Source organism: Bidens hawaiensis, unplaced genomic scaffold (assembly GCF_021521415.1).
Source record: "Bidens hawaiensis isolate Kalapana, Puna unplaced genomic scaffold, B.hawaiensis_p1.1 tig00041851_1, whole genome shotgun sequence".
NCBI classification, from domain to species: domain Eukaryota; kingdom Viridiplantae; phylum Streptophyta; class Magnoliopsida; order Asterales; family Asteraceae; genus Bidens; species Bidens hawaiensis.
This window is the reverse complement of record NW_027505747.1, coordinates 9743-81831: the sequence shown is the minus strand read 5'-3', so window position 1 is coordinate 81831 and position 72089 is coordinate 9743. Positions and strand designations below refer to the sequence as shown.

The window sequence follows — 72089 nt, the reverse complement described above, 5'->3', positions numbered from 1 at the left end:
TCGATTGGGCAGACTTCCAGCAGAAGTTCAGCCAACACTTCAGCCAACAAAGAAAGTATACCGAAGAGCAATGGACAATCCTCAACTGCATCCGAGAGGAAGATGAGTCTTTACTAGACTTCATCACGCGCTTCAATTCAAAGAAGCTAAGTCTGGGCACTATTAGCGAAGATCTTGTTCGCGCTGCTTTCATCCAGGGCGCGAAAGACCCAGAGCTCATCCGCACCTTAATGGGTAAAGATGGCATGCCGTCCACATGGGATGCCATCATGACAGCAGCTAAACGCTTTGCGGAAACGGAGAAGCAACTGGGTAGAGATCTCCCCCAGAGCACAAACCTTTACACCCAGAAAACAAGAGAAGACAACGTCCTTACCGCTCGACTAAACAAAAAGCGGAAGCTAGGCATTTGGCAGTCAAGGGTAAACTTTGACACCTCATCCGGCTTGCAACATCGGTTAGGCGGAAGGGATAGCGTACAGTCGAACCAGAACTCCAGATGGACGCCACTCACCAAAAGCGTCACTGAGATATTCTCCACTGAGAAGCTCCCATGGCCAAAGGCTCCAATAATTCGACATCGTCACAATGCTGATCGGAGCAAATACTGTGACTTTCACAGGACAAAAGGCCACAACAATGAAGAATGCACAGACTTGAAGGACATCGTCGAAGCATTTGTCAGAGATGGGACGCTCGCGCACCTCGTGGAGTAACGAACGCTGAGCAGGCTGATGCGTGTAGAACCCCAGTTGGGGAAAACACGAATAAAACTGCAGCTTCAATGTTGGAGACTACATACTGCGTAAACAACGAGATTCCGAACCAAGTGCATATCGGCTCGAAAGGCTCGATGACACTCCCAAGAACATGGAAGGGAGCTCAATTACACAGTTTCCATATAGATCAATTCCAAACTTGTAAAGAAAAGGCCCAGGGCCACTTCTAATGGAAATGATTCTCCTTATCACATTGATGCTGCTGGTCTTACATTTATACTTATGAACTTTCCACACTAATGCGCCGGTCTTCACCACATACATAAGTGGGGAAGTAAGTCGTTGCGTGTGGAAGGCGGCAAAACCCGCATAAACACAAAAAACGGCAAACCTTCACGCAGGTCAGTCATAGGTAAAGTTTGGTCATCCCACTAAATGAAAGTGCCGGTCTTACCCGCACAAATCATGATAGAGGAAACCGAACTAACCTATTGACAACCACGCGTCGAACGGTTAATTTATTCAAAACACTGATATGCTGGTCTTCACCGCATACATAAGTGGGGAAGTAAGTCGTTGCGTGTGGAAGGCGGCAAAATCCGCATAAACACAAAAAACGGCAAACCTTCACGCAGGTCAGTCATAGGTAAAGTTTGGTGATCCCACTAAATGAAAGTGCCGGTCCTAACCGCACAAATCATGATAGAGGAAACCGAACTAACCTATTGACAACTGCGCGTCGAACGGTTAACTTATTCTAAACACTTAGAAAATTTCTAAGGAGAAGATGAGGAAAACCTCCACGCAGGTCAGATATAGGTAAAGTTTAGCCATCCTAAGTGCAAGTGACGGTCTTAACCGCACAATCACAAAGGAGGAAGCAAAACTTCAACCTATTATCTACCACGTTCAAAGGTTAACTTATTCTAAACACTTAGAAAATTTCTAAGGAGAAGATGAGGAAAACCTCCACGCAGGTCAGATATAGGTAAAGTTTAGCCATCCTAAGTGCAAGTGACGGTCTTAACCGCACAATCACAAAGGAGGAAGCAAAACTTCAACCTATTATCTACCACGTTCAAAGGTTAACTTATTCTAAACACTTAGAAAATTTCTAAGGAGAAGATGAGGAAAACCTCCACGCAGGTGAGATATAGGTAAAGTTTAGCCATCCTACTAAGTGCAAGTGACGGTCTTACCCGCACAATCACGAAGAAGGAAGCAAAACTTCAACCTATTATCTGCCACGTGGATAGGTTAACTTATTCAAAGTACTTAAGAAATTGCTAAGTTAAACTACAGTATGCACAAGCGAATCATACATTGTTTATGCGGCAAAACAAGTGCCAAATTAAACTACATGCAGGAGCAAGTCGTACAACGTTTATAAAGCAAGAGTAGCGGTCCTACCCGCACAAAGATTTATATTCCATAATAATTCAAGTATTACAAGAATGGCCGGGTATCTACCCGCCTACAAGAATATAAATCTATACAATGTAAACCTATCCTAACAGTGGGAAGGGATCTAAAGGTTCAAGCTTCAGGACCACTCCCTCCAAACCCACTTGTACCCGCACCATCAGTTGGCTGTGGCGGTTCAAGGAAGGTCTTAAGAATGGTTAGCCCATCATCAGCAGCAGCAACTTCGTTCACCTTCTCCACCACTGGATGCGGGAAGGCGACATACTGGTTCACTGCTTGGTCATATACAGCTTCAGTATCCACATCATATAAAGGGAAGTTGGAAGGCGGGATGCCCTTCTCAACGAACCCTAAACCAAGCAGGAAGCCTGCCTTTTCCCCATCCTTATGAGAAGCGTTGAGGGCTGCACTCATGGCATCGTCGTATGATGTGTCCGTGAAAACCCGATGCACAACCTACAAAACAAAATACAAGTATCAAAACCTTTTCTATGTACAAAGAAAAGCGTAAAGATATTATGAAATTACGCATACCTGAGACAACGCTTCTCGAATAAGCCATTCCTTGGCAACCAGAGCCTCCTGGAGGGCAGCTTGAGCTTGGTTACGGGCGCGTTCGGCTTCACTTTTGTTAAGGTTGGCGAGCAACACTTCCATAGCAGCAGCCTCTTCAACGCCCTTTAGCTTCCGCTCAGTATGGTCAAGCACGCCCCTCTGGTCCAAGATCTCTTGGAGCTTCTTGGCGTCTTACATAGCCAAGGCATCATGAGCCTGCTGGAGCCTCTCTAGCTTGGCTTTAAGCTCCTCATTCTCAATGCGTAGAGGCTCAGCAACAGCTTCAGCCTTGGTGGCCCTCTCAGTTGCGTTCCGTGCAGTTTCCTTAGCCAGCCGAAGCTGTTCGTTAACAGCTTGGGCAGCCTTGGAACGGGCCTCGAGACGGGCCTGAACTTCAACTTCAAGGGCCTGGAAGGCCTTCTCCTTTTCCGCAGCCACTGCAGCAAGCCTGTTGTTCTCTTCCCGGATGGCCCGCGCCTGAGCCACTTCCAGGCTACGCGCCGTCTTTAACTTGTCGTTTTCACGACAAAGTAACTCGACGCGCGGCTGCATCCGGGCAAGGAGAATCCGCAGTTCATTCGATAGCCTACCCTCCTGGTAGCTGGACATGGCTTCCCCCAGCGCACCAGCGGGGGCGGCGTGGCGCGCCCATTCGACGCATTCTACAGGCGTCCGAAGGGTTGTTCCTCGGCGGATGTTCCATCGTGGAACATACACTTCATTGGAATCCGACACTGCAAAAGCAAAAAGCAGTTAGGAAAAGATGATAAAAAAAATATATATATATATAAAATAAAGGCCAAAATAACCCTACGCACCTGTAGGGTCGACGACAGGCCTGTAGCCGCCAAACCCATCACCCGAACCTAACGGATATCCATCCAAGAGGTCAGGCAGATGGGAAGGAGGCAGAGATTGGCTTGACGCCCCAACCCCGGACATACCTGAAGGACCGGCCGTAGTCGCCGGCGTCGGAGGAGGCATAGCGGAGGCCGCCGTGGTAGAAACCAGCGGAGGTGAACTCACCGGAGGTGAACTCACAACCGCGGCCGCGGCTGTGGAAGAATCCACAGAAATACTCACCGCCGGCTCAGTGAAAGAATCAGTGAATATGGCACTGACAGCCGGCGGGGACGTCGTCACAGTTGGAACAGTTGGCTCAACCGGGTGAGCAACTGAACCAACTGAAGCAGGCGCAGTTGCCTGGGTCATCGCCTCAGGTAGGTTGACCAAACCTACCTTCATGGGTCCAGAACTGCTACCTCCGGCTCCACCCTGGAATGCGGTAGCATCCACGCCTGCACAAAGAAGATATAAGTATAATGGTGGAAAGCTATGCAGTAAAAGTAAAGGAAGAATATACTTACGGGTTTTCTTGAGCCTAAAGGTTCGAACTGGAGGGGACGAACCCGATGGAGCCGGCCTCTTCATACCGGTCACCGTCGTCGTCCTGGGCTGCTCGGAGGTGACAGTCGTCTCAGCCTCCGGAGCAGTGGTCTCAACACCACCTGGGTTCCCCGCCGCCTCCTCGCTCTCGGTCTCCGAGTTTGACCGGTTCCCCGGATCGGCAGTGGAGGCAACCTTCGCCTTCCCCTTCCCGCCGGCAGCCTTCTTTTTCCTCGCCAATAAAGGACCATCTGCGGATTCCTCATCAGAAGATGACAAAATTAGAGGAATTCCCGCAGAGGTTTGAGCATTGAGAGGGCGAGGGTCAAAAAGTTCTTTACCTGGCCGCCTGGCGCTCAGGATCTCGTGGCCTGGCGGGTAGACCTCACGAACCGATCCGCCGTTTGCTCAAGGATGGGCAACTCGTGCTCATCTAGAGCACGAGTACCCATCCGAGCGGGACCATCACTCTCCCGCGGCTGCAGGAGAGACTGCAAGTCGTTTCCCTCTGAAATAAAAAAAGAAACAGTTAGAAGAAAAACCTATATCAACAAAGAAGATAGAGCATACCGTAAGGGACAGAGTTCAAACCGTATTCGAGGACGATGGGAATCTGTGACGCCTCCTTCCACACCCGGCTCATCCCGAGCATCACCATCCCGGACTCCGCAAAGCGGTACACCGGAGTCTGGATCCGGGAGATCTTGGCGAACCACTCCGCCTCCTGGTGGTTGAGGGCGTGAAGGGCGGGGAGTGCTCTCCCATTCTTAAACGTCATCGCAAGGGGGACGACGCGAGCGGAGATATAGAAAAACTCCCGCTTCCACGACCGAAGACTGCGCTCGGTAGCGCAGATCTTCAAACCCTTGATCCGATTGACCAAGGTGTACCACCCCCTGGATGCACCTCCAGGAGTAGAAAGTCATCAACCGATCAACGTGGGGCTCCACGCCCAGAATGAGGCACACCCACTCAAAGTGGCGGATCTTGGCGATCGCCATCGGGTGTACCTCCGTCAGATGCACACCGTGCCTCTCCAAGACACGGTATACAAACTTCGTCAATGGGAACCTGAGATTCCCATAAACGAAGAATGCAGCGTATACCCCTATCTTGCCCTTGGGGGTATCGTACACCGTCTGGTGTGGCTCCGGAAACTCAGGCTCGAACGGCTCGAGCATGAACTTCCGGACGACGTACTGATAGAGGTCGGCCGGAAGAGCACACTGGCACTCGCCAGCAGTACTCTTGTCATCCTTATCGGAAGTGGACGACGGATTCTCGACGAACACGTCAGACTCCTCGGCAGTAGCCTCAACATCATGGGAAGAAGACATTCTGGAAGGATGAAAGGCAACGATTTCAGAAAGAATATTCACCGGAAATCGCTTAGAAGGAGAAGATAGAAGTGAAAGTGTGGATGACAAAGGACCCTCTCCTCCTTTATATACTCATCGTAATAAATGCGATAAATTTAATGCGGAAGAGAGAGAAATCAAATGTGCAATGAAACTATGACACGTGGCAAAGACCAAGCTGGCAACAGCTGTCGAAAGGACACATGCCATAAATTTCGCGGCCACGCGCCCGAAAACTCGCGCCCACGCACCTGAAAAAGCGTCTGGAATGACCATGTACTGTCACGTCGCCATAACTTCCTGCACGTCCTGACACTGTCAGAAGAAACCGTCGGACGATGTTTCAACAGTTTGGACTGTTCTTATCCTTTCACCAACTCTTCGAATTTCAAAAAGATTCAAAAGTAAGCGGGAATATACCCCTTACATTGGCAACCAAGTAACTATAAGACAGATGCGAGTACAATGTTAAGGCAAAACCCTTCACATACTTAGCACCTGCAAGGAATTGAAGCCAAGAATACCTCGGCAACCAAGTAACCATAAGACGGGTGCGAGTACGGTGTCAAGGCAAAACCCTTCACATACTTAGCACCCGCAGGGAATTGAAGCCAGGAATACCTTGGAAGTAAAGTAACTATAAGACGAGTGCGGGTACAGTGTCAAGGCGAAACTCTTCACATACCTAGCACTCCGCAGGGAATTGAAACCAAGAAGGATCTTCTGGGCCGTGCTTGCGGAAACGGGAATAACATCCCCGCATAGCGGGAACGTCGAGAACTAGATTGTTTGAAGCTCCAAGATGGAATTGGTTGTTTAAACATAATTGATCACTATGTTCAAAACTACCAAAACCTCATGGAGAATCTACACAAATGGAACTCAACGCTCCTGACTTGCGAGGAGGTTACAGACCTACCCGCATCATACCCAAAGATCAAGCAGGAAAGTCGGGAATTTCTGCACGTGACATTAGGACTTCCGCGGGAAGAATCTCCATGGAAAACCTTAAAACTAAACCCTTTTCAAAACCCTTTGCTTAAAGTCCAAAAGTTCACCTCACTTATTAACAATTCATGAGAAGAACATTGGACTGGGGGGACTTGAAGAGGTAGGTCCCAGCAGAGCCCAGTTGGACCCGCAAGACTCACCTCAAAGAAGGACGTCTGCGCAGTTGAACCCGCAAGACTCACCTTCAACAGGGACGTCTGCGCAAAGGCTAAACTCGCAACCCCTTGAAGAGGGACGTCTGCGTAGAAACCAACTGGTCCCGCAGGACCCACCATGCTCAGAGACGTAACGTCCTTACGCGCAGTACGCAAGCTGTTCCCGCAGGAAAAGCCTCACAATGGTGAAGTACTCCGCCTGTTCCCGCAATTGCGGATACAAGCCATCAGGGAAGGCTACCTGCGCAGCAAAGCTACACGCACAAGGCACTTAACTCTTAAATAATTCAGTAATGTCACCTGAAGAAGGAGTGAGCAAGCCGGGAACACTCCCGCACAAAGCCGGGAGAACTCCCGCCCAAATGAGCCAGTCCGTACGATACTGGAGGATCTTTTGTACTGTACCTGACGAGGTATGGCCAAAAGATCTGACCAAGGATACGACAGCTCACTTACAACAGTATGACGAGCAGCACGCTCTTGTACTGTATGTCACTATTAGCCGCTGCCTACTCACCAACCTGTCGGAGGACGTGCATGGCCTGCAGTTGGTGGAACAGGAATAGTACACAGCCGACCTGGTCACTATCAGCAGCTGCCTATCCACCAACCACCGGCATGGCATGTGCGTAGCCCACAGTTGGCAGAACAGGAACACTATTCAGCCGGCTGTACCTGCTTGGAAACCTACCTTCGGCTATAAATACTCCAACACCTTGGAATGGTATCATCTCATCTTATCTCATATCTCATATCTTGATATATTACCTGATATCTGCTCTAGTCATTCTCTTAATATACACTTATATTCAAGAGCAATCTAGTCTGATTCTCACGCCAGAGGGTGGTCACAAGGAGGTACCCCCCCTTCTCAGTGACGAGCTCACGGTGTCTGTTTTGCAGGTTATCAGAAGAACCATCTTTGCCGGATCTAACCCCTCGTGGGAAACATCTATTTAACCCCTAGATTATCCGTAATCTGAAAGGGGTCAATTAGTGTTTCTTCACCCACGTTTCACACATTTTACATATACATGGAAATCAATCAACAAAATCTTTGATTTTGAATACATGAACAAGGTATTTTCAGCATTATGAAGCTTTGGTAGGACGAAGCAGACTGAAAAAGATACCTTAGAAAGAGATGTGTCTAGTTGAGATTAACCGTATTCATCATTCTTAGTACCGAAGTTCCTATGATATTTAAGCTATTCATCCTCATCCTCATCATAGGTCGAAACTTATCGGCTTGTACAAGGCTCCACCATCGGCACTACTATTATTTTGCAATACTAATAAACACTGTGGTCACAACCCGCATGATGTCCAGGGCGATGGCTACCTACGATCATAATATGTGGTTCTTCAAGTATTGGGGTGGTTTTGTCCAACCTAGCACCTAGATTATTCACCGTATGTCACAATTCATGAACATCACACTTTTCCCTAATTTGGTTTGTTGAACACCTAAGATGTGTACCATTAGGATGTTAACGCACTCTAATACCAACTGACACAAAACTGATGCAGAGAATAATCTTAGAACAGGAAAACAAATATCAAATTCAATACCATATTATTTCATCAATCTCCCTTTTATAGGATGGGTATAAATATGTCAAATCAAACCAAAAAGTAGATACTTAAAGCAATGTTGTAAAAGTAGGATTACAAGGCCTAGTACTATCAGAGTACTCGCTACAAGGTATGTCGTCGAGGCGAGTTTATGTAAATCCGTCTAGTTACTAAGAATCGGTCAAATGTGGTCAACCTCAGCCAGAACCACATCTTATCGGTGAACTTGGACCGATTTTGACTCAAAACAATAAAACATAATTCGTATTTCAATAATATTAAAGAACAAATATCATTTTTTAATTAATAATTAGTAATTGTTAGAATATTTTATTATTTAAAATATATTTCTTTCATTTATATTGATATTCACCTATTTTGTTATAAATATTAGTAAATTTATGATATTTGACATATATATAATATCCAAAAATTAATTTTCTTTATATTTACTATGTCCGAGTACTCCCCGAATACTCCGAGTACACTCAACTCCCCAGTCAACCGCCTAGAATCCGCCTAACGACTTTTGCAACTTTGCCTGAAAGAGATATTTGCAAACTAATTAGATGCATAAATTATTCAAATTAATATCAATGATTTGTTTACGTATTAAAGGAAATAATCAATGAAAGACGCGAACAACATGATAATGTGGCATGGTGAAGGTACATTTAGCAGGTGATGCTTTGGTAGGACTAAGCATACTAGAGAAAGTATCTTCGTGGGAGAAACTTACGTTCGTCTGAAATTGATCCTTTTTGTCATGTTTGTCGATGTCTAGTTGGTGCATATAAGAAAATGTTAACTCTTAACTTACCTCTCAATTGGAAGCACCCAAACATAAAGTTGAGGTACGTCCTTTTGTATCAAATATTGTATAAAATAATAATGGATTAATAATGCTGTCTCACTTTGTAGTCGCTAGACTCCATATCATAGCTTCATATTTTCCTATAATGTTTGATACCTTCGAAATCAAACTACATGGTATAGGTAACTTCTAAACCATCAAACTTGTGTTAGTGCCTTCATGTTTTCGAGCTCTGTTGTCACACCCCGACTTAGGGCCTAGAAGTGTGACAATAGTTGGTACATGTTTTATAAATACATCATAGTTGCGGGTTTGTTTTAGCGAAAGAGTTGATTAAGATAACATATTAATTTACACTGAAAATTTACTCGGGAATTAAATATCCGAGTATCCGGTTTGCAAAACATTTTTCCAAAATGTTACAAGGATTTTTAATTATCAAAATCGAGCCATCTTCATAACGTGAGTGTCTAAATCCATAATGATTCATAATCCTTACTACAGCTGCTTTACTTAATTACCTGAAATGTGGGAGACAAAAACGTCAACGATATGCGGGTGAAATGTTTGACTCTAAAATAGTTTGATAATCTTTTCCTTATATACAAAGACAGTTTTCTTAACAGCTCAGCAACAACATCTTTTATTCCCGGGATATGTGCCACTAACATACACACACAATTCAATGGTTTTTCGAGCCACGTAGCCCGTTGGAGAACTAGCTATGACTGACATACCTGTTTGGGTTAGTTATGCTTGGATCCAGACACACGTGTAATAGGTTTAAGTTGCTTTTATTTTTTATTTTGTATTATAACGCTTTTTAGAGATCACGTAATCTCATGTAAACGTTTGACTGACTCTTTAAGACAAACAACTCATATGTTTGGCTGTTTGTAAACGTTTAACGTATTCATCTGTGATTGTCTATCCTGTATGATGTGGTGATTTCGTTTGAAAACCTTCGTGAATGAATGATGTTAACGTATTCATCTGTGATTGTCTATCATGTACGAGGAGGGATAGAAAATTTTACCAGCCTATCTTATCCCTATTTATAAATTTAGACAAATAATAAAATATTTTTCCTATTCACTTTGATCGAAGCTTAGGTATTATTATTTAATACATAATTCGCTAAGATCGATGGCTCTGATACCAACATGTCACACCCCCATCTTAGGCCTGGGCGTACGACCAACAGTTGGTACCACTTTTGTAATTAAATCAGAGTTGCGGAATAAATGCGGAAAATATATTTGCGTGGATTAAAATATAATATTTACATTAACAAAACACGGGATATAAAAGTTCACGGTTCGTGTTTACAAAAGATTACTTGTTTTATACAAAATCACCATTCATATTTTGAAATTAACGAAATGATCTGAGCCACGCCTAGATGTCACTTCGTCCTTTCTAAGTGGCTAATCTTCTTTACTGTAAAATGTTTATAAAATACGTCAGCAACACATGTTACCCTTCAAGACATAACTTAGGTCCGGCCCTTCATGGCTTAGGAATAATCAAGTTTTAAAACAAAACACAATTATAAACTTAAGTTCTACACAAGACACCCCAGCAAACACTGCTACATTCGACATTATTTAGGTACCATCAGTATACACTTGATCACCTTCACTCGGATGTAACTTAGGTCCGGCCCATCGTGGCGGAGGCTCATGACCAGGTGTGGCGCGGTGTGCACACCAACTTTTTACCACATATGTAAAGATCCAAACAAACGTACACGACAGCCTGAGGGCTAGCGATTACTTATGTTTATAATGTTTTACAGATACGTAATCTCATGTAATCAATATGTTTAACACGTTTAATACAAGTTTATAAAGTTAGGCGTATTCACCTTTCTTTTGAAAAGATCAGCTTCAATACACTGACCGGTTCTTCCTTGCTATCTAGCACCTATAGTACGAGTATAACTTTTTATTAATACCAGATCTTATATCCGACTTAAGACCTTTAGTCTATTTTGTATAATCTTTACCTCGATTATATTTTCTTTATAAACCTTTAGTTAAAAACATCTTTTCTTTACTTTAAACCTTTAGTTTAAAATATACTCTCTTTCTTTTATAAGTTCAACCCTTGATTTTACTTATTTACTTTTCTTAAATACTACGTTTCTTCTTCTTAAAGAAACATATACTTTTAAATCATTTGTTTATTATTATCTAAGAATACTCAAACAATAATAATAATAATAATAATAATAATAATAAAGATATATTTATATCATTTACTTCTTATTCATATTTTCTTTGTTATATTTTCTTTATTTTATTCTCGAGGTATCGAGTATACCCTCGACTTAGGGTTTTAAGCCTTTTTGATTATTTTATTCGGGCATTATGCCTACCTTGTTTCGCTTATAAAACCCTAGATACTTGGCAGCTCTTCGACGCCTTTTCTTTCTCAAGCTTTCTTGATCAACACCTTCTTTGACATGTTTATCGAGACACACCAATCTTCGTCTCTTGTTGGCTCGTACTTCGAGGCGGCGTCGGGTCGTCTCTTGGTGGCACGTACTTCAAGATAATGTCGATGGTACTTCGGGTATCGTCGGTTTAGGGTACGAATTACGAGATAACGTCGGCACGCTCTACGAGGAAACTTGGCACAATTATCGAGGTTTAGAGAGATATTTCTAGAGAAAGAGTGATGTAAGAAATTTGGTGTGATGAATGGAAGGGTCGATGGCCTCCTTTAATAGGCAAATCAGGGGACCCATCGTGATACGCGATGGTCACCTAAGAACCCCATCGTGTATCGCGGCGTAGGGTTGGTGAGTCACCCATAGCTTGGCCATGTGGTGACACGTGGCGAACTTTGTGCCACGTGGGGACACGTAGCGAGACACATGCCCCTTGTCAGACCACGTCATCGCGATACGCGATGACGTTTGGTCCATGGCCGTCGCGTATCGCGGCCCAGATGAAAGATTTTCTTTTTAGTCCTTTATGTTTGGAACTTGGCAATTTTGGTCCGAAATTCTCATGATGTTACATCCTCCCACCTTGGAATGAATCTCGTCCGTGATATTCGCTTCTAGAACAAGCGGGGATACTTTTTCTTCATTTCAGATTCAAGTTCCCAAGTGTATTCGGGACCCATTCGTGAGTCCCACTTTACTTTGACTATGTTCAATGTTCGTCTCTTTAGTTTCTTTGTTTTAGAATCTTCAATTTATATTGGTCGTTCTACGAATTTTATATTCTCATTTATTTCGACATCTTTTAAAGGCATAGACAAAGATTTATCGGCTAGACATTTACGCAGATTAGAGACGTGGATACATCGTGTATCCCGCTCATTTCCTCGGGTAGTCGCAGACGATATGCAACAGTTCCGATTCGCTCAAGTACTTCAAAAGGTCCGACGAAACGTGGACTTAACTTTCCTTTCTTGCCGAAGGGAACAACACCCTTCCAAGGCGAAACTTTCAATAAGACTCTATCGCAACATTGAATTCTAACGGCTTACAACGGACATCGGCGTAAATCTTTTGGGGGTCACGTGCCGTCTTAAGTCGTTCTCGGATTTGTAACACCTTGTCAGTGGTTTCTTGGACTATCTAGGGTCCAGACAATTGATTATCTCCAGTTTCAGACCAGCATACCGGCGTTCTACATTTTCGGCCGTATAACGCTTCGAAAGGTGCGGCATGAATACTCTTGTGATAACTATTATTGTACGAAAATTCCATTAGGGGAAGATGGTCATCCCAACTTCCACCTAAGTCTGTCACACAAGCTCGGAGCATATCTTTAAGCGTTTGAATTGTCATTTCGCTTTGCCCATCGGTTTGAGGATGATATGCAGTGCTAAGGTTCAACTTGGTTCCTAACGCTTGTTGGAAGCTTTTCCAGAAATGACACGTAAAGAGACTGTCTCGATCATAGATTATTGACAAAGGAACTCCATGCAAAACAACGATGTTGTTCACATAAATTTGCACCAATTTATCCATTGAGTATGATTCATTGATGGGTATGAAGTGAGCGGATTTTGTTAACCTATCGACTATGACCCAAATTGCATTATGTTGACGAGTAGTTTTCGGGATTTTGTAATGAAGTCCATGGTTATCAATTCCCACTTCCAAATGAGGAGTTCGGGTTACTTCAGCAATCACGAGGGCTTTTGATGTTCAGCCATGACCTTCAAACACGTTAGACATTTTGCCACGTGCAAAGTGATGTCCCTTTTCATTCCGTTCCACCAGTAGTTCGGCTTAAGATTTTGGTACATCTTGTCACTACCGGGATACATCATGTATTTGGACTTGTGAGCTTCGCTCATGATCTTTTCACGCAAGTCCCCATCGATTGGCACCCAAATCCTGTTTCCAAGTCTAAGTATTCCATCGTCACCCTAGATTAGCGAGTCAATGGTGCCGTTACGTTTTTCGTCGGAGATTTTGTTTTCATTGATTGCTTGAAGTTGAGCGGATTTGATTTGCTCGACCAGATTTACTTGGAGTTCTAGTCGTAGAGCTTGAACTCTTTTGGTTTCTCGTGTTCCTTACGACTTAGGGCGTCAGCCACAACGTTGGCCTTCCCTTCATGATAGACGACTTCACAGTCGTAGTCATTTAGAGTTTCCATCCAGCGCCTTTGACGCATGTTGAGTTCTTTTTGCTCGAATATGTGTTTCAAACTTTTGTGATCGGTATACACGACAAATTTGACTCCATAGAGATAGTTCCTCCATATCTTTAAGGCAAAGATTATGGCGCTTAACTTTAGATCGTGAGTTTTGTAGTTCTTTTCGTGTACCTTGAGTTGACGAGAAGCGTAAGCGATTACTTTCTTTTGTTGCATTAGTACGCATCCCAAACTGGAATGAGACGCGTAACTAAAGACAACAAAGTCCTCGGTACCTTCGGGAAAGGCCAGTATAGGTGCTTGGGTGAGTTTTTTTTTTAGTATATCGAACGCCTCTTGTTGTTTGGTTCCCCATTCATACTTGATATTTTTACGAGTCAAAAAATTTAGGGGAATAGCAATTCGAGAGAAATTTTCTCCTGGTTGGCGACTTAGGAATCTCCCACTTAGAGATAGCTTCAATCTTTGCGGGATCGACTTGAATTCCGTTCACGTTTATTATGTGTCCAAGAAACTGTACTTCGTGAAGACAAAATTCGGATTTCGACAACTTAGCGTACAATCTCTCGGTTCTAAGTAATTCAAGTAAGATTCGGAGATGCGAAACATGATCTTCCTTTGACTTAGAGTAAATAAGTATGTCGTCGATGAATACGATAACAAATTTATCTAAGTAAGGTTTACAAATACGATTCATCAAGTCCATGAATGCGATTGGGGCATTAGTGAGACCAAACGGCATGACCGTGAACTCATAATGTCCATACCTTGTTCGGAAAGCGGTTTTCGGGATGTCTTCGTATTGGACTTTGAGTTGGTGATAACCAGAATGTAGATCGATTTTAGAGAAATAACTTTCACCTTGGAGTTGGTCGAAAAGATCGTCAATTCGAGGGAGTGGATATCGATTCTTGATGGTTACTTTGTTTGAGCTCGGTAGTCGATGCACATTCGCATGGATCCATCTTTATTTTTAACGAAGAGAATTGGCGCTCCCCATGGCGATGAACTTGGTCGGATGAAACCCTTCTCAAGCAGCTCGTCTAGTTGTTTCTTCAACTCCTTCATCTCGGTTGGTGCTAAACGATATGGGGCTTTGGCGATCGGAGCTGTTCCAGGCATTAGATCAATCCTAAACTCGACTTCTCTATCGGAAGGAATACCAGGAAGTTCGTCGGGAAAGACATCGGAAAAGTCGGAGACTATAGGCACGTCCTTTGTCTCTTTTGCTTTGGATTCTTTGGTGACGTAGGCCATGAATGCTAAGCATCCTTGATTTAAACATTTGTTAGCCCTTATCATAGAAATTAGACTAACTTGGCCAGTGTCTTTGTCCCCTTCAATTCGAATGGTTCGTTTATTAGGGGCTCAAAGTTCAACGGTTTTGCTATTGAAAATGATACGGGCATGATTGTCGAATAACCAGTCCATACCAAGTACTATATCAAAACCGGCAAGAGTCATGGGTAATAATTGAATAGGCAGAATGTAACCAGCTAACAAGATTTTCCCATTTTCAAGGGCTTCGGAGATTTTAACAATTTCGCCACTAGCGGTCTCGACACTTAGAGTTTTATTTAATTTTGTTAAAGGTTCGTTTAATAGACTACATAAGCTATAATCTATAAAACTTAAGTTGGCACCCGATCAAACAAAATTCTAGCATATGTGTCGTTAACTAAGAACGTACCGGTGATGGTAACCGACATGTCGGCCACTTTCTTTGTATCGAGGACGAAGACTCTTGCATTTCCTTTCTTGGTTTCGTTTCTTTGACCACTTCCACCCGCACCACTAGCAGCGGGTTTGTTTTTAGGGCACTCAAAGCTGAGGTGTCCCATCTCCTTGCAGTTATAGCAAGTCATCATCTTCTTCCAACAATCGGCCGTTGCGTGGCCGGGTCTGTGACACGAGTCGCAGATAGTTGTGGTTGAAGACAAAGCAAAGTGGCATTTACCTTTGTGGTACTTCTTACAGAATTTGCGTTGGGTGTAATTGGAATTAAATCCGGATTTTCGTTGATTTACACCCTTGCCCTTGAATCAGGCGCCTCCGGTATTCTTTTGGTAACTCGACGGTACCACCTTCTTGTCCTCCTCCTTATTACGAATTAAACCGTTTATCAAATAACCAGCCAACTCCATGGCGGAATCGGCAGTTTGAGGTAAGTGAGACCTCACCATGTCGCGGATTTCCCACGGAAGTCCCCATATATAACGAGTAACTTTGCTGGACTCAGGGGTTACCAGCTGGGGTACAAGTCGACAGTATTCATGAAACTTGGTGTTATACTCTCGAAGATTGGTTCCTATGACTTTATGATTTAGAAATTTAGTTTGGATTTGATCAGTCTCGTGCATCGGGCAGAACTTAGTCAGCACTATTTCCTTGAACTCCTCCCACATTAGGTTGTACAGCATTGGTCGTCCCTTGCTCATGATTAATGTATTCCACCACTCCAGAGCTTCCCCCTTGAACATTTGTGCTGTGTATTGTATCTTTTCTTGCTCGGAACATTTTCTTATAAACACGATTGATTCCATTTCCTCCACCCATCTCAAGATCGCAATGGCGCCCTTGTCACCATAAAATTCTTTTGGTCCAAAATTCTTAAAGTCATTGAACGAACAGCTTTCAATTTTAAGTTTCTTGAATTTGTGTTTTATGCCGCCATTAACGTTTGATTCATGGACACTTTCTTTGAGATGCGATGGATTAGGACAGGGTTTGGATTTAATGAATTTTCGAGAGTGTTTGGTGGAATGAGTTTGTTTGGTTTCGCTTTTTCAAATTGATTCAGCTCGTACAGCTTTTGTTATCATTTCTTGTATTTGTGCCATATACTTTTCAGGTATTTGTTCTTGTTCTTTATCTTTTTGTGCACGATTTTCTGCTTTTTTCGGGAAGCTTCAGCATTAATTTGATTCGACATACTGAAATTGAATTACATTTTTTTCTTACTCATACATTTTATTCATTTATTTATTTCACACACACACACACACATACATATATATATATTATTACATTACACATTTATATATACATCATTACTTGACGTATATATTTCTTTATCCTTAGGATAATGATTTAACGTCCTTTATTTAAAACACACATATAACATTAACAACATTTTATCACACCCTCTAGTCCCTCATGAACTTCTTCACCAAATTGGTCATATTGTTGCATTTATGAAGAAGCTTGTCTCCTATCTTCTTCTTTTTAGCTCCATCAACAACTACCTTCTTTCTTAGATCGCCAGTCTCGTGCAAGGCCCTATATAGATGCTCTTCTTGAGATTGCAGAATTTCGTTCGGGTATCCATACCGATGTGGCGGATCACGGTATCCCGTCATAACAATGTCATAGTGGTTCTTGGGATATGGTGATGAGGTAACATCAGACGGGTAATTGAAAAATGCTTCAGCCGCTTCATTTTGTTGACGGATCTCATCTGCTTGTTCCGCAACTGAAGGGATTTTGCCTTAATATGGTGGGAAGCTTGGCGGAGACTTGTTCCTGATTCCTTGGAGGTATTGTTCATAGGGGTCTACAAATCCATATATTGGATTCTTGTGGAAGAATGGTTGCACACATCCTTGATTTGGTGGGCAGTCACAATCTGATGGTTCCTCCATTGGTGTTGTTACTACTTCAGTGATTTCTTCATCTGGATCTTCTTTAGGGTCTTCTTCTTCTTCTTCCGGGTCTTCCTCTTCTTTGGGATCTTCATTTTCTTCCATTAGTTTTGCAGTTTCAGCCACCACAGGGTGCAGACGATAACTCTGGTATGGTTGGACGACTCTCATCTTTGGCTTCTGAGACGGTTCATTGGGGTGAGAATCGACAGAGTTGTAAGCAGAAGTTCCGGTATGCCATCACCTTTGATCGGAATGGCATTGCATCCAGTCGGAAGAGTCGGACTCGGGTCCCACCTTAACTTGTTTGTTGGCTAAGAATGCATAGGATGGATGAGGGTTGGATGGATGATACATTGGTATGTCAGACAGATGATACTCCGGAATGTTCGATGGGTGGTACGTCGGAATGTCGGACGAGTGATACATCGGTATGTTTGATGGATGATAACTTGAATGTCTTGGTGCTTCACACTCTTTCCTTGATGGATCATCGGGTATGTTGATTGGTAGTTGTTCAGTGCCGGGAAAATATACAGGTGTGGGTCGTTCGATTGGGTGATCTTGATTGAATAAATCTTCGTAGTAATCCTCGCTCATATTGTCATTTGGTCTGGGTTTAGGGTTTCCAGCTCACCTTGCGTCTCGCATAAAGCTATATATCGTCTTCTTGTAAGACATCTATGGGTTGGGTGGTTTAGATTGAGGAGGGATACAAAATGTTACCAGCCTATCTTATCCCAATGTATAAATTTAGACAAATAATAAAATATTTTTCCTATTCACTTGGATCGAAGCTTAGGTACTATTATTTAATACCTAATTCGCTAAGATCGATAACTCTGATACCAACCTGTCACACCCCCATCTTAGGCTTGGGCGTACGACAAACAGTTGGTACCACTTTTGTAATTAAATCAGAGTTGCGGAATAAATGCGGAAAATATATTTGCGTGGATTAAAATATAATATTTATATTAACAAAACACAGGATATAAAAGTTCCCGGTTCGTGTTTACAAAAGATTACTTGTTTTATACAAAACCACCATTCATATTTTAAAATTAACAAAATGATCCGAGCCATCAGATCGCCTAGATGTCACTTCGTCCTTTCCAAACGGCTAATCTTCTTTACCTATAAAATGTTTAGAAAATACTTCAGCAACACATGTTGGTGAATAAGCTTACGCATAAAATATTTCTTTTACTTGATTACCTCTCGAGACATAACTTAGGTTCGGCCCATCGTGGCTTAGGAATAATCAAGTTTTTAAGCAAAACACAATTATAAACTTAAGTTCTACACAAGACACCCCAGCAAACACCGCAGCGGTCGACATTACTTAGGTACCATCAATATACACATGATCACCCTCACTCGGACGTAACTTAGGTCCGGCCCATTGTGGCGGAGGCTCATGACCAGGTGTGGCGCGGTGTGCCCACCGACTTTTTACCACATATGTAAGGATCCAAACAAACGTACACGACATCCTGAAGGCTAGCGATTACTTTTATTTATAATGTTTTAGAGATACGTAATCTCATGTAATCAATTTGTTTGACACGTTTAATACAAGTTTATAAAGTTGTGCGTATTCACCTTTTTTTGAAAAGATCAGCTTCAATACACTGACCGATTCTTCCTTGCTATCTCGCACCTAGAGTACGAGTATAACGTTTTATTAATACCATATCTTATATCCGACTTAAGACCTTTAGTCTTTTTTGTATAATATTTACCTCGATTATATTTTCTTTATGAACCTTTAGTTCAAAACATCTTTTCTTTACTTTAAACCTTTAGTTTAAAATATACTCTTTTTCTTTTATAAGTTAAACCCCTGGTTTTACTTATTTACTTTTCTTAAATACTACGTTTCTTTTTCTTTAAGAAACATATACTTTTAAATCATTTATTTATTATTATCTAAGAATACTCAAATAATAATAATAATAACAAAGATATAGTTTATATCATTTACTTCTAATTCATATTTTCTTTCTTATATTTTCTTTATTTTATTCTCGAGGTATCGAGTATACCCTCGACTTAGGGCTTTAAACCTTTTTAGTTATTTTATTCGGGCATTATGCCTACCTTGTTTCGCTTATAAAACCCTAGATACTTGGGCAACACTTCGACGCCTTTTCTTTTCTCAAGCTTTCTTGATCAACACCTTCTTCGACACGTTTATAGAGATACACCAATCTTCGTCTCTTGTTGGCTCGTACTTCGAGGCGGCATCGGGTCGTCTCTTGGCGGCACGTACTTCAAGATAATCTCGTCGGTACTTCGGGGTATCTTCGGTTTAGGGTAAAAATTACGAGATAACGTTAGCATGCTTTACGAGGAAACTTGGAACAATTATCGAGGTTTAGAGAGATGTTTCTAGAGAGAGAGTGATGTAAGAAATTTGGTGTGATGAATGGGAGGGCCAATGGCCTCCTTTTATAGGCAAATCAGGGGACCCATCGCGATACGCGATGGTCACCTAAGAACCCCTTCGCGTATCGTGACGTAGGGTTGGTGAGTCACCCATAGGTTGGCCACGTGGCAGACGCGGTGCCACGTGGTGACACTTGGCGAACTTTGTGCCACGTGGGGACACGTGGCGAGACACGTGCCCCTTTTCAGACCACGTCATTGCGATACTCAATGAAGTTTGGCCCATGGCCATCGCGTATCGCGACCGGCCTAGATGACAGATATTCTTTTTAGTCCTTTATGTTTGGAACTTGGCAATTTTGGTCCGAAATTTTCATGATGTTACTATTTACATGTTCAAAACTTAATTTTCTTTAAAATAATGAATTTTAATATGAGACGGAAAGTATCATTATGAGATAGTCCATATATTTGTGAGTGCGTCACAAATTAAATTTTGACTCGTATCAAAAGTTGGGATGAGAGGGACCGTATAATGATTAGACGGTTCGTCTAATCTCACTGTTTGGCCCGTTAAGGTTGAGAATGAATTTGACATTTTCCGACGATTGTTTTAAGTGTTCTACGACCTTATGCGTGTATAAAAACACTTATATAACTTCTACAAACCATTTTGACTGAGTTTTAAGTAATTATAGCTTGGATACACGCAAACATAATAAACGAACTAAAACGAGTGTAAGTTTATGCCTACCTTACTTCCAAGCTATATTAGAATCTAAGGATTGATTGGGAATGGCTTCTAAGTTCTAACGCTTCTAGAATACTTGATCAGAGCTCCTACTTGATTACAACACCTTATACTAGCTTAAACTTGCTTATGAACTTCAAGAACAACTTCTTTTCTTGATCATTAAGTGTGTATTGATTATAAACCAATTATTTATGCATGTTATGGACAAGACGCAAGAATGAGTCAACAATGATCGTTTGCCACATTATGGACTAGTTTTGACACATCTTGTTGAAATGGGCAGTGAGATGGACCGTCATAAATGAGATGGTATGTCTCATCCATTGTAGGCGGATGAAACAAGACTGCCCCAAAAGAGTAGGCGTTTGTGACACGTCGTCACAAATGAAAACTTAATACCCAAGTTATGTTTGACAAGGGACGTCACAAAATGAGACGGTCTGCCTCGCCTGAAATTTGAAAAATTAAAAATTAGACCCTGGACTTTAAGTTTTTAAAAAAATGACCAAATGGTCCCTCGACTTTAAAATTTGGCAAAAATGGTATGAAAGTTTTGAAAATATTACATCTGTCTTTGAATATATATATATATATATATATATATATAGACACACACGCTCCATCTTTCTTTCTACTAAGTCTTTTATAGCTCAGCGCTTGCTATTGATCAAGGATGGAACTCTATATCTTGTTCGCCCAAACTTCACTACCTAATGCCATTATCTATAATATAATCAACTATTAAATAATATATTAAAAAACAATTGTAGATAATTTATATATATAGGGGAGGATATTTTGAATGTATCCTATACATACATGCATACATACATACACACAAATTTCATTGTTCGTGATGCAACAGTTGTTCTACGTATTTGGTTTCCTGGTTTTTCTTCTTCTCCTTCTCCGCCCAATCATTTAAAAGATTATTGGAAAAGTGGTGTCACACACCTAATATAAGAAAAAAAAAATAATCACAAAAGTATATGAATGGAATTGCACACAGACCAATCGTTATTAATCATTAAGTGGTCTATCAAAATAAACTCCAACCATCAAACCATAGTATAACAATGAACAATTATAAAAAATTCCAAACATTTATATATAACGTTTTTATACTCATTCTAACTGATGTAATAATTAAAAACTAAGATCCACTTCTCCTTTCATCTGTTCCCGCTAATTCATTCTATGGATTTGTTCCCACCATCTCTACAAGTTATTATAACTTAACTCTCAATCACTCTCTTCTCTCATGGCGATTTTCTCCTGATTTGATAACCAAGAGCAATTTGGTAAAGGTACATATACTCATCGTCTGCATATTATATATTTGAAGTCTTGTAATTAGATTGATTATATTTCCTTTCTTACTGTGTTAGTTATTAAATTATATATATAGCAATTCTTGTATTAGAGAAAAACACTTTATCATCTCAAATCAATTACAATTCCCATTCTTTGCTTTATCTTTAATTCAAACACATATACATACATACCTATCACCTTTCAAGCAATTTGCAACTTTGTTACCAACCCAAGTTTTCAATTTTGACTTTCATGAGAGTCAAATAGATGGAAATAATTTTTAACCTGAGTGAGGGCTGTTGTATTGTTTGAAAACATGTGAAAACGTGCAATTCCAAACACTGCTAAAGTTTTTAATTTTAAAAAAAAATACCTAAAGTACCCCTGGACCAAAATCTGCAATTTTATATAACTAGTTGAACACTGTAAATTGATTGTTTGTCCGTTAAACTCGATATTCATATCAATTCTCAAATAGTCATCACATAATCATCTTCAATATACCGATTTGATGCTTCCAATTTAACAAATAATGAATATGCGATTTTCTGTTTAATGGCAATTATCTAAATATATAATTTTTTGATGTAGATATCATGGCTCGCAGTTCAGCAGGAGGTGGTAGGGGTAGGGGTCGAGTTAGCGGTCAAGATAGGGGTACCGGTGAACAATTAGCTTTGGATGCGAATGAGACACACACTCAACATGAGAGTAATGATGATGACGCGTCAACTGTTGGCCGGCGGGGACCAGTTGCCCCTACGCCACTGCCTGAACCAAGAAATCGGGAGTGGATTTGGATTATTTATGGACAGTAAGTACATAATATTAATATTTCATTTATAAATATTATGTAATTCAAGTAATGTGGACTTTGCTTCATTGTTTTCATTTTATAGATTTAGCAATCAAAGTAGCGCTACCCGGATTATAGGAGAAATTTTGGAGGCCATGTATTCCGAGCCTTGGCTGAGTTGGAAAGAAGTCTCTACAGAGGATCGAAACAGGATGTTTGAGCGTTTCAAGGTTTGTATTTACAAATATTCGTAAATAACATTGTCTATACCTCAATAAACGACTACTAAAGATTGATTTTGTAGGGATACTATCAATGGGAAAATGAGTGGGATGACCAAGTTTACTCTTGTTGGGTGAAGTTTAAGAAAAGAAAATTTAAGGATTTGTTGAGTAGGCTTCGGGAGGGTGCTAAGTTTGCTGCAAGTATGGCGGGTGTAGAATTTCTAGATGATTTCAGAGTTCTTATTCCACATAAGCCACAATGGATGGGGGCTAAGATTTGGGAAGATCTAATTGACAAATGGAATACAGACGAATGGAAGAAAAAGTCTTCTCATAATATCAAAAATAGAGAGAAATCAACAGGAGGCAAACATACTCTCGGCTCACAAACCTATGTGACGGTTAAACTAAAAGCTGTAAGAGATGTTAAATGTCCTTTTATAATAAACATTGCATGCCAATATTAACCTTCAAATATGACTTTTGTAGGATCAAGAACTTGGGCGGTCTGCCACCGTAGATGAAATTTAGATGCAGTCACACGGGAAGAAAGAGACAAGACCTTTAGATAGATTGGCAGGTCGTAAAGGAGGCGAGGGTTCAGGAGATGCAAATGCTTTGGATGAGATCGATATACATAACGATTTTGACTGGGTTGACACCCGAGCAAAGGATTCTCTTGTGAGTTTCTTTACTTATAAAATGTATGTTCTTATTAGTTATTTATCGAAAGTTATAAATATTACAAAACATTATTTTCTTGTATGTTATAGATACCATATCATAAATATGTCAAGGAGAGGCATGGAGATGATGCTAGCAAACGCCCGTTATTTGATCCAGACTCTTGGGTACAAGCTGTTGGGGGAAAGAAAAAAGGTAGACTTTATGGGTTTAATGATATCAGTGACCCACATGCTGTGATGACGGGTATACCATCAACACCGGGTACTAGTGCTTCGTATTTACCTGCAAGAAATGAAGAGGTATGTTTATTTTATTTTGGTCAACTTTTTCATTTATATTTAAGTGATATAATATATTATTTTGTTACTTTTTGTGCTTAGAATTACATGACATTAAATAAATAGGAGTAAATAAATAGGGGACAGGACCGAAACCGGTTAAACGATATTTTTAAACCCGGGAATCTGACCACTACAAATGGGCCAGTCCAGGTTTTGAAAAGGGTTCTACGGGTCAGGTTGGAGGGTTTCACGGGTCTCTTATTGACGAGTACACCTGGTTATGGGGAATACGGGTTTGTTAAATGGGTTTGGCGGGCCAGGTACACGGGTTTGGCGGGTGTGACCCGTTAGATGTTCACTGTTAACAATAAGCGTAATAAATTAACAAAATATAAAAATGAGAAAATAAGTACTATTTAGTGAGATGTTAGACCATTATAATCTTAAAAGTATGATCTGATTTACTTTTACATGTGTGTTAAATTTTGTTTCTAATGTATTTTAATTATAGGTACAACGGTTGAATGAGGAAATAGTGCAACTACGCCAAGAGAAAGAAACGGAAACATTAGAGAAGGAAAAAGAAAGAGCGGAGAAACTTTCAATGATGGAGCAAATAAAGGAAAATAGGGCTGCGAATGCCAAAATGCAAGAGAAAAACGATGAAATGCAAGAGCAAATTCAATTCCTTTTGAAGAACATAACAAAAAGTATCTCTAATTAGTTAAATTTGGTTTTTTTGTTAGCGCAACTATGTTTGACATTTCTCATTGTACCTCTATACTTTTGTCGTGTTTGGTTTTGATGTTTAGTTTGCTTTATGAATCGGTTCAATCTTGTTAACTTTGCAACTATTTGATTATGGTATTCAAATTTATATATAGTGCAAAACTGAATTCTATGTATTAATTTTTGACCGAAACTATAGCCAAAAGGCGGTCGCTAATTTATTCCAAAGCTGGGTTGCGAAATCAGTCGCAAAATCATGTGTAAATAGATTGTCGCAATCTCAGTCGCTAAGTGTATCAGTCACAAATAGGTTCAGTTGCGGTCGCTAACAATTTGGTCGTAAAATCGGTCGTTAAAGTTTCCGGTTGCAAAATTAGTCACAAAATTTTCGGTCACAAAATCGGTCGTAAATAGGTTTGGTCGCAAGGCTGGTCGTAAAATTTTCGTTCACAAAAGCGGTCGAAAATATGTTCGGTTACAAAGCCGGTCGTAAAATTTTCGATCGCAAAACTGGTTGGGAAAAACTGCGGTCGCAATCTCGGTTGCTAAACATTCGGTCACAAAATCGGTCACAAAAACGACTCAGTCGCGAATTCGGTAGTTTACTAAAATTTTTGTCGCAAAATCGGTCGCAACAATATTTTCGGTCGCAAAATAATTCCCGACCAAGGTTTAACCGACCGTCAAAACCGGTCGCTTCTCGGTCGCAAAATGGCATTCGCAACCGATTTGCGACCGAAATGACGGTTGCAAATGCCCAGTTTTCTAGTTGTGTCGCAACATATATGCCACCGTCTCTTCTAGATCCTTTGGTTGCCTCCCTTCATCTATATCTTGATTATTCGCCATCATGAACGTTCCGAATTAACTCGTTTAACTACCGAACAACTGCACACATAAAATATCTTAATAGTAAAAATGCTCGATATATATAAATAACCAAAATATACAATATTAAACACTAAAAACGCGTTCTTTTACCAAATCATCAACGTATACAACATTTTCTTTTTCTGTTATGTAAGACGTTTGTTTAGTAAAATTGTGTGTTTGAAGAGAACTAATCAATAACTTTGAAAGCAAATAATCAAAAATTTAATAAGCCTTGACATTTGAGAAATTAAAAGTTCTTAGTAGCATTTAATTTAAAATGTTTAACATTAGGTTTCGTGTACATACAATCCTAAAACCGTTAGAAAAGTCATTTTTGTCTTATAAATTGCGTGGGAACGTAGGCTACAAGTATCTAAGGTTGATTGCGTCATTGCATTAGTCTCCAACATTGACCAAGTCGTGTGTTGTTGATATTTCTACGCCAATATTGTCCCTTCCTATATAATTAGCAACACAACAAATATCCAAAATGTTAAGCCCCAAATATGCCTTCTTATTATGCACCTTCAAAGCTAATCTTAGTCTTCTTAGTATCATTAATTTTATCAAACAGTTCGAACTCGGCAGCCTTGAATCGAACCACGAACATAGGAGTGATCATCGACGAAGGTTCAAGAGCGGGGAAAGAACAAAAAACGGCCATCGAAATTGCGGTCCAAAAGCTAAATTCAGGCTCCAAACACCATAAGTTGGCTATCCATTTCAAGAACTCTAAAGGAGACCCTCTTGAAGCTGCTTCTTCAGGTTATTATTATTATTATTATTATTATTATTATTATTATTATTATTATTATTATTATTATTATTATTATTATTATTATTATTGGACTACTTTAATATGATTCTTGTTTGTTTAATGAAGCCTTATATATTTGTTACAATTAAAAATGACTGATTAACTTCGTATGTTGCAGCGAGCGATTTGATCGACAAACAACATGTAAAAGTAATAATCGGGACAGATACATGGGAGGAAACCGCAGTAGTAGCGAAAATAGGACAACGTGCTAAAATCCCGGTTATTTCTTTGACTCTTGATGCTTTACAACCTCTATCGCGTGTTCAATGGCCTTACTTAGTACCAATGACGAATCTAAGCATGCACGATGAAGTAAACTGCATCGCGTCTATCGTGCAAACGTGTAACTGGAAACGGGTTATTGTGGTTTATGAGGATAACATATATGGTGGTGAATACCGGGCTGTTTCATTATTATCCGAGGCACTTCAAAAGATCGGTTCTTTAATCGAACACCGTGTGGTTGTTCCTCATTTCACTTCACCTTTCGACCCGAAGGAGACCATTCGTGAAAACTTAGAGGATGTCATGAAGACAGAGCAATCTAGGGTTTTTATCGTGTTGAAAACATCTTTACCGGGAGCAAGTCGGGTGTTTGAAGAAGCTAATAAACTAGGACTAATGGGGCGAGACTCGGTTTGGATTCTAGGAGATGGTTTTTCTAGTTTTCTTGATTCGTTAGACACGTCGAAGTTAAGGCTCATGCAAGGTGCTCTAGGTGTGAAGACGTACTATTCTGAGAAAAGTACGCGGTTTCAAGAGTTTAAGTCTGACTTCAAGACGGTTTTTAGATCAAACTATCCGGAGGAAGATAGATTTGAGCCTGGAATCTATGCTATACGTGCGTATGATAGCATAGAAACTGTCTCACTAGCTATTGATCATTTAGGAAATTTAAATGATACTACTGTCACTGAGAAGTTGCTAGATAAAATTCTATCCAGCAACTTCTCTAGTCTAACGGGTTCGATAGATTTTCAGGATGAAAAACTTTCAGAGGTGTTTCAGATAGTGAATATTATTGGAAAAAGTTATAAAGAGCTCGGGTTTTGGTCACCCGGGTCAGGTTTTTCAAACAGTTTTGGGTTCGGAGATTATCATAGTCTAAGACAAATGGCGATAAACTGGCCTGGCGATCTAATAAGCCGAATTCCAAAAGGATGGGCAATGCCAAGCAATGCTAAGAAAATGAAGATCGGGGTTCCGGATGCAACGTCATTCGATAGGCTTGTGAAAGTGGAATGGATCGAGAGTACAAACGAGACCAAGTATTCGGGGTTTTGCATCGAGGTTTTTGAATCTGTGGTTGCGGTTTTGGAGGAGAAATATGGTTACGCGTTACCTTTTGAGTTCGTAAATATTTCGGGTTCATATGATGATATGGTAGATCAAGTCTATTATAAGGTACTCGTTAACAAACATCATTAAACCATTGATTATTATTTTACTTTTTTTACCAAATCCTAGTTCTAGATAAATTTGCAATGAGCTAAGAACTTAATTTAATAAATTGTTAAGACAATAAAACAAGAGATTCATTTAATCACGACTTCTTGGTGTAGACTTTTCGTTCGTGAATTATTTTGACCTTTGATTTTTCACTTAAGTTTTTAACACGTCTTTCATGTTGACAATTTAATACTTACTACATAACCACTAATTTTTATTTCTATACGTGGAATTCTAAATCATTTCACTTATAATATTATTAGTTAATCTTTCGAAACTTTGTCTCTCTTATTATCTTACATTTGAATAGGATAATGGATATGCAAATAAAACTTTATCAAACTAATAATCTATATCTATAATATAATATATAAATGAAAACATAAAATTCTTACGTGTCGCGATGTGATCGCTCCTCCTTTTTTGGAGTTACCAGATTTGCTTGATTTTTAAATGAAGGTTTCTCATGCATTTCACCCGAATTCACGGGTATGTGTCTCACCAAACCCAGATATTTTTTAAATGTGTTATAACATCTCATTAAATTAAATAACAATCTCACCAAATATTTGATATAAAAATCCTATAAAATAGGGATAACCTAAAAATTAATATCTGATTTCTTAAAAAGAAGATACATGTTATTAAGAATTAAAAGACAATTTTATAGTATAAAAAATAAGCGGGTCTTGGGTCTTACCAAACTCAAATAGCTTTTAAACCAAGTTATATAACATCACATTTATTTGTGAAACCCTTTCATCATCAAATATTAAGTATATTATTAACTTTTGTACAATAAATTAAAATTAAAGGCCAAAAAATATATAAATATTATAAACGAATAATGTTAAACAACTTCCGTAACACGGATGATAAAAGCTAGTTTATTTATATAGTTTTAAGTTTTGTATCGCGTACCTACACGTATAGCTAATATAACCTATGTGTAGATTATATACATAAAATTCATAATTATTTTCTTTTTAAGAAAGATGAGTAGAATACTGTAAATGTTAAATTTAGTTATCTTTTTATTAATTGAGATTCAAAAAATAGATAGTTAATTTTGCTATGCGTATTCTCACAATATATAATCTATTGGGATAGACATCGCATATCATGAGCATTACTTAGGGACGGATTTACAATTTTGATAATGAGTTAAGTTATAATAAGAAGATTAGTTTTTGTAGCAAGGATATGAAATAATTTTGTTCATTTATTTTATACTTGAATGTTTCATATTGGATTAGAGAGAAAATTCAATTGTAAAACAAGGGTAAGGGTATATATAATAGGGATAACACATTTGTTGACTATCTCTTCACATGCAAGGCACATGTCAAATGCTCTCATCATTTTAAAACGTCCATAACTTTTTTATACGACATTTTTTTTCAAAACAGATTCACCTTAATAACGAGTGTTTTTTTATCTTTTATATGAGTACCATATATTTAAATAAAAATAAAAAAAATTCGTAGGTTTTTTACAAATTGTGTTTTACCAAAATTGTGTTTTACAAAATTGTGTTATACAATTGTGTGTTTATTTTTTCATAGTGTTTTTTGCATTGTGTTTTTTAAATTGTGTTATTTAATTGTGTTTTTCATTGTGTTTTTGTCATTGTGTTTTTATTTTCATAGTGTTTTTTCCATTGTGTTTTTTACATTTTTTATAGTGTTTTCCATTGTGCTTTTTCCAGTGGCCATATTCGGTTGATGATTTCCGGTAATTGTTTTTCGGTAAATTTTTTGGCGATTTTTCCAGTGAAATTTTCCGGCCATTGTTTTTCCGGTGACTTTCAGACGAATTTTCCGGTGAAATTTTCCGGCGAACTTTTCTGGTGGAATTTCCTAAGACTTTTCCGGCAAGGTGGTGGCTGGGCGGTGTTGGTTGTAAGAGATGAGAGGAAATTTAAATGGGTTTTTAAGATTAATTAAATGGGTTTTTGAAATTAAATTAAGTAGGTTTTCAATATTAAGGTAGTAGACTAAAATACCCTCTTTTCTAGCCTTCTTAGAAAAATTAAACTTCTTATTTAAACCTTTCTTGTAGAAGTAATATAAAATCATAAATTAAATATTTATGTTGATGTTGTTTTCATTTTTATGCATGCTTCTTTGGTGAAAAGAACTACGATGCCATTGTTGGTGACGTTACGATACTGGCTAATCGTTCTCAGTACGTGGAGTTCACACAACCAATTATCGAGTCAGGGTTGTCGATGGTGGTGCCAGTGAAATCGGATAATCAAAGGGCATGGAAGTTTATGAAACCATTCACCAAGGAGATGTGGCTAGCTACATTATGCATATTGCTATACACAATGTTTGTAGTGTGGTTCATGGAGCATCAAGTGAACCGAGAGTTTAGAGGTCCATGGAAAGATCAACTTGGAACTGCATTATGGTTCACCTTTTCTTCTCTCTTCTTTTCTCACAGTAAGTAACCAGTTGACTTTTAGAAAACTAGTATTAATCCATGACTCATAAACAAGTTGAGCTGAGCTCGAGCTTGTTGAAGTTCAAGGAGCAAGCTAGATTACCATAATAATAGAGCTCGAGCTTGGCTCTTTGAGTAGGGTATGTTGTTCATTGGTCAGCTTTGGGGTTATTTGGGTTGATTCGAATAACGTGAATAACAAAAAATAAAAAAATCATGAATAAAAAAAATATAAATTTAGAAAAAGTTGTAAGTTACACGGATGATCCATCTGGTAAAATTTTCGGAATAAAAAAACTAATGAAATAAAAAATATAAATTTAGTTATTTTGATCTTTAACTTTTTGAAATTACACCTTTACACCAATAGTTTGAACGAACATAATATCAATGGTTTTTCTAGAGTGGATGAAGGTGAAGTTCTTGTTAAATGCATGTAAAATGACTAAAATACCCCTCAAAGTTAAAAAAAATAAAATCACCACATTTGATTTCCTTCTGAAACCAAATACAATTCGACTGGTTTAAAATTTCAAAATCGAAAAATGAATTTGTCATTTCAATCACATTCGGTATGAATTTCAGGCTTTTGAGTCTGATTCCTATAATAAACACTTCTAGTTTTGAGCTTTGTATCCATAGCTTGAGCTCAGCTCGTGAGAAAGTTTTCTAACTTAGCATGGGCTCAACTTGTTTATTTTTATATTTGTATTTATAACTTGTCTATGACATAATATTTAAAAGTTTCTCTTATAATTATATACAAAATATATTTATTATGTAATATATACTTTTTTATTTTATATTAGATAAAAGTTGTTATACATACATACATATATATATAATAGGCTCATGAGCTTAGAAAATATTGGGCAACGGTTCATTTACTAAACAAGCTTAAGTTTAGGCTCTGCTAACGAAACTGTTGGTGTGAATTTATGATGTAGGAGAAAAGATACAAAGCAACCACAGCAAAGTTGTGGTGATGATATGGCTCTTTGTGGTGTTCATCTTAACCTCTAGCTACACGGCTAGCCTCACTTCAATGCTCACTGTTCGTATGCTAGAGCCGACAGTTAGAGACATAGAATGGGTAAGAAAAACCAACGCACCCGTGGGATGTGATCCTGATTCGTTTGTGGGCAGGTACTTGAGGGATGTTCTAGAGCTGAAAAATATTAAAAACGTATCGCTACAAAATGAATATCCAGACTACTTTAAGAACCAAAGTATAAGTGCGGCATTTCTCGAGCTTCCTTATCAGAAATATTTCCTCAGTGAGTATTGTAACGAGTACACGGTTGTCGGACCTTCATACAAATTCGGAGGCTTAGGCTATGTAAGTATACTAACTATATCATTTTCTTTGTTCTTACACTATATGTCTTTGTCAAAAGTTAATAAGGGGTGGGGTCTATAAACATGTTTAAAAAATAAATTTATCTAGGTTGGAGGCGTCTTCACGGGTTGAAGGGTCGAACTCAAACACTATACGTGGTAAAAAATTATGTTAGACACACGAGTCATGACAAGACTATTCGCAGGTTGACAACTTGACACGTGACTCGTGTGACGTGAAATTTTATTATATTCTTTTATTGTTGTATTTATTAACTTTTTACTAGAAAATAAATAAATAAATAATCTAAGTTTATTTCTCTCTTATCCTTTAATTTTCTCATAAAATACTCAAATCAATATTTTCAAATTATTTTTACAAATAAGCAAGTTAACCTGTAAACCTACTAGATCGACATGACCACAATCTATTTAGCTCAATGTGCCCATGGACTCAACCCAAAACATCATACCTATTTTGACCCTTTAACTTTTAGCTATTTTGTTTATGTCGCATTGTCGCCTGTTTTGAGATTAATTCAAGTGGACATGGTCATAACTAGATTGAAACAGTCACCTCTTGAAGTTAAAAACACCAAAACAATTACTAAATGCCTTTACGATGAATCTTTGTAGGTCTTTCCAAAAGATTCTCCGATCACCGACGATGTCTCGGGAGCCATATTATCCCTCTTGGAAGACGGAAAGATCCGCAACATAGAAAACAAATGGCTCAACACACCTCAAAACTGCTCAAGTACCAATCCCGGGTTGGAAACCGAAAGACTCACCCTCGCTAACTTTTGGGGAATATTCCTCATCTCGGGTGTCACCTCAACCCTAAGTCTACTAGTCTTCCTTTATCGGTTGCTCCACAACCAGATAGAGCGACGGATAATGAGCTTCAACGGCTCTCGTTATTCTAATGAGAGCCGTTGGAGAAAAGCAGTCAGAATTGTTCAGATTGTTCTTAGCTTGAACCATAACCGAGTCGAACCGAGAGATACTGTGCATTCCACTCACGAGTGGGCTCGGCAGACCCCACCGAGGTGGGAGTTGGTTAGCCCGACCGAGGTCCCGGAGCATTTGGAAATTGGTAGACCTACTCAACTTGAAATTCCCATGAGAAATACTGATCATAATTAGTTTTGTAAAATTTATAAAATTAGCTATGTAGTTTGTTTATTGTATATACTTTTATAAAGTTTTCTATGCTCATTTTTTATCCATTCGAAGATTCAAAACCGATTCTAAAAAAACAGGCTCAGATGATAGCTAATAACCACATCCGATGGTGTGTATATAACTGAAATACAAAATAAGAAAAACTTCTTAAAACTCAAATATCAAAACATCTAAAGTGTCGAATAACCTGCCTGTCAATCTTATACGTGTTTTAGAAGTGAGAGTTAACGATAATAACCTCTTCCGCGACCCTGGCCCTGACTGTGCCTACCCCACCCCCTACCTTGACCCCCTCCCCTTGAACCACCGCCTCTCCCTCCATATGATAAGCCCTCAAAAGCCCGGTCAACAAGCTGGTTGTTGACTCCACGACCCCTTTTGTTTGATTGGTTGCTAGAACCCTTAACAGCATCTGCGGGCCGTTTCCCTCTAAAGAATTAAAAAAGCTGTGTTAACTTTTTATACATAGGTTAAATAATGTGTCTCTATGTATGAAACACTTCAAGTCCCACTTATTATAAATAATGTGTTTATGTGTGAAAGCATAAACTATGTTATCAGTAAAAGCGCAAATACTATAAAAAAACAAAAATACTTTACGTATTTTCTCATAAAAATCCCTTACCAACTTTTTGTTACGTATTTTCTCATAAAAGTCCCCTTTTGTCAGCTAAAGGGACTTTTATGATAAAAAACAGAAAGTATGTTGGTTTTTATGTGCAAAGAACTGCTAACGGACTTTTACGAGAATAACATAAAAACTATGTTGGTTTTTTATGGTATTTACCCCATTAATAATTACTAAACTTTTTAAATACGTGATGCTCAAATCGGAGATTTTAATGAACGTACCCGGCTGTTTTTGTTGGAGCTACAGTCTTAACCGCTTCATTCCAAGATAAGTTGATTCTTTTGTCTCCAATAAATGAAGGTGATTTCGAATGCAGTGGCTGAATTAAAAAAATTTGCATAAGATCCTGTTTCTTTCTCAAATGCATTTATATAAATATCAATTAAATAAAGTAAAAATATCAGAAATGAAGACACTTTATACTGATATAGACGAGTACACAGCTTACCATAAAACCGAACCGAACAAACACAAACAGAGCATGTTTGTGTGTGTTCGTTTGACTTAACCGACCAAATGATCAGACACGCATAATTAAACAAACGAGGATTTCTTGTTTGTTCGTTTGTTAAGAAATTGAACATGTTCATGTCCGTTGACACTATAAATGAGCGTTCTCGAACGTAAATGAGCGAACACGCATGACCAAACATAATTGAGCTGAGACCACCAAAAAATAAACGCCAACTAACAGCGTGTTGGGCCTAAAAAATAAATAAAACCAGACAATTGCAATGGGCCTAAGAAAATCAAATAAATACTTTCACGAACGTAAGTGACTCACTTAAAACAATGGGAACAAATGAACATAACTGAACCTAAATGAATGAACAAAGTTCGTTCGTTTATCTAAATGAAAAAAAAAATAATTGTTATTTGTTCACTTAATAAATAATTGAGCATAAACGAGCTTCCGGTCGAAAGGTTCACTAAACGTTTGGTTCGTTAACAGGCCAGCCCATGAATTATCGTCTCTAGACTTTATCTACTAATTCAAAGAAAAGAAAGCAAAGTAGCGTATACTCGAAGAAAAGAATATTATTAATTCGAATACCTGTGTCATTGCCAAAATGTTATTGCACGTGCGCAACCCCGTTGTAGCGTTCTGCTTTTGGATTTTCTGCATATTAAAAGGTTGTAATTATAAAGTACAAACATACATACAAAAATACCAGGGTTACAATAAATGAACAAATCATATTTATGAACTCACAATTCTTGCCTTTTCTTCATCAGATACACCAGCGCCTGTTGACTTATTTTGTTGACCCATTCCTTGTGTTAGTTTCTTCATTGTAGCTTTAGTTAGGTCTTCAACACAGCTTAACCTGTAAATACAAAAGTTTTTAACAACTACAAAAGGGTATTTCAGACATTTTTAAGACTGGTAATGAAAAATTACCGTTCAGTGAAATCTTTGTACAACTCTGTGAAGTCTTCACCAAGCCTGTCTGATGGTTGACCGGTCACTATTTTGTAACCGCATAAACTGTTAGTGGCATTTGGGGCCTGTTTTACAAAAGTTAATTTAAACTTCAATAACGGGATAATATGTGGAAATGTTAAAAACAGAATACAGTTATATAAAGTATTACCCACCTTGTTGGCTAAATGGTGGAACGTGTATAACATACACTCGACATATGTGAAGTTCATCTCTTCTCCTGTTTTCCTTCGAGGCATGTATTTCTGAAAAGCAAAGAATAAAATTTAAGAAAAAACTAAAAAATATAGTATAATATTACTACATAAAAGAAATTTTCTTATAAAGTATACCTTTAAGAGCTGAACAACAGAAGGAAGGATCTGCCTCGAGTCTTGAGGTGCTGCGTATGGTGAACTCTCTGCAAGATTCTTGAGCAAGTCTACTTTCCGTTCTTCCGGAAGCTTCATATCAGATTAATTTTCGCAAAGAAACCATGATTTAATATAAAAAAATGTACAACAAACAATGATAGATATCGTACGCATATTCATTATTCAGTATGAAGCCAAAAAAACGAACTGAATTCAATTCTATCGTTTGAAATCGAACAACCAATCTGGTTTTCGGTTATGACTGAATAATGTCATATAGGATAGATATATCCAGTACTTCACAAACTTTTTTCTCAAACATGTCTCAAATCCCAACTTCACATATTTTATACTAACATAATTAATCTTTGTACAATACTATAAATTAATTAAATTAGTTACTGAATAAAATACTATCCGAAAATAATTTATCTTTATATAATTATTATTTAAACTTATACTAAATAAAAATATTATACCAAATTGACTTACCTTTATATATTACTAGTGAATTACTGTATTATGTATTATAATAAAAAGTAATTAAGTAAATTATTTTTTAGCTAAAAACCCAATTCGGTTAGAAACCGAATTTAACCGAAAACTGAACTGATGGACACCTGTAACTGGTATTGTCTTTTGACACAAGAAACAAATTTGAAAAGATTAATACCTTATCGAAAACAGGGAGAATGTGTTTGTTTAAATAATTGAGAAACTTGCTACTTGAAGCACCCCTCTGTATAAAGTATAAAGATTCAGCTAATTAAAAAAGGTAATCTTCTAGAAATATATAAGAAATTTTATAAAATATAAATACCAAAAATGACATACAATAAAAAATGGGAGAGCCATATATAAACATGATATTAATCTATCAACATGGTCCCCATCTGAACCCTGCATTTTGATAGTCATAATCAGCAAAACTTACATATTAAACAAATTAGGGTAAAATAACAAACATGATAAACAATTAAACTCACACTGAATTGTGCATCAAGATCAGCTTGACCTTCAATGATTTCAACAAGCTCTTGCACACGCTCGGTTGGAGCTTTTTCTCCAAATATGCTCAAACTTTTTAAAAAATCCATGAACATCTTGAACTCTGCTCCTGTAACATCTTGTAAACTCTGCAATGTAAATCATACATATAAGAAATTTAGGCTAATTGGAAACAAAAAGACAATATATATTTGATTGACAGAGTTTTTACTAAAATGATAACATAAGAAGCGTACTTTTTTTATTAAATCAGTTATATGCCTTTCCATTTGCTCCTGTGGCTTCAACAGCTCAGATTTCAAAGGAAACACCTATAATTTAAAAATATTTAATCAGACAAAACTTTCATATTATAACAAAAAACACAATAACTGGAACTGATAAGAATTGAAAAGTCAGTCTTGTCACCTTGTCCCTGATAAAGATGAGGGTCCTCTCACGAAGATTATCATCTGTAACGGGTTCATCAACGCTCTCAATGTGCTTAAATAATGCCGTCAACGATGCTGCAAACACATTATTTTTTACAGTAACAGTTATTAACTGGGTATCAAACATTTTACTATAAAATTGAAATTATTGATGTACCTTTTACATCTTGCCTTAACAAAGACAAAAGAGCTTTATGCACTGCATCACGCTCCACGTTTTCTTCTGAAAGTATTAAAGTATCCAAGGTCATATAAATAACTTTAAATAGCGCTTCATCAATACAGAAACTTAATAACCTAATTTACCAGCTATGAGAAGTTGTGCAAGGATGTCAACTATCTTAGAAATATGCTCCGGTGTATCCTTACAGAACAGAGGGAGACCACGAATCGCTTGCACCCGTATCTTTTACAAAATAAGCAGCCAAAAACAAAGTAACAAACAAAACTCAATCCTTATGCAACAAATATCTGGTATACATGTGCTAGGAGACATTAAAGTACAAATTGTTATGTTGTGGTCTCCGATCCATCATGGGTCGGGTCCGGTTTAGACGAATAGACAGAATTAGAAGATTAAGCTGTTTGAGTTTTGGCCAAGCCCAAAAGCTCTAATCAGGCCCAGTTTAGTTAAAGGGTTAAACCCTAATTGTCTAGTCTATATATTCTCTCCTGTACTTGTAAGTTGGTATCACTCAATAATAAGAAAACCCTAGTTATCGACAGTGGACGTAGGTCATACATCGTGACCGAACCACTTAAATCCTTGTCTCTTTCGTTTATTTTTTCGGTTTTACTATTGTATTCGTGTTTGTGTGTGACTCCGAACCTAACAATTGGCATCAGAGCCTGGTTCTCGATTATACACACAGTTCCGCCGCCGCCGCTCCGCTGCTACAGTTCCACTGCCGCTGCTACAGTACCGCCGCCGCTACAGTACCGCCGCCGCTACAGTACCGCGCGCGCCGCTACAGTACCGCGCGCCGCTGCTACAGTTCCGCCGCCGCTGATTAGGGTTCCGCAGCTGCTGGTTCGTTTTTTTTTCTGATCAGTTTCCAGTCCTTTTATTCCTTGGGTAGTTTGGTTGTTTGCTGTAATCAAAACTCAGTTTGGATAATGGCTGAGGACGGAAAGATCAAGATTGAGAAGTTTGATGGTCAGGATTTTGGATGGTGGAAAATGCAAATTGAGGATTTGCTATGTCAGAAAGACTTAATGGAAGCACTAGAAGAGAGGAAACCGGAAAGTATGAAAGATGATGAGTGGAAGGTACTTGACAGAAAAGCCATAGCTGTTATTAGACTCTCACTAGCTAAGAATGTGGCATTCAATATTGTAAATGAAACTACCACGTATGGTCTTATGAAAGCCTTGTCAAATATGTATGAAAAGCCTTCTGCATCAAACAAGGTATTTCTGATTAGACAGCCAGTTAACACCAGAATGAAGGAAGGGGCATCTGTTACCTCTCATGTTAATGACTTCAACACTATTATTTCTCGTTTGTCTTCTGTTGATATCAAGTTTGATGATGAAGTTCAAACGTTACTCTTGTTATCCTCGTTACCCGAAAGTTGGTCAGGGACTGTTACTACAGTTAGTAGTTCTTCTGGGAATACTAAGCTTACTTTTGAAGGAGTCCAGGATTTGATTTTAGGGGAGGACATAAGAAGAAGGAATTCTGGTGAGACATCTAGTTCTATATTGAGCACCGAAGGGAGAGGTAGGAGAAGAGAGAAAGGTAATGGCAGGGGTAGGTCAAAGTCTAGAAGAAGAAGTCAGTCAAAGCCCAGAAAAGACATTGAGAAAAGACATTGAGTGTTGGAATTGCAAAGAAATGGGGCATTTCAGAAACCAATGCCCTAACCCCTCAATTTCAAAAGAAAAGAAAGAATCTAAGAAGGAAGTTAATCTGGCCACCGGTTCAGATGATTCAGAAGGTTCAAAAGAGACTCTTATCTGCTGTGTTGAAGAATCAACAGATTCATGGATTATGGATTCTGGTGCATCTTTTCATGCCACTTATAGCACGAAGAAGATGAAGAATCTCCGAACAGGTAATTTTGGTAAAGTTCGTTTGGCTAATAATCATGCTGTTGATATCACGGGGATGGGGGATATTGAACTAAAAACTTCATTGGGCACCTCATGGACTCTAAAGGATGTTCGGGTCGTTCCTAGCCTTAGAAGAAAGCTAATTTCTGTTGGGCAGTTAGATGACCAAGGATATGATGTTATGTTTGGTGGGGGTCAATGGAAAGTTGTGAAAGGGAATCTTGTGATCGCCAGAGGTAAAAAGAATGGCACTTTATACATGGTTGAAATTCCAGCTGATGGGGTAAATGCAGTGACCAGTGGACCGAGTCAGTCTAGTTTGTGGCACCAACGACTCGGCCACATAAGTGAAAAAGGGATGAAAATGCTCGTTGCTAGAGGAAAAATTCCAGAACTGAAGAAGGTTGAATCTGAATTTTGTGAACCATGTGTTTTCGGTAAAAAGAAGAAAGTATCTTTTGTGAAGACCGGAAAACAACCGAAAGCTCAGAAATTGGAGCTTATTCACTCTGATGTCTATGGACCAACTTCAGTCTCTTCTTTGGGAGGATCGCACTATTATGTCACCTTCATTGATGATTCGACACGCAAGGTATGGGTTTACTTTCTTAAAAATAAATCTGATGTTTTTGATACTTTTAAGAAATGGAAAACTGCTGTTGAATTGGAAACTGATTTGAAGGTGAAATGTTTGAAGTCGGATAACGGTGGTGAATACGTTAGCAAAGAATTTCGTGATTATTGTGAAGAGTACGGTATTCGGATGATCTTTACAGTCCCTGGCACTCCTCAACAAAATGGAGTGGCAGAACGAATGAACAGGACGTTAAATGAAAGGGCAAGAAGTATGAGACTTAATGCCGGGCTTCCAAAGACGTTCTGGGCAGATGCAGTTAACACTGCAGCTTATTTAATTAACCGGGGATTGTCAGTACCGCTGGGTTTCAAGACACCAGAAGAAGAGTGGAAAGGTAAAGCTGCAGATTATAAGCATTTGAAAGTCTTTGGGTGTAGCGCTTATGATCTAGTGAAAAATGACAAGCTTGATGCTAAAGCTAAAAAATATGTTTTCATTGGATATGGGTCAAACGAAATGGGCTACAGGCTTTGGGATTTAGAAAGCAGAAAAGTAGTCAGAAGCAAGCATGCAACTTTTAATGAGGCTGAGTTATACAAAGATAGAAACACTTCAAAATCAAGGGTTCAGAAAGAGCAGGTTGAATATGAAATTGATGCTCAGAAAAAGACAGTTGAGTCAGCTACCGAACCCGAGACAGAAACTGAAGAAACCACAGTTCCTGAATTTGAAGATGATGATATTGGTGGAAATGAAGAGTCAGAGGGAGTCTCTGACAGTGGGAATTCAGAGTCTGAGGATGAACAGTCTCCACAAGAACCTGACCCGCCTCAGCACTGGGTTAGGAGGTCCACCAGAGTTTCTAAACAGCCGGTACGTTACAAACCTTCAGTTAATTATCTCCTTTTAACTGAAAATGGTGAGCCAGAGAGTTATTATGAAGCACTTAAGTTGAAAGATTCGCTCCAGTGGGAGCATGCTATGAAGGAGGAGATGAACTCTTTGAGTAAAAACCAGACATGGGTTTTAACCAAGTTTCCACCAGATAAAAGAGTTCTACAAAATAAATGGGTCTATAGAGTCAAGGAAGAACATGATGGGTCTAAACGATACAAAGCTCGTTTAGTGGTCAAGGGTTTCCAGCAAAAGAAGGGAATTGATTATAATGAAATATTCTCTCCAGTTGTGAAGATGACCACCATCAGATTGATCTTAAGTATTGTTGCTGCAGAAAATTTACATCTAGAGCAATTAGATGTTAAGACAGCATTTTTACATGGTGATCTTGACGAGGAGATCTATATGGCACAACCTGAGGGATTTCAGGTTGCCGGGAAAGAAAAATGGGTCTGCAAATTGAAGAAAAGCTTGTATGGTCTGAAGCAGGCACCTAGGCAATGGTACCTAAAGTTTGATGATTTTATGGTGAGAACTGGGTACAAGAAATGCGAGGCCGACCATTGCTGCTACTTAAAGAAGTTTAAAGGCTCATATATCATTCTACTTCTTTATGTAGATGATATGTTAATTGCAGGATCTGATATGAAGGAGATTCGCAAGTTGAAGAAACAGTTGTCTGATGAATTTGAGATGAAAGATCTTGGTCCAGCCAAACAGATTTTGGGGATGAGTATATCCAGAAAGAAAGATGGCTCCATAACACTATCCCAAGAGAAATACATAGGGAAAGTGTTAGAAAGATTCAGGATGAATGATGAGAAGACTAAACCGAGAAACACACCTTTGGGAAGTCATTTCAAACTTACCAAAGACCAGTCTCCCAGAACAGAGGAAGAAAGAACAGAGATGGCTAAAGTTCCGTATGCATCTGTTGTTGGCAGTCTCATGTACGCCATGGTTTGTACACGGCCAGACATTGCTCATGCTGTCGGGGTAGTTAGTCGTTTTATGTCGGATCCGGGAAAGGAACATTGGGAAGCGGTGAAATGGTTACTCAGATACTTAAAGGGTACTTCCAGTTTGGGGTTATGTTTTAAGGGGAAGGATACAATTCTCAGGGGTTATTCAGATGCTGATCTGGGTGGATGTAAGAAGACGTTTAAAAGCACTACTGGTTATGTTTTCACAGTTGGGGGAACAGCAGTATGTTGGATGTCCAGACTTCAGAAAAGTGTTGCTTTATCAACCACTGAAGCAGAATATATGGCAGCAGCCGAAGCAAGTAAAGAATTAGTATGGTTGAGAACTTTTCTTGAAGAGTTGGGAAAGAAACAGGCAGAGTTCTTATATTGTGACAATGAGAGTGCAGTGAAACTTGCGAAGAATCCAGTCTATCATTCGAAGACTAAGCACATCGGGAGGTGATATCACTTTATCAGAGATTTGATCTGTGATGGTGTTTTCAGTTTGAAAAATATCTCAGGTGCTAAGAATCCAGCAGATATGTTCACCAAGCCGGTGATGCTGGATAAGCTGAAGCTGTGCAGAGCTTCAGCAGGCCTTCAGGAATAATGTTGAAAAGGCGAAGGGTAACTAGGAGGTGCAAAACCAGATGGGTTTTATTTTACATGTACAAGGCAATGCAGGTGAAGACATTTTCCGTCTCCAAATGGGAGCAGGTTGAAATGTTTGACGCATCCAAGTGGTGGTTTAGAGAAGATGTCTCGAAGCCCAAGTGGGAGATTGTTATGTTGTGGTCTCCGATCCATCATGGGTCGGGTCCGGTTTAGACGAATAGACAGAATTAGGAGATTAAGCTGTTTGAGTTTTGGCCAAGCCCAAAAGCTCTAATCAGGCCCAGTTTAGTTAAAGGGTTAAACCCTAATTGTCTAGTCTATATATTCTCTCATGTACTTGTAAGTTGGTATCACTCAATAATAAGAAACCCTAGTTATCGACAGTGGACGTAGGTCATACATCGTGACCAAACCACTTAAATCCTTGTGTCTCTTTCGTTTATTCTTTCGGTTTTACTATTGTATTCGTGTTTGTGTGTGACTCCGAACCTAACACAAATTTCACTTCAACTATCAGATACATTCTCATAACTAAAAATGACCTTGAAGTCATAGCAAAAGCTTACCATGATTCAAGATTCTCATTTAGTCATAATATCAGCTTTAACATTAACATTAAGAAACATGTCTACTTTACAAAATCGTTTGTCTTCTCTATATAATGTAAATGCATTATATTGAACCCATACTTATTAAATGCGATAGGCGCACTCAAGGCACATAAAACTCGCCTGGGGCCTAGGCGCTAGGCGTAAAAAAAAGCAAGGGCCTGAGGAAAAAAAAGTGCACTTAAATAAAAAAAGTAAAAATATATTATGTATATTTAAAAAAATATTACTTTTCAAATAAAATAAATAAAAGCTATTATATAATATTAAATATCACATAATTAGTACCAAAAATTCTAAAATAGTCAAGATTCAAATGTAATTTCAAAACTTGAAAAACAAAATGTTGAATGTAATTCCTTTGACCTCTCCTAGATCTATGTTTCAGTAGCACTCCTTGTGTTACTTTTGCTCGGCTTTTATCTTCTCATGTTCCTGTCCTAGACATGACAATGCCAGAGTGCTCACCTAAGAACTAGAAGAGCATTTATTGAGCATTGCCTGAAAAATGGGCCTAGGCACAAGAAGCGAGGGCTTTTAATAACTATGATTGAACCTCCAAGAAATCAATTCCTAAGAAAACTAGCATCAGCATATAAACAGTACACTCTTTAGATGACGACATTTAGATTAGCTGAAATGCTAAACTACAAAACTGGCCTAAATCCTAACATTACAGATTTGCAAATGCAACGGTCCATCTCAATTACTTTCTAACCATCTGGCACTACCTTTGCTTCATTTACTCACTCAATTAACATAGGTGCTAAAAGCTAGCTAACTTATTACATTACATCACTCAGCAATGGCGTAATGTTCTATACAACTCTACTAGTAATGAATAACTAGTGAACTCGTAAACTACTTCAAGCCTCCGTGCTAAATCATTTCTATCCATTTTTAGTGTTTCCATTCTGCAATTCATCAAATGCCAGTGTACTTATACAGCAAACAATTTAAAAATAATAATAATAATAATACTGACCCCGAGCTCTTCGGCTTCGCACAAATCCAAATGAGCATCAACAGCAGATCCAGATAATCCAGGAAAGAACTTGAAAAACCTAGGGATCAACTGAGCTGCCAATTGCCTGGCCTTAATACTCGAAGTCCTCGCGGCCTCAATAATACTCTTGTAATCCTCCACATTCTACAAATATTAACAACAACAATACATAGATTAATAATAATAATAAGCGGAAACCCTAGGAAGGAAGGTGAACCTGAGACTTGTCTTTGGCTTCGCTGAGGCGTTCGCCGTACACGTAGAGGCTTTCGATGTCGTTTGAAGCGTCCGTCATTGCTGATAACGATATGTGTACGTATTACGGGTTTTAGCAACAGTGAGTTCGGTGAAGAGGTTGGTTATTTCAATTGGATTGAATTCAATTGAAATGAATGAAGAGGAGTGAGGTTTTTGTCACTCCCAATTGGCTGCAGTCAGTGTGTGTGAATAACTGAATATTATTATGGAAAGGTTAGATTATTAGATTAGAAATCTCAACAAAAACCACCTATTTTGGCCATAGCGTTGTCAGAAAAAGTTGATTAAGTCCAGTTAATCCTGATTTTGGCCGGATTTGATCATTGATCATTTGATTGGCTAACTAGCGATTAATCGACGTTACAGCATTGATTTTATAGGGATTAGTCGAGATTAATCGGATTAGAATTTATATGTAAGATTTCAAATATACACGTGTGTTCCAAATTTTATATATTAAATTTTTAGTTTTGACTGATTTTGGACAAATGGGAATTAACCCACGACAAGTTGGTGGGGTAGCGACCAACGTAATCGGCGCCTAGTCAGGATTTTTATAACAGTGCCCCTAGTAAAGACTTTGGAAATGGACATAACCAACCCGACCCGACCCGACCTGGCTCATTTTAAATTTTGTTTGGTAGTTTAGACTATGGATGTGCACGGTTCGGTTATCAGCCTCGAACGAATCAACCAATCGGCTTTTCAGTTCAGTTAATAAATAACCCAAATCAAACTCAGGCTAAATTTTTGCTTAGAAATATATAGAATGAATGCATAGATACATTAAATGAAGTTATAGCTACATAAAATGTAAATATATATATATATACATGAAATAAAAATATAAATATATGAAATGAAGGTATAAATACTTAAATGCATGAAGAGGAGATATAAAAGCTATAATATATGAAAATTTGAATGGTTTGGTTAATTTTTGGTTATTTCAGTTTTCGGTTATTTCGATTCGGGTTCGGTTAATGATTCGGTTATTATCACCCAGAGTTTAGACAAAAGTGAAATTGAATGCCGAGTTTAATTTAATAAAAGTATAATCCGATTAGATGTGGTCGAATTCAAACCCCATACAACAGGTGAAAAAGAACACTTCAAAAAATAGCTCAATTTATGTATCTATGGCTTCCATTATTTCATAAAATCACTTACTTTTAAAATCTATACCTTTGGCATCATTAAAACAATGCTTAGTTTGACAAATTAAAAAGATAGCTCAATTTACCTCCAACCGGTTGTTCAAGAGTTCAAACTGATCAGATTTTGTATAACTAAAAACAAGTCCGATTACCCTGTAATTTTATAGTCGAATAGTAATCCATACTTTTGAACAAATAGATTTAGAAAACCGCACGCAACAAAACTACATTTCAACCCTTTTGACACGTTATTGAACTCGTTGGACTAAAACACAATATAAACTCATTTATAAACAAGCCAAAATCATTGCTTCTGCAAGAAGCTTATATTACAAGCACCGAAATTGTTTTAACAATAAGTCAATGTTTATGCTCTGTTATGTTGACTCACTACAACAACCTTTGAAACTAAATAACTAAATGTTTCAAACAATACTCTCAAATAAGCTAACTACATCACGGGCATGTCTAACGCACGTAAAACATCCTTAAAATCAAACTCACTGGTTTTTTTGTTAAACCGCTCAACCAACTTGTACCTCGTGTCGTTCAAGTAGAACGACTGTGCGGTTTCCAAGAGCCATTTTGCCTCCGAGTCCGTTAGTTTGCTGGCAAACACGATATCGCCTCGAACAAGAACTAAATCTTTGGTTTCTGCAAATTCTTTGTAATGAGAAACCGTGAAGTAAGGGGCGGCTTGAGTTCCTCTCGCTTTGTAATCTTCAAGACCCGTGAAAAGTATATGTGGCATCTGCACTGTATCAAGATGGATGGGTCAAACGGTTTAGGTTGACCCACTAACACTTTTTTATATTATGATAACAATATTGTTTCGAATGCAAATCTTTTCAATAACAACTTTGGGTAACTTTTAACTAAGGGCGACATATTGTGATTTCTGACATGACATGAATATAGTCAGGGTTTGGGCTAGCGTAATAATCCATTTGAAAAACCGGTCATTCAGGTTGAAATGTTTAATTAGCGGGGTCGTGTTCAGGTTGACATATTTAACCAGGGCGACCCACTAACTTGCTTAACCCACCTTTTTACAGCCCACCAACTTGATTAACCTGCATAGTGTCCGGTCGACCCACTAACAAGTTTATGACCGGTTTAACCCACTTTCTTACATACAACCCGCCAACTCGTCAAACCGGTTTAGTCAAACAGGCGATCCACTAACCCATTTATGACCTGTTTAAACAACTTTTTACAGCCCACCAACTCGATTAACTGATTTAGCTATAAAGGTTGACTCACTAACCCGTTTATGGCCCATTTAACCCACTTTTTTATAACCCCCCCCCCCCCCCCAACCCCCCCAATTCGATTAAATAGTCCGTTTAACCCACTTTTTTGTAGCCCACCAACTCGATTAACACGTTTACAATTTGGTTATCCCAACCCACCAACCCGTTTGACGCACTTAGATAAATGGGTTAAACTGGTCGTGTTCAGTTTACATTATTTTAATTTTTTACCAGTGTATGGGCTAGAGTTGATATATTTTACACGAATAAAAATATGGGCCATGCTCGGGTCGAACAATCTAACCAGCCAAGGCCACAACCAGACACGATTGACACCCCAACGGTTTAAACCCGTTTAACCATTTGACCTATTCACCTATTACCTATTAGCTAATTGTTTTAAATTTGGCCCATTTAACATGTTTGAGACATAACACAACCCAAATCGACCTATTACAAGTAAATGATGCTGCTATTTTGGATGCACATGGTTCCTTTATTTATTAATAAAACAGTTAAACCATTCTTAAAAGTAAGAAAATAGATAAACCTACATGGTTTGCCAAAAAGAAAAAAGATGCATGCAGATTAGTTGATAAAGAAAATCAAACCTTGCACAAACATAGTTGCATAACCACTTTCCTTCCACACGGGAATCACGAAATAGCGACTACATAAAAAATGTGAATTGTCATACTAAAAACTAAGAAATGGAAATAATATTGGTAACAAATTACCAGTCAGCGGCTCGGTGCTCCAACAAATGATACAACTTCGTCTTCATTGATGCACCAATATGACCTCTTCCTATATGAAACTAAATTGAAAGTAAAAATGACAACAACTGGTTAACATAAGCCAAGACAAATAATATTTATGAAAATGTTGAGAAATGAAAACTTTGGCAAAAATGCATTATAATATATATATAAAAAATCAACAAGTGGATCGATAGAGCTTACATCTTCCCAAATTTTAGCTAGATCTTCAGGAGTTTGAAGTTTTGCTCTCTGGATGTCAATGAGGGACTCTAATGGCTTGTGTTTCAATGGTGAGAAGCCAGACGCGAAGTTTGAAAACGCGTGGGACCCATGTGGAACCGATTTAAGAAGGTAACCTGAAACACCATGCCCGATTGTGGATCCTCTTTGCACAGAACTGGCCAACAGAGCCTGATTTTTGAGAAATGATGAATGGTATTCAACTGAAGATAGAGCACGCCTTGAGAGTCTCGTTGCTACACGTAGCATTGTGCTTTTCTGTTATTCAACGTAAAGCAACACAAAAATCTTTCAGTTCTATCTATGCAAAAACATGATCAAAGAGAAATGTTGTTCAACATTCAATCCATTACAACAGTTGAAATGCTAGTATTCAATTGCATATACCAAAAACATATGCGGAATTTATTTCAAATAAAATGAATAAAAAGGTCAGATCTTTCACAACTGACAATTCACATATGCAATCATGAATCAAAGTATACTATACCTCTTTCTACATAAGCAGGCCCGATATCATAATCAGAACAAAATGCACGATAATATCAAATATTCTTTAACATCAAAACAGAAGGCAGGCGGGCAACAAGCTGTCCCGTTAGCCCCCTTTTAAATTGCAAAACCAAGTCTTTTATAAACTACATCCATCGAGTCATTAACATTACTATGCATAACCCGTCAGACTCGGCTCGGCTAGGAGCGAGAAAACCAAGAGTGTCATAATAAAAACAATCGAAACGAAGCTTTTCCTTTCGCTGTAGAGAAGAAATTATTAGCCTCAATAGAAAAGTATTTCTATTACACGAAATCCGATCAAACTTCTCAGAGGCATTTCGTCGAACAGGTGGAGTTCAACAAATTGGAATTCACCAAAAACAGATCAATTTTATGGAATATAATAATAATAATAATAATAATAATAATAATCAGAACACTCTAAATAATTCCTTAATATCATGGTTTTGACAGACCCACCAAAGCAATTTGTGAAAAAAATAAACTTTGCTATACGCGCGTACAGTATAATTATAGCTAATTATAACGTGTATACCTGAATTGTGTTGCAATTCCAAGATATCCTATGGCCGGAATGTGATGCCGGAGATTCTGATAGAGAGAGAGAGACCTCTTAATTATGTTGTATTTTTATGGGCTACATCTAAGCCCAATTGCAGAAAACAACCTAAAAACTAGAGGTGCATAAATCTGGTTTTTCAAATACCTGGGTTTGGATATGACTGGGTATTGGAAAATCGGGTATTGGTAAAAATCGGGTCGGGTTTGGGTCTGTATTGCCTCTAAAAAACCATACCCTATGCATCGGTTTCGGGTCGGGTATAGAACCAACGGGTATTCTAAAACCGGGTATTTGAATACCCTATTTTCGGGTATTGAAAAAACCCTATTTGTTGGTTTTTTTGGGCTTTTTCCAGTTATTTTTCGGGTATAGATTGAATTTTTTAAAATGTTGTACTTTTTAGGGGTATTTTTAAGGTATTTTTCGGGTATACATCAAGTATTTGAAATACCCGGTTTCGGGTATTGGAAAAACTCGGTTCCGGGTATGGAACCGGTTCGGGTTTTCAAGTATTACCAGGTACAAATCGGGTCCGATTCGGTTGGGGTTTTAGTACCGAAATGCATACCGTATCCATACCCTACGGGTAGGGTCAGGTACATGTTTCGGTATTAAAAACCCAAGTATTAAAAAACCGGTTCCGGGTTTTTATTTCGGGTCCGATTCCGAATTCGGATTTTTTATGCACCTCCACCAAAAACTACGCGAGATCATAAAAGCCCAAACGTAAAGTTTAAAAGCAAAACCCAAACTAACGTCAGTGTTATAAAAAAAAGGGGATGAAATCATTAAAGCCCCTTATAACACTATAATAAAACAACAAAAACAAGAAAAATTATGAATATCTACCTCAATCAATTTTAGTAAAAGAAAATAAAAAACAAAACAACAATAGTATAACTAGTAAACTGAAAAAAGGAAAAGGGGAAAAAACCACGGGTGTGCGTCAATAAATTAAGCACTTCTTTATCACAATGGCTAACAATTTTTTTTATCAAGAATCTATTACATAACTCGTCAACTATTGGTTTAGTGTATGGTATCTACTATTCACCCTCACCTATGTGAGATGGATTTATAACATTACAAATGCAACGTTAGTATGAAATTTTGTTGCTAGAAAATATGATCTATCGCTAATTTTATAGTTTATGAAAACACTAATTCATATATTGTGAAAACACTCATTTTAAAAGTAACACTAATAACACAAAATATGTGTATAACTAATTTCAAATATTCAAATAATAAAAAATTTATAAAAATTAAGAAATAGAAAAAAAATAAAAAACAAAACAACAATAGTGTTCCCAGTAAATTGTAGAAAAGAAAAGGAAACAAAGAAAATCATACTACATATGTAAAACAAAGGTGGCGTGACAATATATTGTTTAAAAAAACAGGAGTGGGCATCAATGACTAAGAGCATCCATAAGAACAAACGTAATGGGGCGATAAAATCAGGCGATTGGTGCGGAGGCGATGAGTTGTTCTCGCCCAGCATGTCTTTGTGTTTTGTTTGTTTATATTATAATTATATATATGTGTGTGTAAGATATATATATATATATATATATATCTTAGGATTATATATATTGGTTCTTATCATTCTTAGGAAACTCTTTATTTTTATTTGAACCATTTTCTATATAAGGGTAGATTAAAATAAAAAGATATAGTTTTCTAGGAAGAATAAGAATAAATCTTAGTCATTAGATCATGTTAATCAATGGTTGAGATTTAAAATTACCAAAAACCGTCATAGTTTCCTAGAATTACTCTTTCACCTCTATAACCGACATAGTTTCCTAGAATTGTTCTTTCACCATAGGTTGTAGTGCCACATGTTAAAAATCTATTGGTTCTTATCATTCTTAGGAAACTCTTTATTTTTATTTGAATCATTTTCTATATATATATATATATATATATATATATATATATATGTATATATGTATATATTATTATATTACTATTTGTTGCCCCTAAACCATTATACCCCAAAAACAAAAACCCACCCTTTGCTGACTGCGCGCCACATGACGCAAAACGCCCCAATTTGTAGCCCCTTCGGCCTTCACTACGCATAGCCTAATGGGGTGCAATACACAAGGTTTGGATGAGGTGGCAATAAAGACAAGCAAGTGTGGACTTAATTTGTTATTGTGGAAGTAAAGTTTGAATAATGAAATTTGTTTATGCAAACTTGCAGCAAACAAAGGGTGGTGGGTCCATTGTTCCACCCTCTCACATGGACATATACATATATATTATATATACGGTTTTAATAATATTTTAATAAGGTTTGTAAAGGTTTGTTTTTATGGCAGAAAGTTGGAATTTTATAAAAAGTTTGGAATCTAATGTGGCATTGATGTGTCGGTTTGTGAAGGTTTATTGACGTATATGCTCTAAGGCACTTCTTTATCACAATGTTTAACAATTTTTTTTATCAAGAATCTATTACATAACTCATCAGCTATTGTTAGTGGTGTGGTATCTAGTATTCATTCTCATATATGTGACATGGGTTCAAATCGTTACAAATGCAATCTTAATATAAATTTTATTGCTAGAAAACATAATCTATCGTTAATTTTATAATTTATGAAAACAATAATTCATAATTTATGAAAAGACTAATTTTAAAAAGTGACAATAATAACACTAAATGTGTGTATAATTAATTACAAACATTCAAATAATAATAAACTTATAAAAGTTAAGAAATAGAAAAGGCAAAATAATAAAAAAAAAATTGGTTTTTGTTGGTCCCAATTATCGCCTTTTGGTCATTACCAGTCCCAACTAACGAATTGGTCATTGATGGTCCCAACTTTTAATGTATTTGTTCCTGACGGTCCGCGGCTAACAGAATTCTAACGTCGTTAGTTTCAAGTCGCCGGAAAAAACGTTTTTGGCCGGGAAAGTCAATTTTTTTTCTAGAAAACACCACATGAACACCGCCGCCACCACCAAGTTACTCACCGCCAACCAACGACCATCACTTAAGCACCAGCAACTGATTCCGACGATGGTTCTAGGGTTCCGGCGACCTCAATAATTGGGGCTTTACTAGAAAAAGGTTCCTAAAACTACGATGCAAAGTTACCATGATGTTTGGGACAAAATTATTGAGTTTTCGGGAAAAAATGTGTGTTTTCCAGCCAAAAACGTTTTTCCGGCGACCTGAAACTAACGTCGTTAGAATTCTGTTAGTCGCGGACCGTTAGGAACTAATACGTTAAAAATTGGGATAGTCAGCAGCCAATTTGTTAGTTGAGACCGACAGTGACCAAAAGACGATAGTTGAGACCGATAAAAATCATACTAAATATGTAAAACAAATGTGATTAAATATTAAATTGTTTAGAGAAAAACTACGAGTGAGCAACTAGGCATTAATGAATGGGGCATTTCTATTCACTTGAAAATTCATTCCTAGCATAATTTTCCAGCTTGATTTATTCCTCTATTTTTAATGAAGACATATTTATGTCAACATAATCAAAACATATTAATAAATCATTTAATTAAATTACTAATTACATAAATTATAAGGATTAAAAGCATACAAATATTTATGTCAATATAAGCAAAATATTTATGCATTTAATGGAATCATATATACATTTTTTTCTATTAAATCAATTTATATACATTTTTAAGGGTAAGATATGAATGTTGTAAAATTCAATAAACGATATTTATAAGTATAAAAATAATAAAGAGAGAAATAAATTATGAATTAATAACAAATTTATTTTCACATATTCATTTAACCTTCATGAATCCATGGAGTTTTTATCAATATCTTTCAAAAACGTAATACAAAAGCTTGTTTTATTAATGCCAAATTTATACATGATGTTATTTTTTTTATGTAATTCATAATGAAACATATTATCATCTTTTGTTAAAATTCATCATTTCATTAAAAAATACAATTACAACTTATAAAATCACATGGCGCATCTTTTTCATGACTATGAAGATATTGCATGAAAACACACCATGTATTCGTATAAATATTACATTAGAAAATTTGACTTTATAAAACCTTTTAATTTGATAAAATATAGGATTTAAAAAAATAATAATTTAATTTTCATAACCTAATTGTTTTTCTTTTAATCATCTCGTGTATCACATACCTCTTCACTTAATGAGAAAAAAGAAAAAAAATGAAAATCTATTGTCTTAATTTGTTTCCTATTTTATCTTTCAACACTCTTCTTATTTCTTTTCAAATTGAAAAGAAAACATTTCCTTCCAATTTTCTCTTTATTTTTCCTTGTTTTCCTTCTATTTATTTTTTCCCTCCATTTAATGAAATTCAGGAACACAACTTTCTCTCGTTTGTTTTCTTTCCTTAAAAAAATTATAGAACACAGTATTTTTTTTCTTTTCTTTCATTTAATTTCTTTTCTATTCTTAAATGAACTCGGAAATAGAGTTTTAAAGCTAGTTATTAATATGGTTTTCAATCTAAGCCACCATATTGATTTAACCCAGTTTGGAATCGTTTACCCATTTATGTTATAACATCTCATTTATTTATGAATTACCTCTTAATCATCAAGCATTATTTCGCGGGTCATGAGTCTCACTATATTCAGATAACCCTTAAATTGGTTATAACATCCCATTTATTTCTTTTATCATCAAACTCTAATTTATTTTTTCCGCTCTACATATTTTCTATAGTCGGTCTATCTTCTCCATCACCTGTTAACTTCCGATTACCACCCACTATCGTCAACCTCTCCTCTCACGCATCAACCACCAACGTCACCTACATCAACCGCCCATTTTTCATAAGACAAATATTTGTGTTCATCTTTGTTTGTTTAAGAAAATCAAACATGTTTGTGTTCGTTTATTTCGTTCGTTAAAAATCTAAAAAAACTACACATCTAAGTTAAAAGAGCCCAAAAATTAAAAATTAAAAAGTATAATAAACATAACAAATTAATATATACTTATTTAATCTATACTATATATAATATACCAAAGATTGACAAATTAAGACGATAGTTTTAAGTAATTTGCAGCATAATCAACACATGGTACAACTACAAAGCATTATAAAAAGGGGCAAAATAGACTTTCAAGCATAAATTCATACGTGAACTTTCAATTCATCTAAGGCTATGTGTAGTAGAGGGGCTACAAAATGGGACGTTTTGCGTCATGTGACGCCCAACCAACAAAGGGTAGGTTTTTGTTTTTGGGGTGTAATCGTGTAGGGGCTACAAATAGTAATAATATATATATATAGCACACACACATACTAATATAATAATAATATTCATTTCAATCTTTCCGCCGACAATTTCACCCTGGCCTCCGCCCCTTATCGCCCCAATATCGCCCGAGGGGGGGGGGGTGTTCCTCCTCAATTTCGCCCAAATTCTCGCCCACTACGTTTGGCCTAATATATTTGCAATTTTTTACCCTAAACTTTTTATCAAATGAAGGAATAGTTACAATTTTGCTCCCTCATCTTTAACCATTTATTACTAATTAATTTAATTTTAAATCAACTTTCCCCCACGATTTTTAAATTGACATAACTTTTTCGTACGTTAATATTTTTTTAAAATGTTGCACCATAAAAAAGAGCATTTTATTCTCTTTAATTTGAGTATGATATTGTTGGAGTTCTTTTCAATTAAAAAAATCAACATGTTACGTACGTATGAGTGTTCAAGGTCAGTTTTGATGGTTTAAGTTAAACATGCGAGCCAAACTATTAGTAACGATTAATTTTCATCGAAAATAGTAACTAAACTGTTGAAAATTGAAACCGAAGGTTAAAGAAAAAACCAATCGTGAACCTAACCGATGACCGATTTAAACGGTTGTAAGGTTTTAAACCGAACCATGAACTCCCATAATTGCTACGTGATTACCAGAGTCTATGTTCAAACACCTGCTGCATCGCGTAAACACCCTTTTAGTATATCTAATGTTTGTTATTTATTGTTATTAGCTTCAACTTTTATTGTCATTATTTGCTTCTACTTTGAAGATCGACTGTCACCGCTAAAAAGAAATCATTTTTCAAAGCGGTTATCATATATCATCATTTAATATAACGGTTATTCTTAAAAATAGTTCTCATTTAAAGCATTTCTGAAGCCACCTTAAAATGATTAGGACATGCCATGATTTCATGATTTTATTAGCCAATAATGTTGAACAGAAAAATCGTCCAAAAATATAGCATTATTTAGCCGTTTTCTTTTTTGTTTTTAATTTAATGTTATTTAAGTTTAGTTTTTTAATTAATCTTATATAGTTTTATTTTATTTAGTTGGAAAATTTTTTGAAAATATTAAATATAAATTGTATTAAAAATATATCTTTTGTAATATTAAAAAAGGTTTTTACAGCATGGGCAAAAGTATACATGTATATTTCAAAAAGGTTTTAAATATAAATTTTACGCAATGCTTGGGTGCGCGCATATAATGTATATACCTCGGGTGGGCAAAAGTATAATTGTACTAATTTTGATGTCATTTTACTAATCTCGTGAAAATAACGTTAAAAGTGGCGGAAGGTTAATCAGACATCATGTGGTGGCGTTGACAGCCGAAAGACCAGGGTACATGCACCAATCAGCCGGTCTCCCGATGATTGAGTGTTATGCACCTTATGTCCAAAGCTTGATATAAACTACTATCGAGCCGGAGGTCTCACTGGAAGCAGCCTCTCTATCCCTATGGATTAGAGGTAAGGCAATCTATATCTTACCCTCCTCAGACCCTATCATAGCTTTGTTATTGATGGGATATACTGAGTACGGTGATGATGATGATGATGATGTTTTTACAGCATGGAGGCCTAAGTATAGAAGCATTATCAATAACAAGTTAATGAGCAAATTCGAATATTTTATAGCCGGCACATGTGAGGATGTACTAAATACTTGGTCACTTATTTTTTTATTTTGGGAACAATGAACTAAGTAATGTCGGGTACTCTGTACGTGACCCCTATTGGCTATAGGTAGCCCGAGCCGGCCACGAGTCCGGACGGACAGAGCCCCAAGCGGTCTACCTATTGAGGGACTCCCCGGATAAAACCCAACCCTCACGCCCGCCAAACGGCACGGCAACGAGGGGCCGGTAAAACCGGTTGAGATCAAGACTCAAACCATAGCAAGCCAGGATCATCCATTATATCTACCATATAAATTGATGATGATGAGGTTTAAACCACATACCTCTCACTAATAAAATGGATATTCTGTCATTAGTCACATCCAATTTATTGGTCATTTATTGAATATCCATTTATAATACACAACTTGATTGAAATATTTTGCTAATAACTTTCAACACATTTGTTTTATTAAGAATTAATGTTGTGTATTTAGAAGAACTGGTCCATATTTTTATTTTTCATAAGAGAATAGGTATTATCAACGGGCAATTTCATCTCTAATACATCATTGATTTCAATAAATATTCTTCGGTAACCTATATGTGAAAACCCTATTGGTCATTGCTAAATGGTTGATCTTTGACGATGATTATTCATACACCCTCTTTTTTGATATTCATACACCCTTTAACACACATTTTATCTATTATACACATCCCTTAATCTTTTCCTTGTGAAATTTCCGATAAATAAATGGCATCGCAGATTCCTACATTCACATTGCAAAACTTTTATAAGTGTTTTAATACTTTAGCGTATTTTTTAATAACTTTTAGAAATAGCATACCTTTTCTTTTTTAAATTACATTGCTTTTAATCAATAAAAGAGAGAAAATATCATCAACTTGATCAACAAGTTGGTTCTAGTCTAATATGATAATAAAATTATACGCCCAAACCTAACAAAGCATAATTAAAATGAAATTTTTGTCAGGCGGGAGACATATAGTAAGATACAAATGTACAAATCGTTTGACTGTTTTTATAAAGAGATTATATCATTATTTCTTTAAATACATTTTATAATTATAATAAATATTTATGATAAAGAATAATAAACACAAAAAGAAAGAAAATAAAAAAAGGCTTTACAAATAATAATCAATATTACTATTATGACAAGCTTTATAAAAAATATTAGAAGGTAGATGCCGAATAAAATTTTTATAAAATCGAAAGTCTAGGGAGGAGTATGACAAGTACACGAGGGTGTACGTTTAAAGTAGGGGTGTGCGTGGGTCGGTTTAGGCGGTTTTGAGTCAAACCCATAACCATAACCGATATGTCGGTTAATGGATAACCATAACCATAACCGATCCGTTATGGCGGTTTCGGTTAATCGGTTTTGAAAGTTAAAGTGAGTCGGTTATGGGTTAGTTAACCGTAACCAAAACAATATAATTGGGCCTAAAAGTTTATACAAAATATTAGAAAAAATGAATTGACATAATTAAAAAAAATATATAATCCATAATATTAATATCAAATATTGAAAAATAAAGCATTATATAATCTAACAATGAAATTTATGTTAATTTGATAACAAAAGTTGAACCGAACACATCAAAATGGTATAATCCGACAATATGTTTGTTGAAAATAAATCCCAAACATATTGTTGGTTAAATAAATGGGTCGGTTCGGTTATGGCGGGTTTGGAAGTATCTTTAACCAAAACCGACCCGCATTTGGCGGTTTTTAAAAATTCATTAAAACGACCCATTGGTTAAGACGATTATCGGTTAAAATCTGTTTGGTTATGGTTCGGTTAACTGTTATAACGGTTAAATTGCTCACCCCTAGTTTAAAGATGAGGTTTTGGCCGGATAACATAAATTCATGATTTGTAAAAAGGAAAGAAAAAAAAATATACAGGCCTTAAAATTGAATTTCTTTTCTTTAAAAGCCATTATTGAAATAGCAATATTCAACAAAATATTCTGATCACACTTAAAATGAAACATATAACATGCACCTGGCAACAATGATCTCCCAAACACATGGCATAAAGGCAACTTCTTGTTATATGGGAAAGATTTCATTCATCCCATACCAACGGTGATTCACCGATGGCTGACAAACAAGGCCGTCTTCGAGAATTTATGTGTCTCGATCGAGCCGAAATAAAAAGGCCCGTATGTCATAACGAATAACGAAATATATAAGCTATTTTTTTAAATGACAATAACATTATAACAATAAACATAACGGCTAACCGGTAATTTTTAAAGCTCTCCTAGCACTTTTGACATCAAACTGAGACTTTTTTATTGCATCATCTAGTTTTCTTTTTCTCTTTATGTTTTTGAATACCGGATAGATTTTTGAAGGCATATTCCTTTTATACAACTATACACACTAATACGGTAATAAATTATACACATATTACAAATAAAAAATAATAAAAATTCAAATATCACAAATATTGACCTAAAGTCCTAACCGTTAGCACTCACAATCTCACGTTAAATCAGTAAATGGAAGCAAAAGATAACTAAACAAGTATCAATATATCTCAATCTGACAATCAATGATAAATGATTCAAATCTTCGATCAATACACAAAGTGAAAAAGATAAAAAAAGAAAATAATAAAACAAACCTTATTATTAGGATTTTGGAGGTCACAATTAGGGTTCGGTCGATACTCTCATATTCAATACTCGATAGCTTCTGGTCTTCTAGAGGCCATAATTAGGATTTTGGAATCAGGCTCTGGTCTCTCAACGTTTATAATAATAATAATAACAATAATAATAATTATTATTATTTATTATTTTTAAATTTAGTTTGGGCCAAATACCTCAAATGGGTTATGGGTCAAAAAAATTATTGGACCTAATATATAATAAGGAGATTAGATTAGAATTTCAAAAGAGGGTTGCTGCGCAGCTTGTTGCCCGTTTGCCTGCCACTTTATAGTAATCATTTTTGAATTTAACATTTAACAATATTAAAAAATTCATATTCAAAAAATATAAATATATATAAGAAATATATATATTATATAAATTTTTGCGCCCCGAAATTAAGTGCCCGACCGGTATGTTGTCCAATTTGTTGTGCCCAAGCCAGGCCTGCCGACTCACTACTGATGTCATCGGTAACTTTTATTATACAATCATGCATGAGAATCCTGACTAAGTTAATTTGTTGGTGTGAATGCAGCTGTTGCTCTAGGTTACACAAACATAATCAAATTAAGTGTATATTAATCGAAACCCGAAGGAAGAAGAGCTGGTGCATTGTGTGAGTTTTGCATCAGGTGGATCTGGTTTTGATCACATCAAATATCACTGTAAGCTAGTCACATTCTTAAACATTTGAACCTAGTCCGACAATATGCAAACAGTGGCAAATCCAAAAGGGCTAGAAGGGGGGGGGGGGTCTAAATAGAATAAATGGTTCAACTTAATTTAGTTAAATCAAAGCGAAAATTCAAACTCGCAAGATTATTAAACATGAATTACAATGGTTATAAATGCAAGCTACTGTTTCATAAAAGGAAAATAGAAATTTCAGGCCATATATGTTGTAAGTTACCTACCTTTTTACCTTTTTTTTGCCATCCTAATGTTTTGGAGCTACATAAGTTCTCCGCGTTTTCGAAGGAGAAGGCATTGATAGTCCAAGCGATTTGTTTGATTGTGACTTGGTGTCTATGGAAAAAAAAGGTACGTGTTAGTATACTCAGATACATCTTGCGGCCATAGTGGAGGAAATAAAGGTGCTGGGATTTCTTCGGATCAAGAATAGGGGGAAAAGCAGGCTCTCTTGGGAGGAGTGATGTAGATTCCAATTGTAACGGATGTTGTAGTTAGGGGCCAAGTTGTTTGTGTTTGGTGGCTGTCCCATGATGTCGTTTTGCTTGTGTTTTGATGATTGTACAGGTGTGCCTAGGGCTGTAAGTGAACCGACGCCCGGTCGTCCGTTTGGAAGAAGTTCATTTATGTTCGTCCGTTTCATAAGCGAATCGGACATAGACAAAGGAATTTCCTTCGATAAGCTTAACGGACGAACACGGACAAGGGTCAAGTCCATTCGATAATGTTCGTGAATGTCTGGTAACGTTCGTCCGATTAAGTTCGGTAATGTCTGTCCGGTTTGTATATGACTTATTGGGTTATACAAAGAAACTTTCACATAAACTAAATTGTGTTATAGACAAACTGGATTTATTATGTGTTGTAATTTTCATATATTATGTTCCTTCATAATGTACATTAAAACTCGTATAATGTTTGTTTCATATGTAACTTATAATGCACACTAATTGTTTGATAGAATGCTTGAGCCAAAACCTACTTTAATAAAATTGTAGTCTCATGTAAACGGCTAAGTGATCAATTTTAACATATATTATAGAGTTGGTGTCTTTATTTTAATGGATCTTCTAATCTTCTTAAGTTTTGTGGAATTAATGTGTGTTGTTTTTATCTTTAGCTGGACCGAAAATGGACATAGTGTTACTAGAAGAAGGGAAGGAAATATGGTTTCTTGTTCAAACTATTGAGAAATATGCATTTGCAATTTTGAAGATTTTAACGATGTTATCTTGGAAACATTTTGAACAAATGCGAAGAAGTAGATATACATTGTATATATATTTGTTTAGATTTTATTTATATGTTCGACCAGCTTTGTATAAATGTAAGATGATTTATGTATATAAATTGGATTTTGGGTTTTTGTTTACTACAATGTGTTGGTTACTACAAACATAATTTAATTTAGAAAAGCCAAATGTGTAGAAGAGTTGTTTTTTACTACAAAGAAGCGTTGTTTTTTTGTATTGAAACGTTGTTTTTTAGGACCATTTTATAATGATTTTCTAAGCGTTGTTTTTGTGTACCATTTTACACCGGTTTTTGAACCGTTGTTATTAGTTACCATTTTACACCGGTTTCTAAACCATTTCAAATACATTTTGCAACGTGATATTTAAAACGGTTTTGAAACCGTTGTGTAAACCCCATTTAACTATTTTACAAATGAACTTTTTCTATACTAGTGAAAGTGTTACTCAAAGTTGGAGAAGCATATCGTCAAGTGCTGATGAAGTCAATTGTTCATTGAAAAGACCCCCAAGATCTTAACGTTGGTGTCACGAAAGAAAGCTAAATTCAAAACGGGGTGATATGTATTGTTGAAATCATGTAGATAAATGCAAACCCGCGTGAAATTTCAAGTGCCCGTTGTCCATTATTGTTCACATGTTCATTTGTCCATTAATTTCCATTAGTGTCCGTTTGTCCATTATTTCTGTAAACGGCCGTTTATAATATAAACGGACGGTCACGAACGGACACAGACAAATTCAATTTCTTAATGAACGGCACAGACATGAATTTTCGTTCGGTAGAGTCTTCGTGAACCGTCCGTTTGTTCATCAAAAGCTTAACAGACGGACACAGACATGCTCTCGTCCGGTCCGGTTCGGTTCGGTTCATTTCGTGTACACCGTAAGCGTGCCTGCGACTTCCTAGCGATTTATTGAAAGGTTTTTTTGTTGACCGTTCAAAAAATATTCACGCCACATACCATACAGTTATGGATTAGAAAAGACAGTATATGAAACTTTTATTGCACATAAATATAATTAATTAAAAGCAATTAAACTAAAAGAAAATCTTCTAGTGTTGATGAAAAAAAATAACTTATTGATTTGGGACATTTCCATTCCCTCACGGGCCTCACCAACACATAAATCCACGTACTTCGTAAATCTATGTAAGAAGTGACGGATACGTCCATACTAAAATTTTTCAAGAAATTGACGATCGATCATCCGAATCAAGTTTTAAGTTCATTAAAAAAATGAAAAATTAAATTTAAATAATTCTAACATGAACTATTGGTAAATAATAGCCACAACTAACGTAACTGCTGTCCATTTCATCTTTTAACATATTTGTTCCCAACGAGCTGCGACTAACAGAAGCTTAACCTTGTTAGTCTCTGGTCGCCGGAAAAAAACGTTTTTTTACCGGAAAATTCTTTTTTGGACAGAAAACTAAACTTTTTCTTCCCAAACCTATTTGTAACCCTTAGATCGGACTTTTATGAACCTTTTTTCTAGTAAAAAAACCCAATTATTGAGGTTATCGAAACCCTAATACCACCGTCGGAGTCAGCGATGATAGAAGAAGAGGGACACACCATATCCGAAGAGCACCCAACCACTTAGACGGTGAACTAGGGCTCCGGCAATAGGGACGAGCGACTATTCATTGGTCTCATAGGTTGAGTCTCCGCAAATCCCTAACACACAAAAGGTTTCCAGGGACGGTGCTGGTGGTATTGGATGTTAGCTACAACCATGGTCTTTGAGCGGTGGTGATGGTTGTGGTGGTGGTGATGTTCAGGTGGTGATAATGTTCAGGCTGAGGTCTCCGGCAAAAATGTTTTTCTGGCGACCGAAGACTAACGGACGGACTTAAGCTTCTATTTTCCGCGTCGCGTTGGGAACACATATATTAAAAATGATGGGACCGCAAGCAGCCAACTCGTTAATTATGACTATTATTTGTCAATAGTTTATAATTGGGATTTTTTAATTCAATTTTCCTTCAAAAAAAACTATGTTTTGACATTTTCCAATTAACAAGGTAGGGATTTTCATAAAGACAGGCTCCTTACGTTTGTCAAGATAAATATATTAGGCCATCTCCGATGTAAAATGCTAAAAACACCCACAAATATGTTTAATAAGTTGTTATATTAGATTTATCACTAATTATTTAAAAACACTTCTTTTAACTTTACAAAAATAATTACAAATACACATGACCAATTAATCTATTGGTATATGGTGATTCTTTTTACAAATACAAGGTTATAGGTTCAAAAATTTACAAGTGTAAAGTAAATGAAGAAAAATTTAGGTGGTGAAAATATTTGTAGTTACAAATACTTATCTATCCACACATTACTTCATTTTAGATTTTCATTTTACAATAAAACATTTTAATTTACCAAATCTAATTTTCATAAAGATTTACTAACTTATTATACTAAATAAGTATTTTGTTAGTAAGATATATCATTCATATAAACTAAAGTATTGTATAAAAGAAAAAATTTATTTGCCTCCCGTGTGTATTGTGACGACATGTGTCACGAAGATAATGATGATTATCTAAGTGATGATAGCAGTTTCTATGGTCGGAAAGAAACGAGTCGCCCGTAGATGTTGGTCAAGCATACCGAGTATTGTAATGATTGATGTAGATGCCGTGCTATAATAAAAAACAAGTATTTATAAGACTTAAATACCTATAACTAGTACGGGTAAGTAAGGTCGTCTCCAAATGGAATTAATGGAAAGTGCAAGTAAGACACATGACTAATTAATTATTATATTCGACGGACAAACAATGTCAATCAATTTAGAAAGATGTATTTAAAACACGCGATTACTTTGAAAGTCTGTAAACATATACGAAAAAACGATTCACTTCAGGTTTAGGTAATGTGATTACCAACTAATCACAAATTCAGATAAATTAATTGTCCAGTAATTACTAGACCTAATAGTTTGGTTGTGATGAAAAACGATACCCTAACCGAATTGTTGACACAACTGAACCCGATCTACCAAATTACCAGTTTTATGTAAACCAATTAAGTTGCAATGACTAACAACTATTAGTTCAATGACATAAAAGCTAACCCTAAATATTGATGAATCCAACCCGATAAGTGATGCAAGATTTGATAATAAAAAACACAAATTGTTTAAACAATCAATCAAGAAAGTAAACATGATTAAATAACAAAACTCAATAAAGTTCATAATCAATTAAGCATAAAGAATCTGATCATAGTCAATTACACAAAACCCTAACCTTAAGTGAGCATCAAGGTTTTATCCTGACATCGGCATAGCAATTAACTCGCTTGTCTGATGAAAGGATGAAAACATGTGATGATATGAAGAATCGGAAGCTTCAGGATGGTGCAAAATCATTCTAGGGTTCTTCTCAGCTGCTGGAATAGAATATATGTCGAATATGGGCTGAAAACCGATAATATCTCGATTAGGGTTCTTTTTCCCGTTTTTAAGCCCCTTCGCGTAGCACAGAGTTCTTTTTACCATTAGATCGCATAGCGTGGAGTAAACTGACCTCATATTCAGATTTGTCTCATTGAGAAACCCGAAATACATATATTATGGGTCCCGTAACTTATATCTAGGCCAAGATATGCCCATTTTACTAAAACACACTTTCTTGGTAACCTGTCTTGTTCAGTTTTCGCTTCGGTTTTGGGTTTCTCATCCAAACCATTCTTGAATCCTTCTTAACCATCCATAAATGTTTCCCTATGCTTCCATCTTCTCGAGGCTTGCTTAATCTTCATAGGAATGGCTATAAATTAGCTCGTTTAAGCTCCGAACACATGTGATCATAAAAGAACTCAAAGTAATTGTGTTCGTTATATATTAAAAAAATTGAATACATAAAATAACACATATATACACATGATTTATACCCAACCATCAGTGATGTGGGCGTAGATTTCACAAAGCCATATCGTCCCACGACGTTTACAGAATAATCTAACTTTATACCCCAGACAGCTACTGCTCCTTTCCCTATTAACGTGAAGATCCCTAGTAATTTGGGGAAGTGTGATGGGATGACTGATCCAAGTGATCATTTCCTTAATTTTACGGCGGTGGGGGGGGTTAAGTGTGTGGACTTTGCCTTATTTGTGTCATATGTTTGCACTTACATTAACTAGAGCCACCCGCGAGTGTTTCGAGAAGTTACCAGATAGACAGATTCAGAGTTAGAATGATCTGGTAGCACATTTTTCACAAAATTTTTAGCCAGCAAAAGAAACATACGCGCGATCATTTAGAAATTTCGAATGTTGTTAGGCGCGAAAATGAATGAATATAAGACTTCATTACTCGCTTCTATAATGAAGGTTTGAATATTGGTGGAATTAGTGAAGATATGATGAGGGGTGCTTTTAGGAAAAATGTTAAAAGTAAGGATCTTATAATATGTTTGATTGGTCATGATGGAACGCCCAAAACATGGGACGCTATCATGTTTGCCCCAAAAGTTTTTTCCGCAACTGAAAAGGTTATTGGACAGGATAGTCCAAAGAAAACTCCTAAGTTGGAAATCAGGAACACTCGACTTAATAAGCGGGAACGTTCTTCCTAATGGTTGTCTATTCAACCTCCTACAGAGTCATCCCGCTGGTCGGATGCACGCACACTGATCGGACAAAAGAATAAAGAGCCACCCCGCGAACTTGATAAGCAGAATTGGACCCCCCCTCACAAAGACTCCATCTGATATCTTGACAACTGAGAATATCGAATTTAAGAAACCCAAACCTATGCTTGGGAGAAAGAATTTGAATCCAAACAAGCATAATATGTTTCATGATGACATTTGGCATAACACAGATGATTGCATTAGTTTGAAAAGTGAAATTAAGGAAGCAATTAAGTCTAGGAAGTTGGAACATTTATTGAAAATGTAAGGCAGGGCGCGCGCAACACGCACACACGTGTTGATAATGGCCTCCAGAAAAAGCAGATAAAATATATATACGCATGATTCAAGGTGGAATGATCCGCGGATACAAAATGTCAAAAATAAACAATGATGGTTGGAAGGTGGAACCTGTCGTTTTTCAAAAATCAAGGGTGTTCCTTGTATGAAAAATCCATTAGTGATCATGACGTTGATTGGCCATTATCGATCCCAATATGCGTTTTTCAACACAAGAAGCGCATCGGACATCATGTATGAACAATTCTTTGATCAACTCGATGATGAAGATAAAGTTCGGTTGAAACCCATCCTTGCTCCAGTTTTAGGGTTTGGTTATGAGGTCATGCATCCGCGAGGAGTAATTACATTCCTGGTGACACTAAGTGAAGGAGTTCATTCAATAAAGAAGGATGTTGAGTTCCTGGTTTTACCAGCGCATTCCAAACATGATGTGATCCTTGGACGAGAGATAATCGATGATTTCAACGCTAATCCGTCAACTACGCATGGTGTCGTTGGAGTTCCCACACGGACATGAGTAGCTATAAATCATGCTAAAAAAGCATTGCTTTGCCACAGAGGGTTCTAAGCCTGCTAAGATACCTAAGTTACCCACAAGAACAAACCGAAGAAATGGGTCTTGAATCTCAAATTCCCAGAACAGGCAGTCGTGATAGGGCCCACTATTTCAGAAATTGCCCACACGTTCTTATAGCAGTTGCTCATAATGAATATTGATGTTTTTGCATGGAAACCTACAGACATGACTAGGGTTCCACGAAGTCACATAGAACATAGGTTGCGGGCTAGCCCGGTGTTTACGCCAATAGTGCAAAAGAAAATAAAAAGGGTCCGGATCAGACTAAAGCTATGAATGAACAAGTTCAAAACTTGTTGAATGCGGGAATCATTTGCGAAATTCAGTACCAAACTTGGGTTGTAAATCATGTAATGGTGGCTAAGAGTAATGGAAGTTAGAGGACGTGAATCGATTTTAAAGACTTGAACAAGGCATGTCCAAAAGATAGCTATCCTCTACCAGAAATTGATATGAAAGTAGACGCGGTGGCTCCATACAAGTTTAAATGCTTTTTGGACGTGTATAAAGGTTATCATTAGATCCGCATGGCAGCGACAGATGAGGATCATATTGCTTTCCGTACTGACCAAGGCACCTTTTGTTACAAAATGATGTCATTTGGTCTCAAGAATGCGGGAGCTACTTACTAGCGTTTAATGGATAACACGTTTAAAGAACAAATTGGAAACAATTTATAAGTTTATATGGATGATCTTGTGATTAAGAAGGTGGAAGAGGATCAAATGTTGCGGGACATCATGAGGAAACCGTTTATCCTCTTGCAGTACCTAATCGCATAACATGATACGTACACAAGACGTTTACATTAACAATACTTTATTGATTACGTTACTATTCATACATTACATACGGTTAAGCTTGTTCTAGAGAGAATCCTGCAGCTTCTCAATTGTCTTCACATGGACACATGGTAAATAATTCCTATGAGTTTTCTGCATACACACTTATTTTTTTCACTTAGCAGTTGTGTACTTTATCATTCAAGAAAGTGACATGTTTTGGTTATATTGTACAATTAGTTTTACACTTTCATATAGAAAGTTAATTTCATTCATATATGGGCTCCATGTCTTTGGGTTTTAGGTGACATGGTTGACTTAATCAAAAGAGGAGCAATGTGTTTGTTATCATGTATTTTTAATATGTTTTCATGTCTTCACATTTTCAGTTAATAAGTTATTCGAGTATGCCGATCTGTGACATTGTTGCAGGTTCCATGTCACACCAAATTCTAGGCTTAGGGGTATGATCCATCGTTGGTACCATATATGTAAATAAATCAGAGTAACGGGTTATAGCGGAAGTCTTTATAAAAACATAAGGATCGATAATATAAAATATTTACATTACAAAAGACGAAACAAAAGTCTCGTTTAGTATTTACTTGTTTATAGTTTACAAAACCACCATGTTTTATTATTTACACAAAATTATCCGAGCCATCGGATTCTAGAGTTTCTTCGTCCTTCAAGCTCTAATCTTGATTACCTGCAAAATGTTATTAAAATACGTCAGCAACGAATGATGGTGAATATGCTGACGCTAAAATATTTTCTTTACTTAATTACCCCTCGAGACCACGTAAGTCTCGGCCCATCTTGGCTTAGGAATAATCAAGTTAAAACAATCATCATAAACTCGAGTCTCTGCACTAGGTCACCTCAGCGAAACACCGCAGCGTTTATGACATAACTTAGGTACCATAAATATACACATGACCATTCCCCACTCGGACGTAACTTAGGTCCGGCCCATCGTGGCTGGAGGTCGTGACCAAGTGTGGTGCGATGTGCCCACCGCATTCCACATATGTAAGGATCCAGACAAACGTATACCATAGCCTGAGGGCTGGCTTATACTCTTATTTATAATGTTTTTAAAGACACGTAGCCTCATGTAAAGTTTTACACATAACACGTTTGTTTGTTTGAAAACAAGTTTGTAAAAGTGGGGCGTATTCACCTTTTCAATAGGATCGGCTTCCAACACCGTCCGTAGATCTCTTCTTGCTATCTCGCACATATAGTACGAGTATAACATTCATTAGTCGGATACACGATCCGGCTTTAAGACCTCTAGTCTTAATTATCTCGATGAACCTTTGGTTCATTATCTCATTTTATTTTAAAACCTTTAGTTTTAATAGTAATTTATAAAGCTTTAGTTTATGCATAAAAACCCGACGTTTCTTCTTCTTTAAGAAACGTATTCTTTTCTTTATTATTTAAGTATACTCATTATACTTAAATAATATATTTTATAACAAAGAATATTTATACACATATATATACTCACATATATATATATTTTATTTCTCTTTCTTTATTTTCTTTGTTATTCATATCTTTGTTTATCGAGAATAACATCGACTTGGGTATTTAGCCGTCGTAATATTTTATTATTATTTTGGTCGGGTGTTATGCCTACCTTGCTCGACTTAGAAATACCCTAGACACTTGGGCAGCACTTCAACGCCGTTTGCTTTTCAACACTCACTTCAATCAACACTTTCGCTTCGACACGCTTATCGAGACACCAGCACGTACTTCGAGGTAGTTATCGGGATGTCGGGCAGCACCTTCTCTTTACTCGGGACATCGTCGGAAAGTGGCACGTTTATCGAGGTGTAGGGCACGGAAAACGAGGTAACGAGGTACGGATTTCGAGATAGATCGAGGGCACGCTTTACGAGGTTTAGAGAGAGAGTAGTGAGAGAGTAATGTGTGTTTTTGGGATGAGATGGAATGAATCCGCAGCCCTCCTATTTATAGCCATTTTTGGACCCCCATCGCGTGCCACGTGGCACACGTGGCGGACGTGTTGCCACGTGGTGACACGTGGCGGCAGGTGTTGCCACCGTGTGCCACGTGGCACACGTGTCATTATCTGACAGACACCCCATCGCGATACGCGATGGGTGTCTCTCTTGACCTGTCGCGTAGCGCGATGGGTCAAGAAAATAGATTTTTCATTTTAGTCTCTGGAGTTGAGAAATTGGCAGAATTGGTCCTTTTACTTTAGAAATTGACATTTTTGGCCCGAAAATTACGTGATGTTACATTCCACATACGTCAATGTCACATAAAATTGGCTAAATCATTATTACGAGCTGATCTGCTGTTTCGAGGTAAGTTCACCATTATCTATAATTTAATTAGTATAAAATTACATAGAATCATATTCATGAGTTTTAGATTATGATTTGCAGTGGTTAGTGAAACTGATGGACAATACAACAAGTTTGATTGTAGTATGTAGAAGTGTACAAGTCATTCAGTACCTTTGTATGGCCCTTTTTTTTTCTTTCTTAGTTCTCTCTCGAACAAGTCTAGCTGTAAATTATAGGTAAAATAACATTTCTCACTTGATACACATGATTTAATGATTAAAACTTAATTAGTTTTCGTAGGCGATTATTCTGAGTGTTTAAAAAACTATATTTGTTAGAAAGCATGTGGATTTGAAATTGATGTATTATAACCAGTCGAAGGTACATATAGCGAAGTTAGATTTTAGATGTGTGATATATTGTTGAGTTATATTTGTTATATGGTGTTAAGAGTTGCTAATGTATTTGATATTAATGTATTATTAACAGGCGATGAAACAAATTGCGAAGTTGGAACATGATAAAGTAGAGAAGCATGATACGGTATTACGATGGAGAAAATTAAAGACTTTGCGAGATTATACGATGAAATGATAGAGAGATTCCAATTGTTATCATTAAAACTCAAGTTAAGATAAGAGTTTATGTTAAACAAAATAATTTGGAATATTTATGTATCGTTTTATTTAATAATTTAAATCTTTGATGTGATTAAACTCAGTTGTACTTTTTTTTAATTCTTTTATTCAATTTGATTTGGCTATATATCTTTTGTGTGATTTGTATATATCTATTGAATTTTGAATGTAGTGTTTAAACAAAATAGTAAATAATATTTTGTAAAAATGTGAAAAACCACGAACAAGATTGGTAGCAAAAATCTGTAGAGAAAACCTTTCAAAACACGTAGCTAGATTTGTAGCAAAAATCTAGCCAAATATCTAGCCTAATAGGTAGCCAAAAAATGTAGCCAAATCCATAGCAAACGTTTTCGTAGCTAAAAATCCGTAGCAAATATTTTTGTAGCAAAATCCATAGCAAATATTTCCATAGCTAAAAGTTTGTAGCAAATATTTATGTAGCTAATTTGTAGCTAAAATAGCAACGATTTGTTTTTGTAGTTAAAGGCGTTGCAAAATATGACTTCATGGCAAAAACTGTAGAAAAATAAATTAGCTACGTGACTTGTACCTATGAACCTAATCCGTAGCAATTTCGTAACAAAACAGGTTTTTGCTACGAAATTGCTACGGATATGGCCGTTGCAAATACCTCTTTTTGTAGTAGTGTCTTATTTACAACGGGCTTAGAAAATTGTTCTTTTTTGAAACGGTGGATACATCTTATTCAATGGTTGACCTTCATACCGTTGTAAAACATTTTTATAATCGGTGTTAATAGATGCTTTTGTAGTAGTATTTGGTATCTCGGGTTTACGTTTATCAACACGCTTATAAATTCAATGCATATCTTAGTTGGATATGATTCTCCAACACGAGTACAACAATATCCTATTTAGCATTTCAAAAGTCACACGGTTATCAGCCTTAAAGGGTGTTGGGCTAAGCTAAGCAATTTCCAAAAGCTTAGCCATAGACACTCCCCCTAAAGTCAAACCGTTGGACACCATTGAAAGCATAAAACTGCAAATCTACTAGAGATTCAGGGGAACATGACAAGTCAACACATTGGATCTAGTCATCCATCTCCCATTGCGTGTATAGCCTTCCATCTCCCATTGCGTGTAATAAATCTAAAAATCAAAACAGACAAGAGGCCTTTCAAAAAATATTAGATTTTCGAGACCGCCAATTCCAATAAATATAAATGTTCAAGAACCTATAGTTTGGTGATTTTGAAACAGGACATAGTATAATGTTATACATAACTTGGGGAGAGACGTAAATGGAGGATTTTGCGAGTGGAATGATTTGATAATTTTGAAAGATAGTGGAAAGACTGGAGGAGTTTGCAAGTTGAAAGTTGCAAACGATCTTATATTTATTAATATGATTTTGTTATGGTTGCACATAAATCATTTAATCGATATTAGTTCTTGATAGTTGGCAGGTGGATCGACCACATGTAACATCCCGAAAATTTTAGTTCAAATTTGACAATTAAGGAAAAATGAGGGACTCAAAATATTTCCAAAATTATGTGAATGGAAGATGTGAAATAAAAAAAGTGGATTCATCTCACATTAGAATAGAGAAGAAAGTGAAAAAATTCCACATATGTATAAATAGGAAAGAAAAATTTCTCTCACATTGATAAATTAATAAAACTTGTGAATCCTTATAAGGAGATGATTCACACGGTAATATTCTTATGTGACTAGACACACTCAGTGGTCTAAGCGAGAGTGCAAAGCACCGGACTCGCACGCACACGGGTGCAATTTGCACTTCGCATAACCGCTTGAGGCGCCTTAGTATTTTGTAAAGTTGAAGGACTAAAATTGAAAATTTGAGTTTTGAAACCCTTCGTGCTACGCAACACGCTTAACCAAGGAACCATAGTGATACACGATGGAACCGGGAAGAAACTGAGGATGAGGGGTGTCGCAATACGCGATGGACCGACCCATTAATTCGTCGCGATACGCGAATAAGGCGAGGCGACGTGTGTCCCACCACATGGCAGCTTCTGACAATGATGAGTCATCGCGCTACGTGATGACCCATGAAAGAGGCCATCGTGATAAGTGAAGAGTGGCAAAATCAGTCCATAAATAGAGGTGAACGGCGTCTCACTTTCCACACACAAAAACATCTCCACTTTCACATAGTTAACCTCAATTTGTGTGCTGAGTCTCGAAGTATTTGCCAAACTTCAAAGTTCTGACGGTTTAAGCCCTAGAACACGATATAGAGTAGAAATGATGCCCGATCAGCCTTAGGCGTCTAACTCCAATACCCGTGTAAGGTAGGGGCTTCCGCTTAAGTATTATTTTATTATTATTATTATTATTTTTATTATTATTATTATTATCTTTATAATTATTGTTATTTTTATTATTATTATTATTATTATTATTATTATTATTATTATATTATAATGGCTTATATACTATAGTCGGTTGTGGGGGGGGGGGGTATAGACCGAACCTTGATTTCAACTAAGCATAATATAAGTTTTCATAAGAAGAGGTTTTAGTCAAAATATTGTTTCTTCATTATTAAGAAATGTAAGCTTTTACATACAGGGGTATAGTTAAAATAATATTTCTTTATGATTAATAAATATAATGTTTGTATACAAGGTTATAGTTAAATTAATGTTTCCTCTTGAAGAAGAAACCTAGTATAGATGTTTATTCATGAAAAAGAAACATAACATATAATTGGTAAATAATCAAATGGACTAAAGGTCCAAATGTTTTATACAAACAAATAATTGTCAATATTTAAAGCTATACAAACATACTAAAGGTCTTAACTAAGATCATTGATCTACATATTTATACAAAGGTTATTCTAGTACTATAGGTATGAGGTAACAATCAGAAGCATAAATCAGTATCAGAAACTGATCATAAACAGAAAAGATGAATGCGCCATAAACTTTTAACTCTTTAAAAGTCAGAATGTTTGCATAGAATCTATGAATCCTTAAATCCTTGTGTTACAATTCTAAGAAACGGATGCTCTGATTAAAGGTATACAAGTGTCTGGATCCATTCATACATGGTGACTCAGAGTTCCGTTGAGGCCATGCAAACATGCCTTTGAAAGTCTACGGGACTGTTTAGAGAAAGGACTTTGTGTATATATTTAATTGTGCATATACTTAGGGTAATTTAATCCCAATTGAGTTGTGTGCCTAATGAGTGCTCACAAAGGTTTTATTGTTGATTTCACAATGGTATTGAAAAGATTTTACAACCTAGTCAGTGTCATTTACCAGTTGTGTGCTGACGTATTTTCCAACCCATTTTACAAGAAATCAGAAACCAAGACAGGATAAAAGATTGGAGATATATTCATTAGATAATCTGATGGCTCAAATATT

General features: G+C 36.9%; 4 protein-coding genes across 8 annotated transcripts; 2 read left to right on the top strand and 2 right to left on the bottom strand.

Moving 5' to 3' along the window:
• The first annotated feature begins 21613 nt into the window (after window positions 1-21613).
• Window positions 21614-24568, top strand: LOC143615093 (uncharacterized). 3 transcript variants are annotated; one of them, XM_077088327.1, is made up of 7 exons: window positions 21614-21719; window positions 22318-22540; window positions 22626-22752; window positions 22827-23162; window positions 23236-23427; window positions 23520-23732; window positions 24226-24568. In XM_077088327.1, the coding sequence occupies exons 2-5, from the start codon at window positions 22323-22325 to the stop codon at window positions 23275-23277; spliced, it is 723 nt and encodes a 240-aa protein (XP_076944442.1). In that variant the 5' UTR covers window positions 21614-21719; window positions 22318-22322; the 3' UTR covers window positions 23278-23427; window positions 23520-23732; window positions 24226-24568. The 3 variants fall into 2 exon arrangements, with proteins under 3 accessions (XP_076944442.1, XP_076944443.1, XP_076944441.1); XM_077088326.1 differs by having other exon boundaries at window positions 23236-23732.
• Window positions 24569-25818: 1250 nt separating this feature from the next.
• On the top strand, window positions 25819-32537 carry LOC143615094 (glutamate receptor 2.7-like). The gene is made up of 5 exons (XM_077088329.1): window positions 25819-26081; window positions 26252-27540; window positions 29723-30032; window positions 30981-31372; window positions 32008-32537. Exons 1-5 carry the CDS (start codon window positions 25823-25825, stop codon window positions 32515-32517), a joined length of 2760 nt encoding a protein of 919 aa, XP_076944444.1. The 5' UTR covers window positions 25819-25822; the 3' UTR covers window positions 32518-32537.
• Window positions 32538-32633: 96 nt separating this feature from the next.
• Window positions 32634-43514, bottom strand: LOC143615095 (apoptosis inhibitor 5-like protein API5). 3 transcript variants are annotated; one of them, XM_077088331.1, is made up of 16 exons: window positions 43364-43514; window positions 43126-43290; window positions 36730-36829; window positions 36581-36646; window positions 36401-36498; window positions 36229-36303; window positions 35971-36120; window positions 35819-35884; window positions 35658-35723; window positions 34964-35074; window positions 34787-34876; window positions 34590-34696; window positions 34401-34515; window positions 34242-34295; window positions 33409-33506; window positions 32634-32985 (listed from the first exon to the last, which is right to left on the bottom strand). In XM_077088331.1, the coding sequence occupies exons 1-16, from the start codon at window positions 43439-43441 to the stop codon at window positions 32781-32783; spliced, it is 1644 nt and encodes a 547-aa protein (XP_076944446.1). In that variant the 5' UTR covers window positions 43442-43514; the 3' UTR covers window positions 32634-32780. The 3 variants fall into 3 exon arrangements, with proteins under 3 accessions (XP_076944446.1, XP_076944445.1, XP_076944447.1); XM_077088330.1 differs by having other exon boundaries at window positions 34242-34307; window positions 34410-34515; XM_077088332.1 differs by having other exon boundaries at window positions 34242-34307; window positions 43364-43459.
• Window positions 43515-44840: 1326 nt separating this feature from the next.
• Window positions 44841-47970, bottom strand: LOC143615091 (uncharacterized). Its single transcript, XM_077088325.1, has 5 exons — window positions 47867-47970; window positions 46777-47073; window positions 46552-46631; window positions 46426-46484; window positions 44841-45317 (listed from the first exon to the last, which is right to left on the bottom strand). Exons 2-5 carry the CDS (start codon window positions 47062-47064, stop codon window positions 45013-45015), a joined length of 732 nt encoding a protein of 243 aa, XP_076944440.1. The 5' UTR covers window positions 47065-47073; window positions 47867-47970; the 3' UTR covers window positions 44841-45012.
• Window positions 47971-72089: the final 24119 nt, after the last annotated feature.

Excerpts from the sequence above, each read along its gene's own strand:
- LOC143615094 (XM_077088329.1), top strand. The coding sequence starts at position 25,823 with ATGCCTTCTTATTATGCACCTTCAAAGCTAATCTTAGTCTTCTTAGTA. Across the intron at positions 26,082-26,251 it reads TCTTGAAGCTGCTTCTTCAG|CGAGCGATTTGATCGACAAA; the intron begins GTTATTATTATT and ends CGTATGTTGCAG. Across the intron at positions 31,373-32,007 it reads AATTCGGAGGCTTAGGCTAT|GTCTTTCCAAAAGATTCTCC; the intron begins GTAAGTATACTA and ends GAATCTTTGTAG.
- LOC143615095 (XM_077088332.1), bottom strand. The coding sequence starts at position 43,441 with ATGACGGACGCTTCAAACGACATCGAAAGCCTCTACGTGTACGGCGAA. Across the intron at positions 36,830-43,125 it reads GCGAAGCCGAAGAGCTCGGG|ATACGGGTGCAAGCGATTCG; the intron begins GTCAGTATTATT and ends ATTTTGTAAAAG. Across the intron at positions 32,986-33,408 it reads GCTCCAACAAAAACAGCCGG|AGGGAAACGGCCCGCAGATG; the intron begins GTACGTTCATTA and ends TTAATTCTTTAG.
- LOC143615091 (XM_077088325.1), bottom strand. The coding sequence starts at position 47,064 with ATGCTACGTGTAGCAACGAGACTCTCAAGGCGTGCTCTATCTTCAGTT. Across the intron at positions 46,632-46,776 it reads TAGCTAAAATTTGGGAAGAT|TTTCATATAGGAAGAGGTCA; the intron begins GTAAGCTCTATC and ends CTTTCAATTTAG. Across the intron at positions 46,485-46,551 it reads GAGCACCGAGCCGCTGACTG|TCGCTATTTCGTGATTCCCG; the intron begins GTAATTTGTTAC and ends TTTTTTATGTAG.
- LOC143615093 (XM_077088327.1), top strand. The coding sequence starts at position 22,323 with ATGGCTCGCAGTTCAGCAGGAGGTGGTAGGGGTAGGGGTCGAGTTAGC. Across the intron at positions 22,541-22,625 it reads ATTTGGATTATTTATGGACA|ATTTAGCAATCAAAGTAGCG; the intron begins GTAAGTACATAA and ends TTCATTTTATAG. Across the intron at positions 22,753-22,826 it reads GGATGTTTGAGCGTTTCAAG|GGATACTATCAATGGGAAAA; the intron begins GTTTGTATTTAC and ends TTGATTTTGTAG.